At 37.4% G+C, this 72089-nt stretch overlaps 2 protein-coding genes across 2 annotated transcripts; both read right to left on the bottom strand.

Annotated features, from left to right (window-relative positions):
• Positions 1-2491: 2491 nt before the first annotated feature.
• Positions 2492-23473, bottom strand: LOC111889003 (cation transporter HKT1;3). The gene is made up of 3 exons (XM_042896704.2): positions 22353-23473; positions 3453-3680; positions 2492-3347 (listed from the first exon to the last, which is right to left on the bottom strand). Exons 1-3 carry the CDS (start codon positions 23396-23398, stop codon positions 3149-3151), a joined length of 1473 nt encoding a protein of 490 aa, XP_042752638.1. The 5' UTR covers positions 23399-23473; the 3' UTR covers positions 2492-3148.
• An 18810-nt stretch (positions 23474-42283) lies between these two features.
• LOC111889007 (uncharacterized) lies at positions 42284-43718 on the bottom strand. Its single transcript, XM_023885134.2, has 3 exons — positions 43620-43718; positions 43150-43399; positions 42284-43062 (listed from the first exon to the last, which is right to left on the bottom strand). Exons 1-3 carry the CDS (start codon positions 43716-43718, stop codon positions 42284-42286), a joined length of 1128 nt encoding a protein of 375 aa, XP_023740902.2.
• Between the last annotated feature and the right edge of the window lie 28371 nt (positions 43719-72089).

The raw sequence follows: 72089 nt of genomic DNA on the forward strand, positions 1-72089 counted from the left end.
GATTAATTAAACTTAAGGGACTAGAACTATCAATTGTGTGATAGTTTAATATTGGTCTAATGGACTCCTTATTAGAGGAGTGGATGAATTCTATGGGGAAACCCATTAGAAATCGTCCAAGGCCTCTATGGAGGGAGTCCACGGGCTACTTAGGGCCTAAGCATTCAAATTAGGGTTTCCTTGTTAGATATCCCTAATAGCCTCACTATTTAAGGACCCCTAAGGGACCAAAAACGTGGCTAACTGATTCTTTAGGGTTTCTAGACGTTTTTGGGTGCCTCCTCTCTTCTCCTTCATCATCTTCTTGCTCTTGGTGTTTGTGAGCCATTAGAGGAGTGACACTTGTGACTCTAAGCTTTCAGAAGTCAATTACAAGGAGGATTTGAGATTGTTATTCCTACATAACAATCAACGTATGATCTAAACCCTAATTCATATGTTAATATCATTATTGTATGCTAGATCTAGGGTTTAAAGTCTTGGATGAATGCATGTACAATAGAGAAATCCAGATCCAAGCATTAGGGTTTGCATAAGCACCTAGGATGTTCTTATGGCTAAAACCCATCAGTTTCAATATGGAATTCCAAGAAAGGTGACTTACATATCCAGAGGAATACCAAACTAAGTAAGGCTCAGAGTCCGAGAACTGATGAAAAGATAGAGGATATGAGTCAAGTACCATATGCCTTCGCTGTTGGATCAATCATGTATGCTATGTCGTGTACTCCCCCTGATGTGGCTTTTGCTTTGAGCATGGTTATTCGATATCAAGGGAACCCTGGTATAGCTCACTGGACTGCAGTAAAGAAAACTCTTAAGTACCTACGGAGGACTAAGGACTGTGTCCTTACCTTCGGTGCGAGTGATGACTTGAGAGTGACAGGGTATTGTGACGCTGGTTTTCAGACCGATAGAGGTAATTTGCTCTCTCAGTTGGACTGGGTGTTTACCCTAAATGGAGGAGCAGTAACATGAACTTCCAAGCAGGAGAGTATAGCTGATTCAATATGTGAATTAGAGTACATAGCAGTGAGCGAAGCATCGAAGGAGGCGATATGGTTGAAAAACTTCATCGGAAACCTCGGAGTTATACCATACATAAAGGATCATGTGGAGATTTTCTGCGATAATGAAGTAGCGGCCGCCTTAACCAAGGAACCGATGGATCATGGAAGATCTAGGCATACCGATAGAAAATACCACTTCATAAGACATCGAGTAGAAGGAGGACTCCTTACGAAAGGACTGAGTAGGGTTAAGCACTTGTAGCATACTAAGAGTATCGGGATGAAGGACGATATTTGTTTTAGTGATTAGATGAATATTTAGAAACTTGTAATAGCTAAAATGTAATTGACATTTGATTATTGAATAAAAGGAGTTTTATTTATAACTAAAGTTACTATCTTGTGTCAATTGTTTACTATTGTTTCACTTTTGCATGTTTTGACTTCCGGAATAATAAGATTATTCAAACTATCCACAGTCGATCATACTTTGGAAGTAGGTGATGAGGCTAGGTTGTCATGAATTAGTTTGTAGATTGTCTAAGGTGTTAGACATAGGAAAATTATGCTACAACATCCATGAGTGCTTTTGAAATAAGATTTTAATATTGGATTAAACCCACGCTCAACTGAATCACTTCATGGAATTCATCACGAGGGATTGTGAGACGATAATATCATATAGTCTTCAAACCAAGATATATGAGTTGTTGACTACGAGTTGGTTATTCATTGATGATATGAAAACGCATCAGTAACTTGATGTTATAAAACGTATTGTTGTGCATGATTTAACGAGTAGTTAGTACAAGCATATATGTCGAATTTTATATGTTCCTTTTCTGCTAATAGGATTAAAAGAGAGATCTTGGGCCCCTCGATGATTTTGTGTCGGCTTATGCGTTGCGCTAGGTCAGGACTCAATTGATGTGTTCAATTAAGTTATATGTCAAACAAATCAGAAGTCGGGAAACAAACTGTAGGATAATAAGTATGACTATGTTCCATGTATTTGTTCGCATAATATCTTGAAGAATAGAGGATTATACAATCCCTTATCTAAAGAACGCATCACTGACTAGGTCAGAGTTCGACAGCGACTTTTAAGAGCTACGATTGTTAATCGGATTTTGAAGTTACATCGGCAGATATAGTTATTAGACTTATCCAAGTGAAGGACTGTTGGATTAGATGTCTAAGCTCATAACTATAATCGGTATGTACTTGAGCCGATAGTAGCATGGTCCTTTTGGGTTGCCTTCACCAGAGCAATTTAAGAGGATAGACTTTTGAGGAAAAGGTTATTTGTGATTTATTATTATATTATAAGTATAATATATTAATTGAGAAATCATATTATTTAATTAGTATTAATCAAGAAATGATTTGGAATTAATTTAGTTATCAAAAGAGACTGATTAAATTTACGGGGAGGAATCTCAAATGGTGGCCAATCTACAACAACTTACATCTTAAACCTTAGATCCAACATTATCTCACGGCGATCAACATGGAAAAATCAGTGTGTAGATCCTCCACCGAGGTTGAGTACAAAGGTTTAGCCAATGCTACGGCTGAAATCACCTGGGTACAACACTTATTGACAGATCTCGACATAGGCTCCTTAAGCTTCCTACATTATTTTGTGACAAGACAGGTGCTACATACTTGTGTGCCAATCTGTTCGATCCCTCGTGGATGAAACACCTTGCTCTTGACTATGACTTTATCCGTGAAAGAGTTAAGAATGGTTCGTTGTGCGTTCTTCATAAAAATTCTTTTGATCAGCTTGTTGATGCTCTTACCAAACCGCATGCACGGTCCACTTTTTTAAATCTACGATCCAAGATTGGAGTCTTCGATGGATCCTCTATCTTGCGAGGGCTTATTACATATACCAACAATAACAATAAAAGTTAATTCAAAATTATAGGTCAATACTCAACAGTCAAGGCAGTCAACGTGCATTTGTTTTATCACCTTGTTTAGCCCCTTAATTAATTATCTCATTCCCATTCAAGGAGATCGATATATATCTGTTGTAATACTCTTCTATATTCAAGAGATTCAATACATTAATAAACCTTGATAACACATTCTATCCAAGATGGGTTTCAGCAAACTTAATTATATTATGTCTAAGATAACTTCCATGCCTTACCACCTCTCTCATGAAACTTTCTAAGTCTTCCAAATATCATTGCGAGAACAAGAATATGTTTGCTAATGTAACTCCATCTACCAACAAACCCGTAACATGCATCTCGGCATTCTTGATATGGTTGTAGTTGTCTTTTGCAACTATAGCCCAATGAGAACCCTACATTCCCATAAGCACTGCACATAAAATATAAAATCTTAATAGAGATACTTAAAAGTTAAGTAAAATATATGAAAAAACATATTAACTAAATGGAAATATGATGTTCAAAGAAAGCTGACCTTATCACTTCAAAGATGACGTTCAACACATTGAAATTCAAGGGGTCTTTCTGCATTTTATCGCTTTCCGTTATGCAGATAAGCATAATAATAATTACTAAAATTGGAAGTGGTGAGAGCAGCAAAAAACCAATCGAAATCTTGTTTTTTTCTTTATTGCATTTATTAGTGGAGGAAAGAGTGCGGGTATCTTCTCTTGGCAAGAAATAGGTATATGCTGGCAGATACCTAAGAAGAAATAAGTACAATCTTTGTTACTCAAGCTCATTCGGGAAATTTGATTTAAATCATATATTGTTAGTCGCACGTAATTTCATGGATATAAAGGAATATCCTGTCAAAAAGGCTGCATAAGCTGAGTTGTTGAACCACATAAACGAAGGTCAAATGTAAATCCCAACTCCATTTTGTCAATTCAAAACCATGCGTGATATTTGACTGGAAAGTTCAGGAAGTCGATCTAAATTTTATCATAAGAAATGGTGCTATTTTAGTATTTGGAGTAACAATATTCCTCATTCAAGTGTCTAATTAGGTACTTTGTCATTATTTTTTAAAATTAATTACCATCCAGTGTTTGTTTTAATTTTTAAACATTCATGTTTCATCCCTACATATATAAAATGACTATAGTTCTTTTTTCTATTTACTTTTTCATTTAATTTTCCACTGTTTATATTTTATCAGCTATTTTATATCAATCATAATTTTAAGAACACCTTATATTATATTCATCTATCTCTCCATTGTCCTATTTCTCAACTTCAAAAACCACCACCTTGTCACCGCCGACACCTCCTTCAATCACCACCAGTCACCATACATACCCTAAAATACGAATTTGAAACCTGTAATTAGCACCAAACCTTGATCTCAAACCTAAATGAAACTTAAATCCGAAACCTGAAATCCCCAAAAAACCTAAAACCAATCAGCAAATTGTTGATCCAAAACCCTATGTTGTGGTAGTTTGAAACCAAACGGTGTGGTAGTTGGAAACCTAGATTGACAGTTGTCCGGATGGAAAGAGAAAGCAGTTAAGCTTAAGAATATATATCTCGAAACCAAAAAAAAGAAATTGTCGTCTGCCACCACTATAATTCACTAAACAGCTTTACTCGTGATTGCATGTAACAAATTGTAAAGATAATTCTTATTATCTAGAATGTACCGAGGAAAAATCTGATAAAGAAAAATATTTCTTCACTAAAGGAGAAGAGGAAATTTTCTCTCCGGGAGATAAAGATGAAGGTGATGAAGCGGAAGATGTGCCAACCAATTTGTGGTGTTCGATGTCAAATGATGAAAAAGAAAAAGGAAGTCGTGTGAAAAACTATTATTTTATGGCAAGCAACTTGACACTGTCCAGGCACAATATCATGGAGAAGGAAGAATTAATGTTCTTTTCTAATAATTTAAGTATGAAATTATGTGTGCGTTATTTAGAACATATTACTTGTACATTTTCAAACGGCTTAGATGCCTTTAGATTTAATTGTGCTAGTAGAAAACAATGTGGCTGCCATGAGTTGTACCTAATTATAAAGGAGAATATCAAGGAGAAGAAGCTAAGAACAGATGGTTTAGAGAGAGAAAATGTACTAGCAATGGAGGTTAGAACCCTTGTAGACGATAGAACTGTTTAAATCCTTTATCTCTTAAGGAATTAAAAATGAGTTCTCGAAAAATCATGGCTGATATCCCGAACCTTGAATATAATCATAAAAGCATTTTCATTATGTAATTTGAAGGTGTGTCAACCTTCACCGATGAGCAAAATAAAGCTTGTGTCTACAACCTTCAAACCCAAACTACAATCAACATCTTTTCGGCCCTCCAAAAAAAAGATGAACAAAAAACTGAATCGTCTTCGACATCCACTAAGAAACCACGGTCAAACACAAGCATGTGATGGAATCAAGTATGCCAAGATAAAAAAAGTGAATTAAATGGAGGAAAAGATGGATAAAATTCTGTCACAGACCTAGGTAAAATATTACTACAGACCTAGAAACTGTATTGAAAATTTTAATGAGTCAGCTTTTGGCAATGACGAGAATATGGTCCAAGACTGGAATAAGGTAAAATATAAGTTTATAGAGGAGATTACCTCTCCAAATAAGGAAATTATGTCTCCAAATGAAGATTATACCAAGTAAATAGGTGATGTTTCACCACACTTTTCAAAGAACCATCACTAGCAAATCTACTACTACTTGGAAGAGCTTAAGTACGACCAAATGAACAATCTAGTCATAGATGAAACATTTTCCAAGATTGTTGCTCAAGCTTCCATGTTCCTGCAATTTCTAGTGGGGACATATAAAAGATGAAGCAATGGGTAGAACAGGTTGATAAGTTATTGTATAATCGAAAGGTAAATGTTGGAGTCAATGCCCTGTCCAAAACCATTAGAGGATCATTCTTAAGAGTGTTTGAAAATTTTGAAGAGTTTAAGGTGAATTTTATGGATAAGGTAGGTCTTTCTTCCACAAAAGGGGGATAAGAAGAGAAGCCACTACAAAGAAAGTGGTGGTTGAAGAGCTCTTATCCTTTGATGATGAATAATTAGTTTCTCCTACTCTAAGAAGCACTTAACTAGGGAAGACGTTGCATCAATGAAATTATTCCATTCTTCATATAGAAACGTTTTCTTCATCCCTATTTGACTGATAAGCTACCCCTCTCTCGCCAAAACAACTTCAATCACCCTCTTCGAAGAAAGATCAACCAACCTTCATCACTTTAGAACCTTTTTCTTTCTCATACCAATCCAATAACTTCAATTTCCACAATTAATGACAATATTAAGAAAATCATGTCTGGAGAACAACTAAAGAAGGCACTTCCTTGCAAATTAGGTCTATTCTGACAACTCAGAAGAAAAACAGAAAATAAAGTCAGATGAACTTTATCACCTCTTGGCTCTCGAATTCAATCAAAAAATGACATGATCATTGTGATTCATGTGGGGAAATTAGCTACTCCTATGAATATCCCCTTATATAATCCCTGGGAATATGTATTATAGAAGCTAAATGCCATTGAGTTTTCCACTACATGACGTTTGAAGCCCCTCTATCAATGGAGTTTAAATGGGAAAACACAAACTCTCCATACATAACATACTTTGCAAGTTTTGACCCTATAGAGAAGGAAAAGTATGTAGAAGAAAGCTTCTATAAATGAAAGGTTAAGGTTGTATGATTTCTTCAAGAAATACAGCCATGTTATTGTAGGATGAATAGTATAATCAAAATTTTTAGGATTTACGTACTCGATGATTATTCCTCTGTGATGTAATATCAGATTTCAGGTACGATTTTTACACTTTTATATTGTGGATTTTGGCTAGCCACAACGTGGTGCGGAAGATCACCATAATGTGGCATTGCCTTCTGGGGTTGTGATCTTTTAAAGTGGCCATAATGTGGCTATGAACTGGCCAGGATGTAACACATACCCAAGCATAAGACATATGATTTCGGGCATGGAGCCCTATTTAAAGGATGTGATGGCTACGGACCACCCATACCCTCCATTACTCATATTTGTGCTTAGATCAAAACCCTATCCTCCATTCAAGTTTGCAAGCTCATTTTGGTGATTTGGTGACCTTTGAAGGAATAAGAAGTAGAATCTTTCTAGTGTAAGGATCCATCAAGCAACTTATCTCCACATTTGTGATCATTTTCTGGACCATTGTAAGTCTTCAAGGCTTAATCTTTATGGCTTATTTCTTATAGATCTAAGACTGTTAGCATATTATGACCCATCGTTTAATTTTGAGTGGATGGGTGTCATAAAGTTCGTAATTTTATGACTCACCAAGGTCCCTATAGTGTTTTACTTTCCATATGTAAAAGAAAAGAGTGTTTTTTGGAATCCATGCATGAAAGTTGGATCATCTTCTAACCTAGTTTGAGTGAAGGACATGCATGAGTCGTTCATGTCCATAAATTTTGGATTTTTATGAACCCTTAGAGCCCAAGAAAGATTCTGAAAAGTTTCAGCAAAGGGCGTAATGGATTAGGAGCTTAATCCATTACGTTGGCAACCAAGACGTGTCACGACGCTCACCATGATGTAGTGAAGGAGGATGTTGTGTATGTTTTCTCATGTTTCCGCCATGGCGTGGTGGCATGCTTTCCATGACGTGGTGGCAGAGCTGATCACAACTGTTTGGAATAGCCACACCAGTAGTTGGCCATAATGTGGTGATCATTGGTCGTTGAATTTTTGACCTAGTTGACTTGTGGTCAACTGCTAGTTTAGAGAGTATATTGAGGTTTGACATTGAATGTCTGACTAGGTGAAATGTCACACCAACTTCTCTCCAGTGAGAGATTTGATACTCTTGGCTTTGATTTTCTTTGTGACACTTGCATTAAACACTAAGATTTAGACCTGGTAAATTGTATGAAAGATCAGGATATGCCCCCTTACAGTTGTATGAAAGACAAGATCTGGCCCATGGAACTTATATGTAATACCATGATTTGGTCAATGTCATGAAATGATTGTAAGAATTTAATTTAAACCATATCATTCGTTTCGGATTGAAATAGACCTGTAATATTATGTATGGTATGTGGTATTTTTTAGAACTTACAAAGCATTGTACTTACACTTTAAATGTTTAAATGTTCCAGGTAATTCTGATTCCAAAGGGAAGGGCTCAACAAGATCACACTACATCCGCTAGAATAATATTCCACACTATCTATTTTATAATTTTACTCTTATTTTTTTCAGCATACATTATAATCCAGTCATCTCTTGAGAGAACGAATAAAAGGTTTTAGTGGTTGAAAAATGAAATTTTTCCTTACTATATTTGGGAAGTTACAAATTGGTATCAAAGCTTTATTTGTGGGATTCAGGCGCACTTCATAGTATGTCTAAACTCAAACATCAGGCTAATCAAATATTTTTACAGGAAAACAATTTTTCTAAAAAGGTTTTTACAAAGAAAGGGGTGTGATGCATGCAATTAGCCTAACTCAAGCAAGTATTTCCCAAAATACACATACATGAATGTTATGTTTTAGTATGTTATTATATGAGTCACATAGGGTTAAGGATCTTCTCAAGGATGCTTGATAGAATACTTATCAGGAAATATGCCTTTATATGCCTATTATGTGATTAGGTGCTTTAAATTTTATGTTGATACTGGATGTTACGTGTTGAATGTATTAAGGTGGTACATAGGTAAGACCTGATAGCCCTAGTACGCTTGGTTCAGCCTTATTGGATGTTTTTATTTGACGAAGGCCTTGGGGAAGAGAAATTATTGTGAATGTCTATTTTATTGTAAGTATGTACAATGTGCATTCATTGGATGGTTGACGGTGTCAACAAAGACTTTATTGGCACACGTGGAAAGTAGAATCCTATGATTTATAGCGATGTAGTCATGTGTGGGTAGTCATAGATAAGTGACTTACGAATTTTGGGATGACTCTTGAGGAAAGTACAGATAAGTATGGAAGGTAGTATGGGCCCATACTACTAAAATCATGGGATTCTTACTCAAATCAATGGAATTGATAGAGATTCTAAGAATATTGTAGTATGAGAGATTACTTTATTATGATATGACCATTCATTTATGTTTTTAGAATGATGATGACTCTTTATGGAATCAGTTTTAGTTCTTGCTCGGATGTTGGACCTAATGATACTAAGCTACGTAAGATTATGACGTTCGAGATTTTGGGAGCTATCCTGGAGGCGACCCCTGTCACTTTCTCATTAATCAAGGAGGTGATGATGGAGTTGATGGAGGACCGGTTGGGGTCCTTTCGTGTAGAACTGTCCCTTAGTTAGTTTGAGGCATGTACTCTCATTTTTCATGAGTTTCGTGCTTTTGGAGCTCCTATGTTTTTCAGGAAAAAGCACCCCATTGCCATAAGATGTTGATTGTAGACATCGAGAGTGCCTATCAGATGTGGTTCTGCCTTGGGGGTCAAAGGTTAGATTTGCGGCTTATCTTTTGAGGGATACAACTTATGAGTGGTGGGAGGTGGTTGGTTATGGTATGGGAGCATTTGTTATCGATGCTATGACTTAGGGAGAGTCAATCACGAGGTTCGAAGCAGAGTTTCCCCCCGTTATCGAGGTACAACAGCTAGCATGATAGTTTCAAGACCTTCTTCAAACGACAGAGACAATGGAGGAGATCATCACCAAGTTTAGAGAGAGCTTTCTTTGTTGCCCAATATGTTGCAAATTAACAGATGAATAAGATGTGGTATCATGATATGTTGAGAGAGAACATGAAGGACATTGTTAGTATTTTGCACTGGCAGAATTTGGGGAATATGATTGACAAAGCCAGTAAGCGGGAGACTTAGTTGGAGCTTCTTAGGAAACATAAGCCAGTACCAGTTCAGAAAGCAGGGACAAAAGAGAATAAGTCTAGGACTTTTGATTTCCAATCTGGAGGCCAGCACAGAGGGCCATTGTAAAAGTTGTGGTAAATCGAACGATAGGGTTTGTCGATGAGGTGGTTCAGGGTGCAACAAGTACAGAGATACGGGTCATACTAGGTAGGATTTTCCTCAGGGGTCAGGACTGATTTTATGCCATTGCAATTAGGTGGCCTATAAGAAGTTTGATTGTCCGATATTGTGAAGAGGATCAATGGGTACACCTGATCCAACTACTTTGAGGATGATTGATGGCCGCCAAGACAAAGTGAAGGCTCATGTGGTGAGCAGCAGAGCTTTCCGGTTGACGGTTGAGGAGCCTATAGCAGCACTAGATGTTGTCACTTGTATGCATTCATGTTTATTTATTTCTATTTAATTACTTATGCTTATGATTGTTTGTTATGTGATTAGGGAAGTTCCTAATCAATAGTCCGAATGCCCTTGTCCTTTTTGAATCCAGTGTTACTCGACCATTGGTGTCTCTTGTCCTTAACAAGAAGTCTAATGTTGATTCAGGGACACTGCCTTTTCCTTTCGACGTAGAAATCATAGACGATCGCATTGTGAATACCTCGAGGATCCATAGTGATTATGAATTGGAGATGTTTTGGGTTCGGTTCCCTATTCATTGTGTTCCTATTTCTCTAATAAGGGTAAGGATCATTGTAGGCATGGATTGGTTGACTCGGTTTAGGGATTTAATCGACTATGATCACCAACTAGTCGGAGTTCAAACCCCAAGTGGGGGAGAATAAATCATTCATGGTGAGGGTGTACAAGGTGGTCTAGCGATTTGTTTGGTTGTAAGAGCTAGGAGATACTTGTAGTGTTAATGGTTATGATTTTTATCCGATATAATTGATACTCGGTTTGACGGCAAGAAGTATATAGATGGTATGCATGTAGTTCAAGATTTTTCTCATGTGTTTCCTAAGGATTCGCCACGAGTGCCTCCTAAGAGGTAATTGGAGTTACATATTGATTTAGTTTTGGTTGCGACTCTTGTAGCCAAGGTACCTAATCGTTTAGCACCTCCTTAGAAGCAAGAGTGATCCATGCAATTTCAAGAGCTATTGGACAAGCAGTTCATCAAGTCGAGTAGTTATGGTTGGAGAGCTCCCATTTTGTCTATAAAGAATAAATATGGGTCTCATCGGATTTGTATTGACTATAGGGATATGGATATTTAGAAGACGACCTTGAGAATTCGTTACATACACTACGAGTTCGTGTTGATGCCATTTGGACTCACTAATGCACCTCCAGTGTTCATGGACCTGATGAACTGTGTTTGCAGGCTGATGTTGGATCGATTGGTGATTGTGTTTATTGATGATATATTGGTCTATTTTAATACAAAGGAACGACATGGGGAATATTTGAGGGAGGTTCTTAAGACCTTGTAAAGGGATAAACTTTATGCAAAGTTCTCCAAATGTGAGTTTGGGTTGCACGAGGTGCAATTCTTGGGCCTCCTTCTCAAGCAAAATTTCGCGAGGTGTAATTCTCCATCTATGATTCATAGCTTCCTTGTATTATCAACGTATTATTGCAGATTTATTCAAGATTTCCAAAGAACTTAGGATCGTAGTTTTCTTTGACCCAGTTAATGAAGAAGAATGTCACTTTTTCTGCGGGGGCCTGAGCAACAGGCTACATTTGAGACACTGAGACAAAAATTTTGCAAGGCTCGGATATTGAGCCTTCCTAAGGGTACAAATGATTTTGTAGTTTACTGTGATGCGTCAATCAATGGATTAAGTGTAGTACTTATGGAGAGGGCCCATGTGATTACATAGACTTTGAGGTAGTTGAAGCCCCGATTAGGCGAATAATCCTACTCGTCATTTGGATTTAAGGTATGTGGTTTTTAGCCTCAAGATTTGGCAGCACTAACTGGATGGTGTTTGTGTATCATTTACATGTACCACAAGAGCCAGAGATATTTAATGGAACAGCTAACATGAATACGAGGATGTTCAGGTGGTTAGATGTGGTGAAGGATTATGATTGTGACATCTTGTATCATCATGGGAAGGCCAATGTTAAGGTCGATGCCTTGAGTTGCAAGGCAACTAGTACTCCAATTAGAGATCTATGTTTGAGGATGACTGCCACTTAATCATTGACGGGTTTTATCAAAGAAGCACATATTAAGGGTTTGAACGAAGGGAATCAAAAGAAATAGATGATCGAGGATCAGATTTCTTCGTTTGTTACTAATAGTCGTGGTTTGTTGACTCACTGTGGCAAGGTATGGGTTCCCGTTTATGGTGGGCTTCGTAAGAGGTGGTTGTAGCAAGCGCATAAGTCCAAGTTTTCAATCCATCTCGCACTACAAAAGATGTATATGGATCTAAGACTTAGTTACTGCTAGGCCTAAATACATAGAGATATAGCTTCGTATGTGGTGCGGTGCTTGACTTCTTGGAAAGTCAAGGCCGAATATTAGACACCCAAAGGCAAGTTCAGCCATTAGACATCCCCATGTGGAAATGGAAGACGATCACAATGGATTTCTCATGAAGTTGCCAAGCATGACATGTGAGGTTGATTAGATTTTAGTTATTGTCGATAGGTTGACCAAGAGTGTCCACTTGATCCCGATTCAGGAGAGTTCATATGTCAATAAATTATTCGAGATATACATGAAGATAGTGATTTTGTAGCATGGAGTTCCTAATTTTGTTGTTTTCGACCATATGTTCATTTCACATCCAGGTTCTAGAGGAAGTTTCACGAGGAGTTAGGTACTCGATTGCCTTTTAATACTGCTTACTAGCCACATATTAATGGTAAGAGGGAGCTAGAAATTCAGACACTCGAGGATATGCTTTGGGAGTGTGTTTTGGATTTTGGTAGGAGCTAGGATACCAATCCTCTTTTAGTTGAGTTATGTTACAACAATAAATATCCCACCAATATTAGCATGCCTCCTTTACAGTTTCTCTACGGGAGGAAATTTAGGACCCCATTTTTTTATGTAATGTTGAGGTAATGATCAAGACTACGGATTTGAAATAACAAATTCGTGGGAGACTATGGACCACACATAGTAGAAAGAAGACTTATGTTGAAGGGCGTCATTCTAATCTCAAGTTCCAGGTCGGAGATTTTATGCTTCTGAAGGTATCACCATGGAAGAGTGTCATCTAGTTTTGATAGCTGGGCAAGTTGGGTCCGATATTCATTTTTCCTTTCAGGGATATTTCCCGAGTGGGTAAAGTTGCATATCGATTGGATCATCCTATGGAGCTTAGTCTGATCTACAACACCTTTCACATTTCCTAGTTGCAGAAGTGTTTAGATAATGATTTTGTAGTGGTATGCATGGAGGACATTCATGTGGACTAGCGCCTAATTTATTTAGAGAAACTGACTGCCACTATTGACAAGAAGACAAAGACCTCGCACAACAAGGGGGTGGGTTTGATGAAGGTGTAATGGCAGCACTGAAAGGGTTCAATATAGACTTGGGAAACCCGAGAAAGGGATGAGCTAATATTAGTTCGAGTTATTTGTAGAAACAGATTTCGAGGACAAAATCTAATTCAAGAAAGAGAGTTGTAACACCCGGTTTCAGTTATGAATTTTACTCTTTTATTTTTTGTATTTTGAGTGGCTACGATGTGCTGATGAGGATCACCATGACGTGACATCGCCATTTGGGGTGGTAGTCTTTTTAAGTGGTATGACGTGGTCATGTGTTGGCCACGATGTGGCGACACCCCAAGCATAAAACCCAAGATTACATGCCTTGAGCCCTATTTAAATGATGCGATGGCTAGAGTTTGTCCACCGTGAGGCTCCATCACTCCTATTTGTCCCTTTAAGCTTTTAAGCTCATATTAGTGATTTGGTGACCTTTTAATGAAGAAGAATAAGATTTCTAATGCAAGGATCCAGCTATAACAACTCATCTCCATTGTTTTTATCATTTTATGGACCATTGTTAGTCTCCAAGGCTTAATCTTTATGGTTCATTTCTTATACATCTAAGTTAGCATATTATGACCTATTGTTGATGTTTAAGTGGATGGGTGTCATAAAATTGGCAACTTTATGACTCATCAAGCTTGCTAGAGTGTTTTATCTTTTGGATCTAGAAGTTGAGAGTATTTTGGAATCCATACATGAGATTTGGGTCATCTTCTTGTCTTTTGACCTAGTTTGAGTGAATGACATGCATGGGTCTTTCATGTCCATACATTTTGGATTTTTATGAACATTTAGAGCCCCAAGAAGAATTTTGGAAAGTTTAAGCAAAGGGGTTAATGAATTAACAGCATAATCTATTATGCTGTCCATGCACAAAAACCACGACATGGCATGATGTTTTCCACGACGTGGCGAAGGAGGATTTCGTGTCTATTTTATCTTGTTGCTACCATGACGTGGTGACATGCTTCTCGCGACGTGGTCGTGAAGCTCGTTGAGACTGTTTAATAGCCAGAGTGTGGCACGTAGTTGGCCATGACGTGGTAACCATTAACTGTTGATATTTGACCTAATTATCTTTGGTCAGCTGCTAGGTTTAAAGGGTAGACTGAGGTTTGACCTTGAAAGTTTCATTAGGTGGTATGTAGGACCATCTTTTTGCATTTGAGAGCTCTAATACATTAAATTTCGAGTGTAAAGTGAGTTTCCTCACTATACTATGTAGGATGCTAGATTGTCTTTGTGACGTTTGCATGAAAGACCAGGATATAGCCAATGGAAATTCTATGAATAACAACCATTTGGCACCTGATAGTTGTATGACAGAACATTATATTTCCTCTGGCACTTATATGTAATACTATGATTTGGTCCACAACATCAAGTGATTGTAAGTCTTTGATATTATCCATAACATTCACTTAGGGTTGAAAATACTTGTAATGTTATGTATAATATGTGGTATTTTGGGAAACTCACTAAGCTTTGTGCTTAAATTTTCATGTTTAAATGTTTCATGTACTTATGGTTCCAAAGGGAAGAGTCTGGCTTGATCGTACTGTATCCCCTTGAGTTTTATTCCGCACTATCTATTTTATATTTTTTACTCTGATGTTTTGAGAATTGATTATACTTTAACTGTCACTTGTACAAATGAATGACTAGTTTTACTGGTTGAAAAATAACATTTTACTTAGTGTTACATACGAGTGGTTGGTTTATCAAATAAGAAAAGTTTCATTACAAACAAAATATTGAAATATGATTTTGTTGCATTAGATTCTACTAGTAACGAGGCATAGTGGCTAAGGAATTTTGTTGATGAAATTTCATTGTAATCAAAGTTGATTACTCCTAATTCTATCCGTTGTAATAGCATTGCCAATTTTGCTAAGGAATATATCTAAATTTGTAATGGAAAGTCTAGAATCTTCTCTGTTAGACATATCATAATCATAAGATTAATCATGAAAATTCTAAATTAGTTTAGTTTGTTAGAATGCAAAAAATAAATGTTCTAATCCCATTTTAGCTTGTTAAAGCAGAGATATGGTGAAAAAATTTAGATGGAATGGGATTAAATTCCACGTAAAGTGTGTAATGTAGAGACAAATAATTTCCTTATAATATGACATTAGAGACTGAATTTAATGCAAAATGTTAATCTTTATAGATTGTAACACATGATAGACCTGAATTACGTATGCGATTATGAAGTGTGTTCGTATTTCAAAAGTTTAAGGACTTCGCTTGTATACAACTATAAGAGGATAGGCACACACAACTTTTTAATTGTTTCATGATTTCTATTTTCTAGATTAGTATATTGAAATTTTTTTCTTTCATCATCACCTATTCAAATTGGTATTAGATTCAATTCACTAGACAAATCTATTATAAAATATTTGTAATGTATAAAGTACTAACAAGAAAATTCAAGATTTTGGATATTTTCAAATATATACAAGATTTGTGTTGTTTAACTCGTCGAGTTAATTCATGGGTTAAAGAATATAAATGGAAGAGGATTTTTTATGGGAATTAGCACGAGTTCCAAATGGAGACTTAAATAATGACTTAATACAGGTTATATGGTGTAGAGTGCACACTTTCATATAATCTAGTTTGGTACCGAACATGACGAACTAAGTGGGTGAAGGGTGTGGTGCACCCATTAAGAGGGTCAAGACGCAGTGCCCCTTGTCGAATCGAAATGTGAAGAGTTATTGGTGGTGGTATCGATGTCTACCAGCCCTGGCAAAGAAAAAATGACCATAACGAAAGCGAAGCAGTAATGGTCAAGTTTGGACTTTGAATGAATTAGGAAAACGTGATTAGAATGCAAGAAATATTAACGGTTCGAATTTAGGGATGCTCAAATCCAACTCTGTTAAATGAGATAAGAAGATAACATAGTTAGATTCAGTATTTGTGATATACTTTGTATGTGATCAGATCCATGTATTTAGGATCTTTTGTTGTAAAGTCATCTATATATTGAAACACTAACCCATTGGGTTATTCACGACAAATACAAGGTTTCACGTGGTATCAGAGCTACATCTGCCTATATCAAACCCTAATTATCTTTCCGACTCTTTTGGTTTCCTTCCAAAGAGTTTCTCTAAATATTTCTAATCATGTCTGCTCCGATTAAATCAACCACTATCGCCATAGCTATCTCTTGTAAACTATCCAGAACTAATTTCTTGCTGTGGAAAGCACAAGTTGTTTCAATACTTTGTAGTGTCCAACTCTTTGGTCACCTTGATGGATCCACACCAACACAAGCCGCCAAAATCACCATAGGAACCAGTGAGGCTACCAAAGAGACAGAGGCTGTTGTTAAAGAACAAGCAAATCCAGATTATCAGACATAGGTAATCTAGGATTAGGCTGTGATAGGAGGCCTTCTATCTTCCATGACTGAGGAAGTCCTCCCTCAGTTAATTTGCTGCACCAACACAACACAAGAACTGTAGATATCGCTCCATACTATGTTCTCGGCCCAACATCGTGATAATTCAATACAGATTCGTATGCAGCGCTCAACAACAAAGAAAGGAGACATGAGTGCAGCTAAATACTATCAAAAGATGATTGGTTTCGCTGACACCATGGCTAACATTGGTTAACCTATGAATGATGAAGAAGTTATTGGCTACATATTAGCCGGGCTAGGACCTAGACATAGTGATATTTTCACTGCATTCACCGTTCTGAGCAACGAACGCAAGGTAACCCAACCTGAATTCTACTCTTACTTAGTTGCTCATGAAGCTCAGGCCAACACTATGGCGAATACTGTTGAATTTACCTCTTCCGCCAACACAGTCTGTCGTCAAGATTCAAACAACCCTCCTCGTCGCAACAGTCCCAACAAAAATGGGTACAACAACAACTCTAACAACTACTAGCGAGGAAATTATCGAGGGGGGAGTGGACATGAACGTGGATGCGGACGCGGTCGAAATTATGGAGTACCAAGGTTCCAAGTTTGTGGCATACCTGGTCACACTGCATTGAATTGCAAAAACAGGTTTAATCATGCTTACCAGGCTGAAGAACAACAAAATCGAAGTGACAATAGTTTGACAATAGGAAACTATCATCCCTATAATTCATGGTGGTTGGACTGTAGAGCCACTAATCACTTGAATCATGACTTGGCTCGTCTCACTGTGCAAGAACGATATCATGGAAAGGACCAGGTTCAAGTTGCAAATGGTGCAGGTTTGTCAATTTCACATATTGGTCATTCTTTATTACCCGGTTTAGGTCGACCCCTTGTTCTCAGAAATGTTTTGCATGTCCCTAAAATAAAGAAACACCTATTGTCTGCTTAGAGGCTTGTTTCTGATAATCATGTTTTTATTGAACTCTACCCTAATGTTTTCTTTGTTAAGGACATAGCAACGAAGAAAGTGCTTCTATTCGGTAGAACCAAAGGGGGTCTGTATCCTGTTCCAGTTACTCGTTCCTCAGGTCACTCCCGTCAACTCTCGTCAAGTGTCAAGGTCTCCTCCTCACAGTGGTATCAATGATTCGGTCATCCAACACCTACTATTGTCAAGTCCATTTTACATTCAAATAAACTAGATTATTTATCTAGTGACTCAAGTGTCTGTGACGTGTGTCAACGTGCAAAAACTCATCAATTACATTATACAAGTTCGAGTCGTGTCACCTCTACTCCACTTGAGTTGGTTCATACAGATGTTTGGGGACCAACTCAAGTATCTAGTGTAGGGTTTAAATATTATGTCAGCTTCTTGGATGATTTTAGTCGATACACTTGGATTTACCTTATCAAAAATAATTCTGATGTTGAACAAGTTTTTTATAACTTCCAAAATCATGTTGAGCGTCTTTTGAAAGCTAAGATTCGTTATGTGCAATCTGAATGGGGAGGAGAGTATCAGAGATTACATAAATATATTTAACAAGTGGGCAGCACTCATTGTATCTCTTGCCCACACACATTAGCACAAAATGGATTCGCTGAGCGTAAGCACCGCCACATAGTTGAGATAGGCTTAACGCTCTTAGCTCAGTCATCTCTTCCCCTTCGTTATTGGGATGATGCTTTCCTAACTACTTGCTACTTGATCAATAGGATGCCTAGTCGAACCATAAACAACACAACACCAATTTCTCGATTACTCAAAATTAACCCTGACTACTTGTTCTTACGTGTTTTTGGATGTGCATGTTGGCCGAATTTGCGAAAATACAACACCATAAAACTCTTGTTTCAATGTAAATTGTGTGTCTTTCTAGGCTATAACTCAATTCACAAAGGTTACAAATGTCTAGAAAAACTCACTGGCCAAATATATATTTCTCATGATGTTATTTTTGAGGAAACAAAGTTTCCTTATGCCACTGCCTCTTGTCCTTATGCTCCTTCCAGTGAAGCTTCATCCACCTCGTTTCCTCAGTCTGAACCGGCTATATTAAATGACCATATGCGGAATTATGACTTGTCGCTTTTATTGGCTAACGAGTTTCATGCAGATAAACACCAACTTCTTTGCCACACTCGCAAGTTTCATTGCCTTGTGTATCCATAATTCCAACACATCAGGTATCTCAAGATGCAGCCACTCCAGTCATAGCAACTAAGGTCACCTCAGAACTCCCTTCACCTTCACCGCCAGAAGTTTTACCAGAGACACCTCCAACTTCACCGACTTCTCCTGCATCCACAGTTCCATCTCCTATCGGTGAAGCTCTAGCTAATCAAAGCTTGCCTACCCCAGCAATGAACACTGGAGGACGAGTTGGTAAGGTATTTCCTCGAAAATTTACTGACGGGACGTTTTGTTATGATCCAACCAAGTGTGCGTTTTTAGTGACCACTCCCACTTCTTTTCGTGTCGCTTTGTCATCTCCTGGTGAGCAGCCATGAAGGCTGAGTTTGCTGCTCTCCAATCCAAAAAAACATGGACTTTAGTACCATGTCCCACAGGTGTCAATATCGTTGGATGCAAATGGATTTTCAAACTCAAACATCATCCTAATGGCTCCATTGATAAGTATAAAGCACGTTTGGTAGCTCGTGGTTTTACTCAATAGTATGGGATAGACTACCAGGACACGTTTAGCCTGGTGGTCAAGCCAGCCACCATATGCTTAGTCCACTTTCTTGTAGTATCTTGTGGATGGCATATGCGTCAAATCGATGTCAATGATGCCTTCTTGCACGATTTCTTAGATGAAAATGTTTATATGCAACAACCTCCTTGTTTTGAAGACACTAGTCATCCACAGTTTGTATGCAAGTTAAACAAAGCACTTTATGGTCTCAAACAATCACCATGAGCCTGGTTCTCACGTCTTAGTGAAAGATTACATCACCTTGGTTTTTGCTCTTCCAAAGCAGATACTTCCATGTTCATCATGCAAACGCCCACTATTACCATCTACATGCTTGGTTATGTAGATGATATCGCCATTCTTGGGTCATCACCTACAACTATTGATCACCTCATTTGCACACTGTCTTCTTCCTTTCCTATTAAAGATCTAGGTCGTCTAACTTATTTCTTGGGAATTGAAGTACTTCACAATTCAGGGGGAATAACTCTTGTGCAACACAAATAAGCCTCTGATCTGCTTAAACGGGCTAATATGATGAATTGTAAAAGCATTTCAAGTCCCATGTTAGTAACATATAAGCTTGCTCAAGATCTTGGTAGACCTCTCAGTGACAAAGACGTTTTCAAATATAGAAGTTTAGTGTGCAGTTTGCAATATCTTACATTAACAAGACCAAACATTTCCTTCCCCGTTAATAAAGTTTTTCAATATTTTTATAAACCCACTACAGTACATTTGGAGGCTATGAAGAGAATATTGCGATACATTCAAGGCACATCAACTGTAGGACTACAATTTCAAAGATCATCATCAACTCTGCTTAGTGTGTTCATTGATGCAGAATGGGCAGGATGTATAGATTATAGAAGATCCACGGGAGGTTTTGCAATTTTTCTAGGACCTAACTTGATTTGATGGAGTTCAAGCAGCCCACTGTATCACGTTCGAGTACGGAAGCTGAGTACAAAGCTTTAGCTAATGACACTGCTGAGGCTACATGGATACAATCATTGCTCAAGGAGTTGGGAGTTCATCAAAGAAGAGCACCTGTGCTTTGGTGTGATAATATAGGTGCCACATACTTGACAGCAAATTCCGTGTTTCATGCTAGAACTAAGCATATAGAAGTCGATTTCCATTTTGTAAGGGAAAAGGTCGCTATGGGAGCTCTAGATGTACGATTCATATCTTCAAACGATCAGCTGGCGGATGGTCTGATAAAGCCTACTACTCGCAACATGCTAGACAGATTGAAACACAATCTAAACCTCAAATCGGTTGAGATTGAGGGAAATGTTAAATGAGATAAGAAGAAAACATAGTCAGTTAGATTTAGTATTCGTGATATACTTTGTATGTGATCAGATCCATGTATTTAGGATATATTGTTATAAAGTCATCTATATAATGAAACACTAACCCATTGGGTTATTCACGGCAAACACAAGGTTTCACTAACTCAAAGCCAACCTTTGTTGCATGAAAGCTAAGTTGTCTGGCACGCAAAGCTACCTAAGCAAAGTTGGCAGCAAAAAGTCGTCTTTTAAAGCTCTAGGCTAAGCTGTATGTGATAGCTTCAGCCAAACAACTCGAACTACCTGTGAAAGCTACAGAATCTGCAAATTTCTTTGCCCGTATGAAAATTTTGTATACGCATTCCACATACTTTTTAACGCTGTGACGGAATTGTAGCAATCTGTATACTTTTCTAGAAAAGAGCTCTTTGTTTCTTGTGCTTGGAACTTTAAATTATCGTCAGAATTATCCCAAATTGAATATCTTTGTAACACAGGCATTTTGGTGGAGCATATCAACACACAGAAAGTGACTTAACATGATGCATGAGCAATCCTGATTTGATTACCAAAATATTGTTTCCTACCCTATGTTTATGATGAGATCTCCAAGCTGGTGTGAAACAAAATGAGCGGAGATTGTACTGGCCTTAATCATACTTGTACTTGTATCAACAATTTAATATGATCTTTTAGTTTTTCTTTATTTAAAAAAGTACGATTTAGGAGTTTCACGACATTATGTTTTCTTTTGTTATCTTCGTTATGTATTTGTGAAAGGAGTAAGTTCACGAGTCAGTGAGTAGTAAGAGAATCTAATATATGATAAATCACGTGTTTAATTAAAAATATATACTTGATCATAGCTTTTGAAATTGTACGATAGTTGGGAAAAATAAGCTTAATGACCTTGCAATTAAAATATTGTAGTGGAAACCAGGAGTCTGAAACATTAACCTCTTTTACCAAAAAGAAAACAAATCCAAATCAATTTAAAAAAAAAAAAAAAAGAAACAAATATTCTTTAGAAAAGATTACTAAGTTTCCCGGAAGACAAATAGTACTTAATACACTTTATTGAAAAGTATTATAGAATATTAATACCAATAAAGTATTTGTGATAAGATCTGATATGCCACCATAAATGCATAATACTTAGTGCCTAAGTTCAACTACCATGAGAGAGTGGTGAATAGCATTCTTCCAAACATTAGTGGCCATAAGTGCGGTGTGAAATCATGCTTAGGAATATGTATGAGATTCTGGGCTCCTGACTAGTTAGTCTAACATAGAATTTAATTCGGACAATATCGTTGCCTACCTGCCAAGTGCATGTGGTGGGTCCGTGTGTCTAAAGTGATTGAAAATAAACAAGGGAGTAAATAATCAATTTAAATTTGTTCACATTATTTCAAATGCGTCACATATGCTTACAGCTATAATTCTTTTTGTATGATCTTGTTCCACATAGATCATTAGCAATTCTAATCGTGTAGATATGAAATTCAGCGTTTCGTTGGATTACTCACTCAGTCACATTTATTATAACATGTATGGCATTAAAACGAGTATAAATCAAAGTAATTATTACGTAAAGTTATGTTGAGAAGGGTGAGGGATTGACTTACATCATGGTAACAATCAAGACAATGATTGCTGGAGAGATGAGGGAAAGATCAAAGACTGATTCACCGGTATGTCTAGTATTCGTAACTTGAAACAAGGAACCCACTACTTTCTCTAAAGTATTTAAACCATGCATGGCTTGAGATTTCCACCCAATAGAGATCAAAAGCACAAACTGAATGAATATGAATCCAATAGATGTTAGGGAAAGATACCACGAATCTACCCCTGATAGCAAATGCCGATAACGCAACTCATCTTCATTTTCTAAAACATACTTCATCTCCTCTCTAATACTTATTTTACCAAGAAGTAATAGTACAAGCCGGAGGAACACCGGGTACAATGTGTTTCCAAGGAGAACGAGTGGGATTAGAATCATTTGTAGTCCTAGATTATTCTTGAAAACCATCATGCTTTCATTTGTTGGGAGAAATCCGCAGTTGGTGAAGGTAGAGATTGTGGTAACAATTGAGAATACTTGTAGGTTAAGCTTTTTGTTCATCAACACTTCTTTTATGGATACAACAAGGCCCACATACAGAGAAACTAGAAGGTATCCAATTACTTGCACTGTAAAGAAGTACCATAGCACAGTAATCCCTAAAAACTTCATTGATTTGTACTTCAAGTCGATGTTGCTATTTGTAGACATCAGTCCGTTCTCTACATTCATGTTTGAGGAAGGAGTACAGCTTGCTGACTTCCTTTCCGACAACTTAAATATCTGGATTTGAAGTTCAAGCAATGACGTGAAAACTTCTCCTCCCAATAGCATCAAAATTGCCAAACAAAAGAGTTGGGTATTGGAGAAAACCTCCATCTCAACTGTAGCCATGCTAGATACAGTGACAGCTGAGACAGCTGTGAAAAGAAGATCATAGCTTTTTGGGCGATTCATAGGACTCCGAGGCTCCAAGATGGATAAAGACAAGTACCCTAACATGAATAATGTAACAAAGTAACAGAGTTGCAGCCAAAAAGGATCCACACGAAGAAGGAGAGCCCGAAGGAACGAATAGAGTATGGTTCCAGTCCAGTGGCACATGCAGGTTAACGCGTGGTGTAATGACGCCAGGCATTTTACTGTTTTGGTTGGGAATTTTAGATTGGGAGTGTTCTTCATTTTAGTATATTTTCTTCACATTTAAAGAATGACTGGAGTATATATAACAAAAAGAAAATCTTTTAGCACACCACTATACTAGTTTGACATTAGTGTAGGACATCTAGAACGTGGGAATATCAGCGGATACTAATATAATAATTCTAATTATTTTTGTCGATTGATTATTATACGAAGTTATCCATGCAAAGTTACCTGGTCAATGATTTTGTGATCGATGCAAAGTTACCAATGGCCTTCTTCGGGTATTTTAATTGATGTGTTGAATTGATTTCTTCCATGAGAAATCATTTTGCGGGTTAAAGTATTTAATTTCTGATTTTATAATAAATTTTTTAATTTGGACAGACAATGTAAGAATATGTAGGTCAAATTTTAACAAGATTGGTTCTTTGTGCTTATAGTGTTTTGTCGATAACGGCATAGAATGTTAATATGGTTTTATCTGAGTTACATAACTCTTTGTTCGTTAGTTTATAATGATCAAATGAGGTGATAGGCGTTCCTAATTTCTTAGGAAAAATTACTTCCAATAAGTCCACTTATCTTATTTATTATACAATAGTGGGTGTTTGGTTAACCATATTTTAATAATTTTTTAAATTATTGTCATTTCGACACATGTATAATTTAAAATTAATGATTGGATAGATTTTCTAAAAAATTAGCTTATTAAAAATTCACATAAGTTAAACTATAAGTTAAAAAATATTTATTATTTTAAATCAACATAGCTAAAAAAACTCTCATAATATTAATTCATATTAGGCTTATGAACATCGGCTTTGACTTCGATTCGAATTGCCTTCTTCTCACCAACAGATGGTTTCCAGAAGTCTTCCCTTGCATCGTTTCTAAATTCTTATTCTCTACGCAATGAAAGTTGGTTTCTCTGTTGTATTCAATCCTGTCAGGGAGAGGAGGCGGAAGGAAAACGTAGACAAATGTTGAAGGTGCTCTTGGCGGGTGTCACTACAACAGTCAGCAAGAGCCATTGCGCTCTGAGAATCAGTTGCCTCCACGACCTCCTGTAATCTTCCCACTATAGATATGATTCACCACCTTTGTCTTTCAATTCCATTAGTCGACTACTTCAAGTCCAATTTTCTACCAAAACCCTTTCCATCTTACTGTCACTACTTCTCTATGATATGTCTGTGTTGAACGATTTCATGTGATATGCGACTTGTAGCCCTAACGTTCAATCTGAGTTTTACTGGTGGCTCCTCCAGTGAAGCCAAGGCGTCTATGTTGAACGATTTCATGTGATGTGTGATTCCTCTCACTTTATGTCTAGCTCCTGGTTGTTATATTTCTTAACTTTGATTAGGATTTTAAACAAAAATATGATGTTATTATTTGTTGTAAAACTTTTGAGCTATTCATTATGTGAAATAAAATAGTCCTAGACCTAGACCTTGAAAGTCACTCTGATTTTCGGATTGATAATTTCTCTTTTATCCTATCGTGGTGTGTTACTTTGAAGCATTAAATCTGTTCATTTTTAAAAAGCGACATATACGATTGTATTCAACAAGGCAATAATGGTATGTGTGCAAACAGGTGCTTGATAAAATGATTAGAGAAGCAAAGAGCCTATTGAAGCTATGTTGTTTTAGATAATTGTCGAACAACCCTGCACTATTTAATTTATCCCCTTAATCCCTAACTTAATTCTCATTAATACCTTGTCAATTATGAATAAAATATTATGATTTCAAAATAATATATTATTCTCATAATATATTAACAAATCATTTATTCCAATTCATTAATCAAATAATAAATAAACCTTCTCTCCTATATAATCTTGTCTGATTATCAGCTTTCAGGGCAACCCAAAAGGACTATGCTAGTATCAATTCATATTAATATGAATTATATTTATGGGCTTAGACACCTAATCCAATAGTTTTCCACTTGAATAAGTCTAATAACTATAACTGCTAGTATAATCTTCCTAATTGATTAGCAAAGTGTAGCTACCAAAAGTTGTTGTTGAACTCTAATCTAGTCAGTAACATGTCCTAAGATAAGCGATCATATAATCCTCATTTTTGCAAGATATCATAAGAATATGAGACATGAAACATAGTTAATCTCATTGTTCAATAATTTGTTTCCTGATTTCTGATCTGTAAAGACATAGAACTTCAAATCGAACATATCAATCAAGTCCTACCTGGGCCCGACACTATAAGTCAACACCAAATCACTGAGGAGCCCAAAGATATTGCTTTTTCCCCTAAAGGTAAAAAGGAATAAATAAGCTTTGACTTATATTCTTGTGTTATCTACTCATCAAATTATGCACAATAATACATTTTATAACATCAAGTTATTGGTGCGTTTACGTATCATCAATGCACAACAAACTTGTAAACTACATCTCATATATCTCTGTTGAAAGATTATAAGATATATCATTTCATAATTACTCATGATAAATCCCATGAAGTAATTCTCTGAGCGTGGATTAATCCAATACTTAAAATCCCTATTTTCAAGTACTCATGAACGTTGCAGCAAACCATTGCTAAGTCGAAAACCTTTAGACAATCTACAACCAAATTCATGACATCCTTAATTCACTACTGACTTCCAAAAGTATGAACGACTATGGAGTTTGAATAATCAAATTATTCTGGAAGTAAAACATGCAAAATGAAACACAAAATAAACAATAGACAAAAGGTAGTAATCTAACACATAAATAAATCTCCATTACAAGAAAAATACCCTTTTACGACGCGCAAACCACGACACTCATTGATTGATGTTACGCAATAGAGAATGACATTAAAAAAGTGTCATCTCTTCAAAAATTTTAAGGATTTATGTCACGCATTATTGTGTGCCCTTAAATTAGTGTCTAAAAAGGAACACGGAGGGCACCTATAATAAAATGCGTGTCGTCTAAGGATGTCGCTTTATAAATTTGAATGGAACGCGCATTCCATCGTTTAATAACCAGGGGGAAAATGAAATCCTTAAAAATTAAAAACCCCGCCTTCCTTTTTTTCTCCTTTCCGTCTTGCCCTAATTATCTACGCTCCTTCTTTCCCCCTCCCAACATTGACTGTCGCTACTTCTTCTTCCGTCGCACTTCTTTGGGACTTACGGATTTTCGGCTCTTCACACAGACAAAGACGACGATAGAATTAAGGGAAGGAAGATTGGAGAGATTCCAGCAGATACACATTCACATCCCTATTATGCGATTTTATTAGCAAAAAATCAAGTCCACAATCGAATTAGGCCGTCCAAGGTTTTCTAACCCTATATTTTTGTGAAATTTCAAGCATATCTCTCTAAACAGGGATGAGGATGGAAAAAGACAGGTTGATCTAACCACTTGAACATTCAGGTTACGTTTTGACTCTTCATGATCTCTCTCTCTCTCTCTCTCTCTCTTCCCTGATATTAGGGTTTTTTCATTTATAGAGTAGGTAATTTGAAGAATGGCATCCCTAAAATCAATTTTAAAATCACTTGGTGGCTGACTTGTATGAACTCTACCAAATTTTGAGGTTTTATTATCATCTCTTTCATCGATACATCTTTTTACAAGTTCATATTTTCATAAATTTCGTTATGGTGTAGGATTAGTAAACAAATGTATTTAGAGTTTATACATTTTGTGGTTTTATCAAATTTATATGTTTCTCCTCGTAAGAGTTCATCTGGGGCTGCCTCTGTGCTTTTGATTCGCTCAAGTGTAGAGCTTGGTGTCCCAGTTACTGTTCAACAGGTTTAATAATCACTAAACTTGTCAATTTTTCTTGATTATAACTTGTACAATTTCTCTATATATTCATGATTCAAAAACTCATATGAATTGATGGCTGCATTTATGACTTACCAGGATGGAGGTTGGCTTTATATTCAACTTCTCATGATACCCAATTTTTATACAGAAGGGTAAAATGGTCGTTAATTTACTCTGAAATAAGCATCTTCTTCAGCTATACCCGTTTAAATTTGCTTCAAGCTTCAAAAACAAGTTATTGTTACTTTGTGATTCCAAAATAAGAGATACAATTGACTTTTGGAAGTTGATTTTTGCATTCTAATCTTTAAAACTGATATTGATTGAAAAAGAGATTGTAAGTAATGTATTGATTATTGCTTTATTTATTTTGCCTCTGTTGTGAAGATCAGAAGATGTGGAGAAATGGCACGAAAGCTGCGGTTCTTCAAAGATCAAATGTCAAAGGCGGGTACCACATGGTCATTAAATATCTTTTTCAATCAATATCAGTCTTCATCTTCTTTATATTCTGCCATATCAAGTGATGGAAAATTCAGTCCTATGTCATTGTCTGGAGGTGAATATCGAGGGTATTTTAGTCTTTTAAATAAAAAGCGGACTGTGTGCTACCTGGACCTCGTGCTGGTGAATTCAGTCTGGTGAATTCAGTCTTATGTCGTTGTTAGGAGGTAAATTCAGTCCCATGTCATTGTCAGGAGGTAAATTTAGTCTTATGTCATTGTCAGGAGGTGAATAACTTATATTTTATTTAAAATTTATCTGGTTTTAGGTAAAGAAAGGTGGAATGCCACCTGGACCTCGTGCTGGTTTCTCTATGTGTGTACATAAAAGTGGACTAGGTTAATTTCGTGTTTCAACCACCATATATATGTTTCCTTTATTTTCTGAATTTTGTATTTGAAGACAGGGTTGAAACTGGAGGGACTTCTAATTACCCTAATCGGTTCAAAGTCTACTATGTATTGAATCAGGTAGGTATTATTCTTAGTAACAAAAAACCTATGATAAACAAATCAATGATAGTAGGTTGTTGTTTGTTGCATTGAATTAAACCTAATAATTTTTGGGTTTATTATAAAATATAAATTAAAATAAAGGGCCTGGTTTTGTATTTGTGAAGCCACCAGAGGGATGGACAGGTGGCGTTGGGTTTGTATGAAAAAAAATTAATCAACAATTTGAAAAATCTTTCAGCATAACTGGATATGTTTATGTTTGTGTTTGTGTATGCAGGTGGAAATGGTTGTTAAAAAGAGTAAGCTCAAGCTCAAAAAGCCACATGATAATAACACCTTAGACCCTCCAACAACGAACTACATTTTTAAAACCTTGATTTCAGCCCTTGAATCTCATGAGGTACAAATTTTCAAGCAATTAACTTGTTTGTTTCTCCCTTTCGATAATTTGTTTATGATTTTTCCATTTTGTACTCCATCCCTTTTGGTACTTTTTCAATCCATATATGACTTGTGGATTGTTGCAAATTAATGTGGTTGGGTTGTTTCCGTTTCCCTTTTACATTATAAGTTTGAAGTTTACCAGTTTTCTCATAATTTTTTAATTTCTTATCAAATCTTGAAATGACTTAGTCCTTTCAGACGCATATAGGACTTAGTACTTGTTTCTTTTTTATTCAAGTTACTTAATGATATCTTGACCAACTATGATTGCATTTGTATCATTATTTATAGCAATTGTTTTTTTTAAGTATATTCCAATTTTTATGATTTGTTGTTTACAATTTTAAGTCATAACAGTTCTCAGATAAATAGTAATTTGCTATTTAGCATTATTTATAGATGCAAGGGTAAAATGGTAATTCACTCCAAAAAAGAAACATTCTTTGTCTTCTCTATATCAGTTATTCCAAAGAAACATCACTTATCCATTCAAAACAATACTTTAAGAAAAAGAAAGAAACATGCCCTTACATAGTATAGCCATGCAGAACAGTTTCTGAATTTTGTTTCTATTTCTGTTTTCTTGTTTGTTGCATCTTTTTTTATTACAGAGTTGTAGGTATCATATATATATATATATATATATATATATATATATATATATATATATATATATATTATAATATCATGTATAGTATAAATGTAGAACAGTTTGTATTTGCATTGGATTTGATATTCACTCCGGTCGGTCCGGTACCTTTAAATTTCCTAATTCTCCCGATTAAGAACTGAACATTGTTTTCAGGATTTGCTGCATCCTCTTCCACCACCTGAGAAAAGCAAGGATGATATACTTATTTTCTTCAAGCTTTATGATCCCGTGAAGGAAGAACTCAGGTACTTTCAACAAGTTAGTTATATCTTTCAGTAGCCTAATGGGATGGGGTTATTGTGTAATCATATCATATGTTATATTATTTTTGGAGATATGTTGGTAGGTTTTTTGTCAAGAGTTCTGGTAAACCAACTGAAATTACATAAAAATTAAATGAGAGGGCTGGATTTAGTCTGGATGAAGAAATCGAACTCTATGAGGTATGTTTTCTGGTGTTCTTGCATTGCATTGCATGTTTGTTTGTTTGTGAAATCATATTGATGTGTTCATGATTTATCAGGAGATAAAATTTGAGCCATGCATGTGTGATGTGTGAACGTCTTGACAAGAGAAGCCCATTTAGATCTAGCCAGGTATTACTAGTCTTAACCCTCTTCTTCTTCTATAATGAAAAAGTTGCTTGCCTATATATATATATATACATATATATATATATATATATATATATATATATATATATATATATATATATATATACAGTACAATACAGAGGACTTATCAAGGGGTGCATCAGAAAACAGTACCTTTATTTATGGGGAATGGTTGGAATTTACAGTTATACCCTTTACCCTTTACCCTTTATTCAAATGTCTTCCTGCTTATTGCTAATATAGTTGAAAGTTGAAACACTTAATTCCGTTGTTGTAGGTGCAACAGTTGATTTGTGGTCTGTTGGCGTTATTCTTTTTGAGCTGCTTTTAGGGATACCACCTTTAATGCAGAATTTCCACAGGTACTCACTCACTCACTCTCATAAAATCAAAATCCTCTTCTGATGCTTTTTTATGTATTTCGATTGCATTGCATAAAAAGGTAATGAACGTCTTCTCATTTTATGAATTCGGGTTGTAGCAAGTTTTTGCCAACATTATGAACAGAGATATACCATGGCCAATGATCCCAGAGGAGATGAGCTATGAAGCATATGACTTGATTAACAAGTAAGTTTCTATTTGTTTATTAATCAATTCAATCATATCACATATTCATACATGATACATAATTTTGTTTATGTTTATTTCAGGTTCCTAACAGAAAATCCAGCTTAATGCCTTGGCGTGATAGGGGCTGTACAGGTAACATTTTCTCTCTCTCTCTCTCTCTCTCTATATATATATATATATATATATATATATATATATATATATATATATATATATATATATATATATATATCAAACAATAAAAAGAGAGAAGGCAAAGAGGTATGAAGTTAATTGATAAACAATGTGCGTCGACATTGATTCTCTTAATTCTTCTATTCATTCCATTATTCTGTTCTTAAATGAACCATTATTTGTATCTGGGTTTACGAAAAGCAAAGTTGCTACTGTGTTTTCTTATTAGTGACTGGGTTTAAGAAAAGCAAAGGTGCAGTCATTAATTAAGAAATCTCGTATTTGATAAGTGGGTGAAAGGGTGAAAGGGATAGAAAGATATTTGATATGTTTTTTAAATGAGTATAAAAATGAAATATCAGTCCCTCCACTCCCACATTATTTGCTTCTTTTAAGATACTATCCTAGTTTGTTTATTTTTTAAAAGCCAAAACATGAGGTAAGCCATATTCTAGTATTACTCAAGGACACTATTTTTCTTGTAATTTGTTGATGTATATTTTGGGCTAAATGCTACTTTCATTTTTTAGGAGGGAAAAAGATAAAGACCTAACGTTACAGGTAGTAACCACTGAAAGCCAGGCTGCCATGAAATTGGTATGTAACTTAACATAGGTGGTTCTAATCCTTTTATTAGAAGAAAATGTATATTTTTATGATTTAGTTAGAAGGTTTGTTACTTTATTTTGGGGTATTTGTGGGCAAAACAAAGGGAAGATGAGATACATGGATTGGAATTGAGATTAAGGTTTCATGAGGCTGCAGTAAAGAGGCTTGAGGGTGTAGACAAAGTGAGAGAAGTTGAAGGAAACCCTGATTTTTCCAACAAGGATGTCGGGTGAACTTAACAACCACCAATGGTTGTAGAAGTGAGTTGAAGAGCTGACATGGATATTAGACTTTGAAAAACATTTGAGGGTATATTTTTTTATATTTCTTGTATCTAGTTAGTTTGTAAATTTTTGTTACAACTTTTATTGATTTGTTTTATCATTCCATGGAACGATTATTTGTATAACATTAAATTTATGCAATGGATTCTATTTTTTGTATATGATATTTTATTTTCTATTATGAAACATTAAATACAAATTTAATTTGAAAATAAGTAAATTTATAAATAATATTCTTTTTAAACATTTAAAATTATGATACGAAAAAATGTGTGTCATCTTCATTTATGACATGGCCTTTCTTGACAGGGGCTTTCTTGATACGCTTTGCGTGTCATTAACACGCGCGTCGTAAGGTTACGACACGCGAATGCGTGTCGTCTTCCTTTATGACAGGGCCTTCCTTGATACGCATTGCGTGTCGTAAACCCTCGTCGTAATTGTGCGTCGTAAATGAGCGTCGTAAATGCGCGTCGTCTATAGACGACGCGCAAAAGTGCGTCGTCTCTCTTTATGACAGGGCCTTCCTTGACACGCATTTGCGCGTCGTCTGAGCCTTTTACGACGCGCAATGAGCGTCGTAAAAGGCTGTTTTTCTTGTATTACTTATGCACCAATAGTAAAATAAATGTATTTCGTTACAAGTTTCTAAATACCTATCTAACTACTAAAAGTAATATCATCCTTCAGACTAATGCTCTTACATGCTGAATGTGCTTGACCCTACTCAGACCCTTTGTGAGGGGATCTATTGGGTTCTCTTCTGATGACACCCTTTTCACGACGAGGTGACCTTCTTCAACTTTATGTCAAATGAAATGGTATTTTATGTCAATATGCCTTGATCTGCCATGATCTCTTGGTTCCATTGTAGAGGACACTGCCCCTTCGTTATAAAAAAAAACTCCATTGGCTCATTGATGGCTGGAACAAATCTAAGGTCTCCGATAAAGTTCTTCTACCAAATAGCCTCATTTGATGCTTCTTTTGCCACTATATACTCTGATTCACAGGTTGAATCAGCCACCGTCTCCTGTTTGCAAATTTACCAGGTTATGTTTGGAACTTTTCCAGGTTACCGCTCCTCCATTTAAGGTGAACACCCAGCCAGATTGAGAACAGAAGTTGTCTCTGTCTATTTAAAAGTTGAGGTCAATATACCGAGTAACTCTCAACATATCATTGACACGAAGCACAAGGACTCAATCATTAGTTCTTCGCAGAGACTTGAGAATATTCATAACTGCTATCCAATGACCTCTACCTAGATTTCCATGATAACAACTGACCATGGTCAAAGAAAAAGCAACATCAGGGCGAGTACATGTCATAGCATACATGATATATCCAGCTACAGAAGCCTATGGAACTCTACTTATTTCTACTATCTTTGCATCAGTACTCGGGCTCTGAGTCTTACTCTGTTTGGTATTACTTCATATGGGTAGTTCTCCTTTCTTGGAATTCTCCATACTAAAACGCTTTAGCACTTTTTATAAGTATGTACTTTGACTAAGTCCAATTACCCTTTTACTCTTGTCTCTCAAAATCTTTATCGCTAGAATATAAGAAGCCTCTCCCAGATCCTTCATAGGAAAACACTTTCCAACCCAAGACTTAACCTCTTGCAAGGTTGGAACGCCGTTTCCTATAAGAAGTATGTAATCAACATAAAAAACTACGAAGGTTACTATAGTTCCACGAGATTTGACATATACCAAAGATTCATCTTCACTTCTAGAGAAACAAAACTCTTTGACCTTATCCTGAAAGAAAATGTTCCATCCGCAAAAAGCTTGCTTCATTAGGAACTAGAATTTGATCAGTTGCGCATAGATAAGGTTTGAGAATACAAACCTTGAATGTGTGCTTAAGATCAATGTCTGCTTACTAATAGAAGTTCAAGTCTAGACTGGAAAGACCAGTCAAGTCTTAGATATTATATTCAACAAATGATCAAGACATTAAATGAAGAATAAAAGTAAATGATCAAGGTAAATCTAATAAATGAAGAACAAGAAGAATGTTTGTATTAAATGCTCCTTTATATAGGAGAGAATGTTACAGTGAATTAACCAAGTAACTTACATAGAACTGGGCAATAGAAGTATTTTTGACATTCTGATTGTCTAATACAACAAAAAGGCTAAGTCCTATGAAACGTTACATCAATACATGGATAATTAATTAGAAAATACAAAACAACATTCTTCCAGATCATCATACATTTCGGACGTGAGAGTCACTTCGGAATGTGTTCCTCTTCATAATTTTCTTCCTCTTCTTCTCTTCAGCTCCGGACAGGTTCCAGAGCACTTTTCCCTTCGGAACCAACATACTTCGGAATATGTAGTTAGGATTGCTAGATGTTCACTTTCAGGTTCCAACAATTTCTCAAGATTACACACTTTATTATGATACTTTGCCTCCACGAAACCCTCTGGCTAACTCATGTAAACATCCTTAGCCAACTTTCCATTAAGGAAAATGGTTTTGAGATCCATATACCAAATTTCATAGTTAGGAAACACATCTACGACTAGCATTACCCTACTAGATTGGATCTTAGCTACTGGTGAGAAGGTCTCATCATAGTCAACCACTGACATTTGAGTAAAGCGCTTCGCAACCAGTCGAACCTTGAAAGTGTGTACATGCTCAATATTACACACTTTATTAAGATACTTTACATCTCTCACTTTGAGGTTTAATCTTGTCATGAGTTTCATACTTAACGAAAGCTTGACAACTGCAAACCTTGATATGTGCAAACGAGGGAACCTTACCTGTGCACATGTCGTGAGGTGTTTGGCAACCTTCTTCATTGGGAAAAGATTAAGAATGTGGGTGGAATTCTCTAAGGAATACCCCCTACCCAAGAACGAGATTGGAAGTGAAGCACGACTCATCATGGAATAAACCATGTCCAACAAGGTCCAATTACACCTCTCAGCTACACCATTAAGTTGTGGTGTCCTAGGAGTTAATTGTGAAACTATTCTACATTTATTGAGGTAGTCGTGGAAATCAATACTAAGATACTCACCGCCTCTATCGGATCTAAACATCATCATCTTCTTACCGAATTGATTCTCGACTTCATGTTTGAACTCTTTGAACTTTTCAAAAGTTTCTGACTTATGCTTGATTAAGTAGATATTTCCATATCTGCTATAATCATCAGTAAAACTCACAAAGACTCGATTTGCATCCCTTGTGGTGGATGAGAAAGGCCCACACACATCTGTATGTATGAGATCCAACAATCCTTAACCTATTTCATAAGAACCAATGAAAGGTGATTTTGTCATCTTCCCCAATAAACAAAACTCACATGTGTCATCATATCTTAAGTCAAATGATTCCAACACTCCATCCTTTTGGAGTTGGGCCATGCGTTTCTTGTTAACTTGTCCAAGACGAAAATTCCACAAGCATGCTCTGTCTGTACCAATAGACGAATCAATATGACAAACATTATTTCCTAAATTATCTATAGTCATTAGAATTTCATACACGCTATCACAAGGTGAAGATTGAAAATAAAACACACCATTTTTATAAGAAGAAATATAACCATTCTCATTATTAAAAGAATATCTAAAACATTGTCTAAATAAAACATGAAATGAAATGATGTTTCGTGTCCTCTCTGACGAGTAGCAACAATTTATTAAATTAAACCCTAACCCACTACCAAGCAATAAGCCATAAACTCCAATATTGGTGACAGGTGAATGTCGTCTATTCCCTATGATTAAGTTCATCCTTCCATGCTCCAAATCCTCACTTCTCTTTAGCCCCTTCAAATTAGAACAAATGTACAATCAACATCTTGTATCAAGGACCCAAGAATGAGAATATGATGAGTCATTAGATAAGATAGAATAAATAGTTGTTGTTGTTGGCTTCACCTTGCCATCCTTGATATCCTCAAAGTATTTCAGGCATATAACATTCACAAAATTCTCAAAAGTTTTAAACATTTAAGCTATACTAAAAACCATCATTTTTTACAAATTGTTTTCAAAATAAGTTCAACATCAGAGAAAGACCAAAACAGTGAAATAAAAACATGAGGAGGTGTATGATCATGCCTTCGCCTTCATGCGATCCTCTGAAGTACTTGAAACATCATCCAAAATTCTAAACCCAAAGCTTAGTGAGGTCCCCCAAAATACCAATACATAAAAAATAGCACAAATATAATAATAGCATGCAATGTGTCCATAGGTAAACGAACTAGATTATCCCTGAGTCCACAACATAAGTTTGGCTTGCCCCATAAGCCCACAGTTATGTCTCGCTTTCTTGCCGGCCTAATAAGTCCTCAAACTGAATACCACTAAGCCCTCAGTATGAGTCTGGGATGCTCTTCCCGGCCCTTAGCTCGTATCTGGAATGCTCATGAGCCCACAGTATGAGTCTGGCATGCGCTCCACGACCCTCAACTCATATCTGGTATGCTCCAGCGTTTGTTGGCTACAACATGGAGCAGTATGGCCTCAACCCAACCCACACAATATGTCGACATATAACAAATAATAACATGCTTAGATAAATAAACAGTATCACATGTAGCCCTACAGATCTACTAGACTAGTGTATCAAGACTAGCATGCATATATATATATATATATATATATATATATATATATATATATATATATATATATATATATATATATATTCCATACTCGACATATAAACAATATCAGGTTATCAAACCAAAGAGCCGACCTTGGTTATCACAATGTTGAATAACACTAAAAACCTCCGGCAGCTGGCTCACGAAGAATCCCTAACTATCACAACAAAATAAACATCCAATTAACAATTGGATTACCAATCTTAACTAAGGGTTCATGCTTATGGTAAATATCCATTTTACCCTTTCTCCAATTGGGCCAAGGCCCAATATCCAATTTTGATTTAGGGGCCCAAATTACTTCAAGACCCATAATTGGCATAATTTTTTAAATTGTGCCCAATTCCCTGTTGGGCCTTATCCAAAGGTCTAACTCTCTAACTGCCCAAAACACTCATACATAGAAAGGCATATGAGGGCCCAAGCCATACAAGCCAAAAAGTTGGCCCAAAATTCAAAGCCCAAACTCAAAAGCCCACCGACGACGTACGTTGGGCATCACCGGAGGTACATAGGGCATACGTGAGCTTCACATTGACCACCCTCAGGGTGTTTAACCGAGCACGCGGGGCGTACTCCTCCTTACATGGGGTCTACACTCGCGTATCCAAAAGTCCATTAAGTAATGGGTAAATCACTTAAGCCCATATTATAGATCCATGGTTCAATTGCACCCTAGAGTCATAAAGTCTCCAAGTTTATGACTTTACATATCCATAAGTTCTTAATACACTATCTTAAACCATTTAGACCCTTTTTCCAAATGCAAGAAACACTTATGGCCATCGGGACCTTATTTTTATAACGAAGGACCCTTCCTAGGATCTAGAAGGACAACTCTAAGCGTCCAAAATCGAACATGCACAAAAATGGGACTTTGAAGGACAAAAGAACATCATCAAGCTACCATGATGAGATCTAAGAAAACAAAACATAATGGTAGCAACTTTATACATTTTGAAGATTCCAAATGAGATGATGATCCAAGATCTACAAGGTTGTTTTCCTTCCTTGACTCATTGGTGCACTTCCTTCTCCTTTAAGCACAAAAATAACACACTTTATGCTCAAAATACTGACTTATAGGGTTAGGGTTTGATAAAAACGGCTCAAGGACTTGGAGGCTGAAAGATTGAAGCAAATTGATCCATAAAGGTGCTTAAATACTCTTTAAACCCTAAATAAGTAGGGCTTCACCCGGATATCAGTACGCCCATCATACATATTGTTGGATTTGGTGTTTAAGCACATAACTATAACTGGAATGTACTTGACCCAATTGTAGCAAGGTCCTTTTAGGTTGCCTTCACCAGTGCAATTTGATAGGATGCACTTTTGAGAATAAGTTTATTTATGATTTATTAATATATTACATGTATAATATATTAATATGAAATCATATTATTTAACTAGTATTAATCAAGAATTAATTTTGTGATCAAAAGAAACCAATTAAATATATGGGGATTGATGGTGTAAATCATTGATTCTTATAGTGTGGGCTAATGATCGATGGTTATTTAGGATGGGCTAAACCAATGAGATAGTCAAGAAATATTCCATGTAGGTTTAACCCATTGAGCCTAAGTAATATGAAAGCTCATTATGGTTTACAAGGTGTAACCCTAGCATATGCTATACTATAAAAGCACACCCCTAGAACCAAAATCGGTTACACCATCATTCTAAGAAGATTGATATTCCTTTTGTGCTAAGTAACTTATTCTCTCAAGCCTCTTATTGTATATTGGTGTTTGTGAACCATTAGAGGTATCACACTTGAGGTGCTCAAGATTTCAAAGGTCACAAACTACAAGTCCTTCTAAGAGGTAACTCAACAAACGAGTTGTATTATTCAAATGTCAAATTGTATGCTCGTTAGGATGTATGCTTTGGAAAAATTGAACATATGCATGTATAATTAGAGAAAACATAGATCCAAAGCATCTAAGGTTGCATGTGCACCATAGGAGTGTTATAGTGCTCAAAACCCAACAGTGGTATCAGAGCCTAGGATTGTTTTCTGTTATACTTAATGCTTGTTGTTTTTCATAGTTGAAAAAAATCGTTTTTTTGGCCTCTGATTGATTAACTCGCCGATTGCACTAGCTGACTCGACGAGTCCACTCAGTAGCAGAGCAACTTGACGATCAGTTCTTGCACTCGATGAGTTGCAGGCCCTGGTTGCAGAAATTCGAGGTTGTTGGCCAGAATTGGATTAAGATCATTAACACAAACTGTTGTGAATCATAAAATCTGTTTTTTCAAATATGGTAGTGATCATCCTCATCCAATTAAACGATAATTGTCAAAATCTCAAGATTTGTATTAGTTTATATGATTAGGCTAATTTCTTGTAAAATTGTTGATGTGAATTATCTTGAGATACGAGTTAAATAGATCATAGATTAATAATTTTTGTTAGTTAAATTTTTGATCTTAATGATTTTAATGACCTCCATAACTTGTCTTCAAGTTATGGAAAATGAAAGGTCTCATTCATTAAAATGCATTTAAACTCATAAGTTATAGAAATGAAGAGTTTTGACAAGTTTCAAAAGATGCCCTCAAGTTTTGGAATTTGTAAAGTCTCACTAATGAAACTTTAATTCACTAATGTATATATATATATATACATATATATATATATATATATATATATATATATATATATATATATATATATATATGTATGTATGTATATGACAAGTTAGTCTTACTATTAGTAATCCTCATTCACGAAGCTGATCTATTAAGGGGGTATATGGTTATTGCCTATAAAATGGGGGTTTAATGGTTGTCCACTCTCACCTACTGCTTCCTTGACTGGTGGAGGGTCGTTAGCCGAATATGTTGGATAGGATATTAATTCTCATTAAAAAGTATAATGATAAATATCAAGTAACTAATATTTTATTAAATTCCCAATCTTAGATACTTTAGGAAAATGTGAAAATGGTGCTAATCCATGAAATTACACTTTTCACCTTGTTAAGTCGTTAGTGGAGAGTGTGTGGGTAACCGACACACTAATTTAGGACTGAAAAAATATGGTGAAGGGTAGCTTGACGTTAATCATAGATCAATGGAGTCTGTGTGGTTAACGCGAACATTGATTAGGTGATTTTAACGTTGAGTGTACCAATCTAATATGAATGGTTATTCACACCTTGTTTGCGATCCTCAACATTGCAGTTACAAACTTGAAGGGCACAATCGAGATTTAAACATGCCATTGAAAAGTTCAATGAGTATCAAAGGATCTAGAAGTTTCAATCCAATTAAAACTTAATAATACGTTTCTTTTTTCATGGCGGAAATTGGTAAATCGTCATTTTGCTACCCTCAAATATTTTACAATTGGATTACGGCATCCCTTTTTGCAATTGTAGAATATTGTGTTGTGTCCTAGCCTTAAGATTTCATTTGGTTGTAATATTAAGGATTATCATCTAACCTAAACTTTTTTCTTCTTCTTTTTTAGATGTCTATCCCAAACAATGCTTCCAACCCATTCCATTCAGGCTCTTTCTCCCTCATGAACCTATGTGGGAGGGTTATTTTTGATGGCTCAAACTTCAATGACTGGATTTGAAACATCCAAACGGCTATTCACTATGAGGAAAAAGAATACGTCCTAGATAAAGAGACTAAGGAGATTGATGTCACCATTGCTACTCCCGAATAAATCGTTAAACATACTACTCATAAGAGGTATGCGAGAAAAGTGTCGTGTTTGATGATTTCTGTTATGACTGTTGAGCTACAGAAGTCCTATGAGGAAGACTATCCTTTTGAAATGTATCAAGATTTGATGGAAAGATACCATCCAAGTGCTCAACAGGAGAGGTATGACATCATTGCGTTCATGGTCACGACCAAGATGAAGGATGGAGAACCCATCACGGCCCACTTGCAAAAGATGCAGCAATATGTGGTATTAATGCTTATTACATTGGTGGTATTAATGCTTATTACATTGGTGTGTTTTATTTTGAAGCATTACCTTGCAATGGTATATATGAAACTCTGATGGTTGTAGATAACTCAAGAAATCGTTCTTGCACATTGATTCGTCCAATGATTTTGATAAGGAATGCTTGTGGCATTGTCGTCTTGGACATGTCAGCAAGAAGCACATAGGCCAACTCCAAAAGCATGGAGTCTTTGAGTCATTCGACTTGAATTTGGATGAAACTTGCGAATCTTGTGTACTTGGAAAGATGACCAAGTCACCCTTCACTGGTACTTGTGAAAGGGGTGAAGGTCTGTTGGATCTTATACACACTGATGTATGTGGACCATTCAGAACCGCCACAAGGGATGCTAGCCACTTCTATGTAACTGTCACTAATGATTACAGTATGTATGGCTATATATAGTTAATCAATCATAAGTCAGAAATTTTTGAAAAGTTCAAGAAGTGGAGAATCAATTGGCCAGGAAGTTAAAGATGCTGTAATTCGATCGAGGAGGAGGGTATCTTAGTATCGAGTTCCTAGACTATCTTAATGAATGTGGAATTGTTTCACAATTGACGCTACCTAGGACACCACAACTTAATGGTGTGGCTAAAAAGCGCAATCGAAGCTTGCTCGACATGGTTCGTTCCATGATGAGTCGAGTTTCGTTACCTATCTCATTTTAGGGGTATGCCTTAGAGACTGTCTCCTATATCCTTAATCTAGTCCCTACCAAAAAGGTTTCGAAAACACCTCACAAGATGTCGACATGGAAGGTTCCCTTTTTAGACCACATCAAAGTTTGGCGATGCGAGGTATTCGTGAGACGTGAGACTCATGATAAGCTCGAACCTCGGAGTGAGCGACGTATTTTCATCGGCTACCCACAAAGACAAAATTGCAAGAATGGTCCCTGTGGTTAGGTGGAAATTGCCACTTTGGGCCAAAAATGTTTGGGCTAGTATTGATGGACCATAGGTTTGCATTTTGTTGCCACTTTGGTCCAAAACCTTAACTGCCGTCACTTTTCCCCCATTACCATCCATTTGACTTGTCAAATGGAGGGTATTTTCTTCATTCCATTCCCTATTTTACTCCCTATATTTAATTAATAAATTCCTCTTCCTATAAGATCGATCGATGATACTGCTGTCCTCAAGCTTTAATCCCCTTGTTCCCGTCTTCTTCACAAGCCCTAACACATCACTATTCACAATTTCCCTCTGAAGAAATTAACAATGGTGTTGTGTTTCTGTGGTAAAATGGCTATTGTTCGCACTTCGTGGACCGACAAAAACCCAGGTTGCCGTTTTTGGGGATGCCCGATTGAGGTAAGCAAATGGATTTTGTATTTGCATCATTGTTGTCGCATTACATGTTAAGAACATGTGTTGTCTTTTTTTTTTGAAGGGATCGAAGTGTTGCTTTATTGGGTGGTATGATGGTCCAATGTGTGAACGTTCAAAAGCCATCATACCTGGATTGCTGAGGACAATAAACAAAGTGAAGGCTCAGACCACAAGACTCAAAATATACCTGTTATGTAGTTGGATTTTCTTTGTGTATGTTCTATTTTACAAGTAGCTTGAGAATTGAATAGTTTGGGTATGTAGTTTTTTGTTGAAGATGTAAGCTGTGAGCAGTAAGCAGTGTAATATTTTGGTAAGTTGTATGAAAGTAGTATTTTGTTCAAGATGTAAGCAATGTAATCCATGTAAGACATGTTTTGCAACAAAATGTCAATGGAAATTATATTTGGTATCTATATGTTGACCATTCCATTTATGTATGCAATTAACAAAAAAATTTAAACATTGTAAAATATGCAATTAACAACAAATTAAACATACCATAAACCATAACATCCAATTGTATGATTTAAACATTGTAAAGTATGCAATTAACATCAAATTAAACATACCATAAACCATACCATTAAATTTCTGATATGTTTTTCCCATAAATCAAAAGACATACAGTTTTTAGTAACATACTATCAAGTACCAAAAAGAACATCAATGTATCTTCCACACCAAAAGACATCAAGTACATAACATACAATAAACATAAGCAGTTGACATGTAAAACCCAAAAGACATCAAACTAGCTTCAAACCCCTTCAATTTCCTACTTGGCCCTTGCAAGTTCTAGCATTGTGCCCTTTATTTTTACACTTGCTGCAAGTCACACTAATAAACTTCCTTGTTAACTTCCCACTCCCACTTGCAGCATGAGTTTGACTCCCACTAGCCCCATCAGTTTGACTCCCACTAGCACCATTACCATTCTCTCCCTTCTTCTGGCTTCTCTCCCCTGCAGATTGCCTTCTCTTTTTCTTGGGTCTCCCAGGCTGATTATGGTGCAGAGGAGGGGTGATTTTAATTGGGCAATCACTTATAGGCCACATTGCTCTCCCTTTAATAGGCTCTACCTTATGAACATAAGCTGCTTTCCAAGTTTCTAGCCAATGCACCCTATGGACATAAGTGTGTAACTCTCCAATCTTTTCACCATTATCTGCTTTATCATTTAGGACAGCTATGACATGTTTACAAGGGAGGCCAGTTAATTCCCACTTCCTGCAGCTGCATACCCTTTCTGCCATGTCAACAACTTGTTGATCCTGCCATGGCCCTTTCAGTTGGTATTTGTCTGAACCATTCCACCTAGTTGTGTACTGAGATGCCAAATAAACATTTTTGTCCATAATCTTTGTTGCAGAAGGAGTTAGAGGCCCTACACACTTATTTTGCACCTTGATGACATTACAGATTCTTTTCATCATGTATTCCCTGATGTACTCCAAGCAAGTTATTAGTGGTTTATCCCTTCCTTCAACCAATTTGCTGTTGAAAACTTCACAAAGATTATTTAAAAGCATATCTGATATTGCTCTCCCTGAAATGTTGTAAAAAACAAAGTAAATAGTAAGTAAGACAGTGTACTAACAAAGTAATACACCTCAGGGGCAAATTTGGAAATTACCTGTGAAGTGGCTTCTTGCCCAGTGTTGTTGGGGGATCTGCTTCAACCAATTATATGCATCCTTATCAAATAAGTTGAATTCATTCATTAAGTGGTTGAACTCTTGGACTGTTGTTGCTGTGGCACAATTCCACAAGTGTTCTTTGTGTTCATTGGATCTCCATGTTCTCTTCATATTATCATGTATATGCCTGAGACAATATCTGTGCTCAGCACATGGAAACAACTGAGCAATGGCTGCCTGTAAACCCTGTAAGGAAATAAAACATAGTTAGTATATTTCATGCAAATATAGTAAATTTAAGATACAAATTACATAGCTTTTGTCTATCACTTATAAATGTGAAGTTTGAGTTTGCATATAGGTCTAGGTCATCTCCTAATATCTCAAGAAACCATTTCCAGCTTTGAGTATTCTCAGACTCGACAATGGCATAAGCCAGGGGGTATATTCCATTGTTTGAGTCTACCCCAACTGCAGTCAATATCTGTCCTGGGAAAGGGCCCTTCATAAATGCCCCATCAAAACCAAGAAAATCCCTCAGGCAAGCTCTAAACCCTTTCTTCATTCCACCCAGACACACATAAATTCTTTTAAATCTTCTTGAGGTGTCATTGGAGTTGGGTTCAGCCTCAAATTCTAACATCACAGTTGTATCTGGATTGGTAGTGTTGGATAAGGTGTCTAAGTCCATAACTATTTCGGGTGTGTACTTGACCCGACCCGTCATGGTCCATTTGGGTTGCATGGCACCATGCAATTGGATAGACTAAATGAGAGAAATAACACTTGGAGATTATTAATATATTATAAGTTCTAATATATTAATAATATTATTTGATTAGTTTGATCAAAGAATTAATTTGGAATTACTTAAGTGATCAAAGGATAACTAATTAAATATATGGGTTGATTATGTAAATCATTCATATCTTGTATAGTGGGCTAAAAGGCTTCATGGATTATCAAGTTGGGCTTTACCCATAGGATGCTCCATGGATGCTCCATGGGAGTTACAAACCCATGGGTCATGGAAATGAAGAGTCATGACACATTAGGGTTTACATGGTGTAACCCTAGATGTGTGAACACTATATAAGGATCCCATTCTCCACCAAAATCGGCTAGACAAAAGAAACTAGAGGGCTTGGCCGATTTTAAGAAGTGTGTATTATCTCAAAGGTCTTTCCAAGAGCATTTGGTGTTGTGTGAAGCATTTGAGGCATCACACATGGGGTGCTAGGCTCACAAGGTTTCAAGGAACATAAGCAACAACAAGGTAAGTTATTCTATCTTTCATTCAAGTTAAAATTGTTCCCCATGTATGCTAGATAGGAATATAACCTTGGAAATTCAACTTTGCATGATAATTAGACAAACATAGATCCAAGGTTATTAGGGTTGCATGTACACTTAGGAAGTGTTAGAATGCTCAAAACCCATCAGTGGTATCAGAGCCTAGGCTTGTTTGCTTTTTATTTGTGCTTAAAAGTTGAAAGAAAAAGTCGAAATCTTGCTGTCTGACTGATGGACTCGCCGAGTCCATGGGGGAACTCGCCGAGTCCACTTGTATGTTCAACCTACTCGCCGAGTAGGTTCATGCACTCGACGAGTAGGGTCGACAGAGTGTAGTTTTTCGACTTTAGTTGCTGGAAATGGATTAGAAACATTACCCTAAACTGTTTTGGTACTTGAAAACTTGTTTTAGAAGGTGTAATGTCTTTTCTAACTCATTTACAACAACTAGTTATCAAAATTACAAAGATTAAGTGTGATTTTGATATATAAAAGTGCTCATGTTCATGATCTTGTTCTTATGATGTTTAGATGATCATATGAATTATTTGTAACCTATGTGGTAGTTTAATTCTTGATCATAATGTGTTTTAATGGAGTCCATAACTTGTCCTCAAGTTATGGAAAACCAAAAGTCTCTTGGATCAAAAAACCATTAAAAGAACACAAGAGTTAGAAAAATGAAAAGTCCTCATTTTATTACTCTATTAAACTCATAAGTTACAAGATATGAAAAGTTTTGAAAGTTTACAAAACTTGCCCTCAAGTTTTGGAACAAGTAAAGTCAAGTTAAAACTTTAGTTCCGACCCTTAGAATTTTAAAAGTTAAAATTCAACCCTTATACTTATATTATTATTTAATAATTATATATATGTATAAGAACAAAGTCGTCTTACCGCTAGTACGCCTCATTCACGAAGCCGGTCTATAAGGTGGGTATAAGGTTGTTGCCCATAAAATGGTGACTTAATGGGTGTCTACTCTCACCCACCGCTTGCTTGACTGGTGGAGGGTCGTTAGCCGAACGGGTAAGACAAGGACTTATAAATTCTCATTAAAAGTATGATGAATATTATAAAGTAACTAAATGTTTTTTAAATTCCCAATCTTAGTTACTTTAGGAAAAATGTGAATAAGGTGCTAATCCATGAAATCACACTTTACACTTTGATTAAGTCGTTGGTGGAGCGCGTGTGGTTAACCGGCACACTAACTTGGACTTAACAAGGTAGGTAAAGGGTGACTTAGGGTTTATTATAGTATCGATGGAGCGTGTGTGGTTTACCGGCACATCGATTGAGTGATAAACCTTAAGGGTACCAAGTGATTTGCATGGTTACTTCACACCTCGTTTTGTGATCCTCGGCATCCCAGTCACAAAACTTGGAGGGCACACTCGAGATTGAAACATGCCTTTGAAAAGTTCATTGAATCTCAAAGAATCTAGGAATTTCTAAGAACCAATCAAAAACCTAATACTTAAATATTTCGGTTTTCGTGGTGGAAATTGGTGAATCGTCATTCACCTACCTTTCAAATATGGTATAGCTTAGATTACGGCATACCTCTTCTAAGTTATATTATATTGTGATTGGGTCCTAGCCTTAATATTACATTTGGGTGTTTTATTAAGGACTCTCTTATATTTAAACTAATCTTGTTCTCTTCTTTTCAGATGTCTTCAAACAATACTGCTTCTAGCTCTAATCCTAATGGCTCCTTTACCCTTATGAACTTGTGTGGGAAAGTCACCTTTGATGGATCCAACTTCAATGAGTGCATCAGAAACATCAGGATGATTACCCGCTACGAGGACAAAGAATATGTCCTTGACAAGGAGCTTAAGGAGATCGATGAGACCACTGCAACTCCTCAGGAGATCGCTGAATTTCGGGCACATGAAAGGGATGCTACGAAAGTGGCTTGCATCATGATGGCCACGATGACAGCGGAACTCCAAAAGTCTTATGAAGATTTCTACCCTTATGAAATGCACCAAGATTTGATGGAAAGATACCATCAAAGTGCAAGACAAGAGAGGTATGAAATCATCTGCTCCATCATAACAACCATGATCAAGGACGGGGAATCCGTCACGAGCCACATGCAGAAAATGCAAAGGTATGTGGATCGTTTGCTGAAGCTTAATGTGAACTTCCATGAGGATCTTGCAATAGATATCATTTTGCACTCCTTACCATCGTGATATGATCAATTCCGCATGACATATCACATGAATAAGGAAGAAGTCACACTCAGCAAACTTCAGGGACTTCTCAAGACCGCAGAATCAGGTCTTAAGGGGAAGTCGGTTGCTATCACTCCTACTCCAAACTCAACTCCGGTTTTGGCAATTGGCAAATGTCGATGGAGGAAGAGAAAGAGGTCATCGAAGGGTACCAAGGCTTGGACTCTTGATGGCTCTTCTTCAAGTGGAACCAAGAAAGGTTTCGTCACTCCTTCTTCTGACCCAAAAGAGGCTGAATGCTTCTATTGTCATGAAAAATCTCACGGGAAGCGGAACTGCCCAAAGTACCAGTAGGATGTGAAGGATGGGAAAGTCAAACCCAACCATGCAGGTACTTACACTATCATTTCTAATAACTCACCCCATTCTAAGTCTTGGGTCCTTGATACCGGTTCTGGTATTCATATTTGTTGTGACTTGCAGGGACTAAGAAGAAGTGAGAATGTGGAGCAAGGAAGAATAAACTTGATCATGGGGAATAGGAAAGCTTTACCTGTTACCAAGATTGGAGTTTATACTTTATCGCTAAGTAGTGGGTTTAATTTAGATTTGAATAAGTGTTGTTATTTGCCAGGAATGGCAAGAAATATTATTTCCTTTCATGCTTTGTACAAACAAGGGTTTACCTTTTCATTTAATAATGAAGTTGGTTCTATAGATGTTTTCTATAATAATGTTTTTTATTTTAAAGCATTACCTTGTGATGGTGTGTATGAAGCTGTATCTGTTGTAGATAACTTAGGAAATAATGTTTTGTGTATTAATTCTACTAATAATAATAACTTGGATAAAGCATCATTATGGCATTGTCGTCTTGGACATATAAGCAAGAAACGCATAGGCCAACTCCAAAAGGATGGAGTCTTGGAGTCGTTTGACCTAAAGTCAGATAATAGTTGCGAATCATGCTTACTTGGAAAAATGACAAAGTCACCCTTCACATGCTCGTGTGAGAGGGGTGAAGGTTTGTTGGACCTTATACACACGGATGTGTGTGGACCATTCAAACATGCCACAAGGGATGCTAATCGTTATTATTTGACTTTTACTGATGATTACAGTAGATATGGATATGTCTACTTAATCAAGCATAAGTCAGAGGCTTTCGAGAGGTTTAAGGAATTTAAACAGGAAGTCGAGAATCAATTGGGCAGGAACATTAAGATGCTTCGATCCGATCGAGGAGGTGAGTATCTTAGTTCAGAGTTCCTCGACTATCTTAGGGAATGTGGGATTGTCTCACAATTGACACCTCCCAGGACACCACAGTTGAATGGTGTAGCTGAGAGGCGTAATCGAACCTTGTTGGATATGGTTCGTTCCATGATGAGTCGAGCTACGCTACCAATCTCATTCTAGGGGTATGCCTTAGAGACTGCCGCCCATATTCATAATCTAGTCCCTACAAAGAAAGTTGCCAAAACTCCTCACGAGATGTGGACTGGAAAAGTACCTAAGCTAGACCACATCATGATTTGGGGTTGTGAGGCTTTCGTGAGACGCGAGACTCATGATAAGCTCGAACCTCGAAGCGAGAGGTGTATTTTCATCGACTACCCACAACAATGCTTTGGTTACCTCTTCTACAGACCTAGTGACAATGTGGTCTTTGTAGCAAGAAGAGGAGTCTTTCGAGAAAAAGAATTTATAAGCCAAGGAGACAGTGGGAGGCAAATTGATCTTGAAGAAATTCAAGAGTCAAGCGGTGAAGGAACTTCGAACACTAGCCCTCAACTTGAGGAGGAAACTCCTGTTGAGCCAGTTGATGAGCCGGTTCCTCTGAGGCGTTCCACGAGAGTTAGGAATGCACCTGAGCATTATTATGGCTTCCATATTACTGCGGAAGGTGAGACACTTATTAGTGATGAGACACTAGTAGGTCTGGATGAACCTAACAGCTACACAGAAGCCATGGTAGGCCCTGAGGCTGCTAAATGGAAAGAGGCCATGAATAGAGTGTGTAAGCTCGAGAAATCCATTTATGGATTGAAACAGGCACCTCGCAGATGGAATCTTTGCTTTGATGAGAAAGTCAAGGAATTTGGCTTTTCGAGGAGTGAAGATGAATCTTGTGTCTATATCAAGGCTAGTGGGAGTATAGTCAGTTTTTTGGTACTGTATGTGGATGACATACTACTCATAGGAAATGACATCCCAACCCTGCAGGAAGTAAAGTCCTGGCTTGGGAAGTGTTTCGCTATGAAGGACCTTGGTGAAGCTGCCTATATCCTAGGGATAAAGATTTTGAGAGACAGGAGTAAAAGACTAATTGGACTTAGTCAGAGTACATACTTGGATAAGGTGCTGAAGAGATTCTGCATGCAGGATTCCAAGAAAGGAGAGTTACCTATCCAGAGTAACGCCAGATTGAGTAAGACACAAAGCCCTAGCACTGAGGCTGAGACAGTAGAAATGAGTCGAATACCTTATGCTTCGGCTGTAGGATCGATCATGTATGCTATGACGTGTACTCGACCTGATGTAGCCTTTGCCCTAAGCATGGTTAGCAGGTATCAGGGGAACCCTGGCAAGGCACACTGGACTGCGGTAAAGAATATTCTCAAGTACCTACGGAGGACTAGGGACTGGGTCCTTACCCTCGGTGGGAGTGATGACTTGAGAGTTGTAGGGTATAGTGATGCTAGCTTCCAGACTGATAGGGATAATTTCCACTCTCAGTCGGGGTGGGTCTTTACCCTAAACGGAGGAGCAATTTCTTGGAAGAGTTCAACGCAAGAGACAGTGGCAGATTCTACTTGTGAATCAGAGTATATTGCAGCTAGCGAGGCGGCAAAGGAGGCGATATGGCTGAAGAACTTCATTGGAGACCTTGGAGTTGTACCAGCCATTAAAGAGCCAATGGAAATTTTCTGTGATAGTGAAAGTGCTGTTGCCTTAGCCAAGGAACCATGGGATCAAGGGAGATCCAGACACATCGACAGAAAATAACATTTTATCAGACATCGAATTGAAGAAGGACTCCTCATGGCGAAGAGGGTATCATCAGATTAGAACCCAGCAGATCCCCTCACGAAGGGACTGAGTAGGGTTAAGCATCTCCAGCATGCTCGGAGCATAGGGCTGAAGGATGATATAAGTTTTAGTAGTTAGATAACCCGAAAATTTGTAAAGTGTAATTGACATTTGATGATGAATAAAAGGTGTTTTATTTATAAGTAAAGTGTTGCTATCTCTTGTCGATCTTTTACTATATTTCTTTTGCATGTTTTGTCTTCCAGAATAATTTTGTTTGGTATAACATATTATTCAAACCTCCACAGTCGGTCATATGTCGGAAGTAGGTATGAATCAAGACTATCATGATGGGTTGTAGAGGTCTAAGGTGTTGGACAAGGCTACAACAATCATGAGTGCTCATAAGTTCTGAGCATTGGACTCAACCCACGCTCACTGGAATCACTTCATGGAATTTTATCTCGAGTGATCATGAGACGGTAATATCATATAAGTCTTCAAACCTAGAGATATTATTTGTTACTTACGAGTTGGTTATGCATTGATTGTACGAAAAACGCATTGGTAGCTCGATGTTATAAAACGTGCTTTTGTGTGTAATTCGATGAGTGGTAGAACAAACATATGAGTCGAAGTTTATCTGTTCCTTCTTGGATTAGAAGCTAATATTTGGGCCCCTCGATGATTTTGTTTTGACCTATGAACCGGGCCCGGTCAGAACTAAATTGATGTGTTCAATTAAGTTCTTTGTCAAACAAATCGAAAATCAGGAAACAAACTGCTGGACAATAAGTAAGAGATTGTTCCATGTATTTGTCCGGCTGATATCTAGAACGGAGGATTATATGATCACTTATCTAAATGGCGTACCATCATCTTCTTAGTTATGAGAGACCTTGAAAGAGCTACGATTGCCGGTCGGTTCCTTAAGTACTAGAGATATAGTTATTAGACTTATCCAAGTGGGAGACTGTTGGATAAGGTGTCTAAGTCCATAACTATTTCGGGTGTGTACTTGACCCGACCCGGTATGGTCCATTTGGGTTGCATGGCACCATGCAATTGGATAGACTAAATGAGAGAAGTAACACTTGGAGATTATTAATATATTATAAGTTCTAATATATTAATAATATTATTTGATTAGTTTGATCAAAGAATTAATTTGGAATTAATTAAGTGATCAAAGGATAACTAATTAAATATATGGGTTGATTATGTAAATCATTCATATCTTGTATAGTGGGCTAAAAGGCTTCATGGATTATCAAGTTGGGCTTTACCCATACGATGCTCCATGGATGCTCCATGGGAGTTACAAACCCATGGGTCATGGAAATGAAGAGTCATGACACATTAGGGTTTACATGGTGTAACCCTAGATGTGTCAACACTATATAAGGATCCCATTCTCCACCAAAATCGGCTAGAAAAAAGAAACTAGAGGGCTTGGCCAATTTTAAGAAGTGTGTATTATCTCAAAGGTCTTTCCAAGAGCATTTGGTGTTATGTGAAGCATTTGAGGCATCACACTTGGGGTGCTAGGCTCACAAGGTTTCAAGGAACATAAGCAACAACAAGGTAAGTTATTCTATCTTTCATTCAAGTTAAAATTGTTCCCCATGTATGCTAGATAGGAATATAACCTTGGAAATTCAACTTTGCATGATAATTAGACAAACATAGATCCAAGGTTATTAGGGTTGCATGTACACTTAGGAAGTGTTAGAATGCTCAAAACCCATCAGGTAGATTGTAGCTCTAAGATATAATCTCTGAGATCCTCATATTGTTTTCTGTAATCCCCTTGCACTTGTTTTTTTGCATTAGATTTAGCCTTGAAAATCTGATGTATAGAGAAACCCACTTGATATTCCTTTTGAAGTTGCTCTTTTAAAGCTTTCACAGGTATTGTTGGGTTTAATTCAACCTAATCCATTATTTGCTTCCCAATGAACTTTGCAGTTGCAGATCTCACTTTTCTTGTATGCAAGCATCTGTGTTCGTGGTTATATGTTTTAATCATCCAACTACCATCTTTATTTGATCTAGAACCTTGTATCACCCAAGGACAAGGGGTAAGTTCACCAACATCACCCTCATTAAAGGCTACAATCATAAAGCTCTTAACCTTGTTTTGTCGTTTTTCTTGAAGAATATATTCCTCCTGGTTTCCAATGCATGCAATTGTATTTTTTCCTTTAACTCCTTTTTACTTTTATATTTTTGTCCTATCCTAAAAGTAACTTTATGTATCTCCCCTTGAGAGCACCTTGTCTCCTTCCCTAATTCTTTTAATAAAACTCTCCTTTTCCTTTCCATATCAGAACCCTCATCCATTGAATCCCATCGGTCATTATCAATTAAATCCAAATCTTCACGGTCTTTAGGGTCTTCATCACTATCATTATGCATGGGATTTGTTACTCTCTTTTCCATAAATTCAGCTTCCAGATCATCACTCATGTAAAAATCCTTCGTATCTACATCTACTTCAGGAATTATGTTATCCTCATCTACCCAAAAGTCACTGTCATCACTATCCTCCTCCCCATCACTTCTTTCATCACTATCATCCTCCCCATCACTTCTTTCACCCTCAACTACATTATGAGTAACTTCATCTTCAACTCCAGTATCCATCTGATAACCCCCCATATCTACTTCATCTCCAACTCCAACATCCATCTGATAACCCCCCATATCTACATCATCTTCAACTCTAGCATCCTTCTCATAATTCCTCATATCTACATTAGCACTAACTTCATTAACTACCTCATCCCCTTCATCCCCTTCCTTCTCTTCATTGAATCCATTATCAAATTCAGAATTAGATTCTAAAATCTGTTGGTACAATCCAAGATCAAATTCATTAGCTGCCTCATCAAAATCATTAGGTGCATGATCCTTATCCCCATCTACATTAGCTTCACTAACATCACCCATGGCCAATTTCTTATTGCATGATGACAAAGATTTGTCCTTGGTCCAACTCCTTTTCCTATTATACTCAGGGGATAATGAGAAAGCACCTTTATTATGTAAAACAAGGGATATTGACAAAGCACCTTCATTATGTAAAACAGGGGATAATGACAAAGATTTGTCCTTGGTCCAACTCCTTTTCCTATCACTAGCTTGGTTATTAGTTGTGGTGGTTTCATGTTCCTCAATTTCATCTAATTGCTCAATAGTGACCTTTTTAACAGGTTTAGGAGCCATAAAGTAAGTAAGCAATTTGGTAAAACCGTGTTCAGTGTACACCCTTATGACTTTATGCTCCTTCACATATTGGGCAAGATTACGAACATCATCATCGTTTCCTAGGGCACGTAGTCCAAAATGCATGTCTCCTTTGGGCAACCGAAAATGATAATAGATAACTGGGGGAACTGAGTATCCAAACCCTTTCATGATGGCATCCATTTCATGAACAGAAAACTCTTCTATATCGACCATGTCAACATATGTCACAGTTCCATCAATGTAGTTCACATCTGGAAACTTTGTGAACTCTCCCCCATGATGTAGCTTGATGGTAAACAGAGTAGGGTATCCATCTTCAAAACAAGAACAAAAAAGAAGTTTCAGATGAGAGGATTTCACATAAAAAGGCACCTTAGCGAGCAAAATAAAAATTACGTACCATAAACCACCCTTGCGTTGAATGCTTTCTCATACAACCTTACATTCCACATTGGAACTTGCATTAACTGATCAACTCACTTGATCGAAGCGCACAAGCTGGAAATGGGTTTAGGGTTCTTGATCCTCAGTTAATGAAAATCGAAGTGGAAAGGACTATCTATGTAATTAAGACTATAAATGTGAGTATGATCGACGCTTTTATCCGTATGGCGGTAAGGGATGGATACGTAAAAGGAATTTATTAATGAAATATAAGGAGTAAAATAGGGAATGGAATGACGAAAATACCCTCCATTTGACAAGTCAAATGGATGGTAACGGGGGAAAAGTGACGGCAGTTAAGGTTTTGGACCAAAGTGGCAACAAAATGCAAACCTATGGTCCATCAATGCTAGCCCAAACCTTTTTGGCCCAAAGTGGCAATTTCCACCTAACCACAGGGACCGTTCTTGCAATTTTGTCACCCACAAAAGTCCTTTGAATATCTCTTCTTTAAAACGAGTGACAATGTTGTCTTCGTCGCGAGGAGAGGAGTCTTTCGTGAGAGAGAACTCATATGTCAAGGGGACAGTGGGTGGAAAATTGAGCTTGAAGAGCTTCAAGAGTCAAGTGGTGAAGGAACCTTAAACATTATCAATCAACCTGAGGAGGAAACTCATGTTGAGCAAATTGACGAATCTGTACCTCTGTGGCGTTCCAGTAGAGTTAGTGTTTTAGCTATGTAATATGGTTTTCGTATAACAACTGAAGGTGATACATTTATCAGTGATAACACACTGGTAAATCTAGATGAATCTAAAAACTATAAGGAAGCCATGGCAGCGCCGAAGTCTACAAAATAGAAAGAGGCTGTGGACAGCAAGATTCAATCCATGTATGACAATCAAGTTTGGAACTCTGTTGACAATTTACCGGGTCGTAAGATAGTCAGGTGTAAATGCATCTTCAAGAAGAAGATCAACATGGATGGGAAAGTAAACACATATAAGGCGCGACTGGTTGTGAAGGGCTTTACTCAAACTCATGGAGTTGACTATGATGAGACCTTCTCACCAGCAATGAAGATTATATCTATAAGGGTTATGCTAGCCATAAATACATTTCATGACTATGAAATATAGCAAATGGATGTTAAAACTGCTAGGTTTTGAGCATTCTAACACACCTAAGTGTACATGCAACCCTAAATACTTTGGATTTATGCTTTTTCTATTATACATGCAAATATGAAGTTTCCAAGGTATTCATTCTAGCTAGCATAATAACATTGATTCATATGAATATAGCAAGTTAGAATTACATACCTCTTTCATATAGATTGTCTTCATGAAGCCTGAGTGCCTAGTGCCCCATGTGTGACACCTCAAATGTTTCACACAACACCGAAAACACATGGCATGACTTGAGAGAAATTGGAACACTTCATAAAATCGGCTAGCCCTTTCTATCTCTCATAGTGGCCGATTTCTTGAGCCATGGGATTCTTTTATATGGTGGCTATTAGGGTTACACAATGTAACTCACAACTTTACCCATTCCTTATGCTCCATGGATTTTAACCTCCATGGAGTATCTATAGGTCACCCCATGGACTTAGTCCAACATAAGGAATCTTGGATCACAAGCCCACATATCAAAGAATGAATGATTTACACAATCAACCCATATATTTAATTAGTCTCCGTTTGATCACTTAGTTAATTCCAAATTAATTCTTGATCAATACAAATTAAAATAACCTTATTAATATATTAGAACTTGTAATATATTAATAAACCTTAAGTGTTGTTTCTCTCATTATAGTCTATCAAAATGCATGATGTCATGCCACCCAAATGGTCCATGCCGGGTCGGGTCAAGTCTCACCAATTATAGTTATGGACTTAGACATTAATCCAACAGTCTCCCACTTGGATAAGTCTAAAATTATTATTGCGTATGACTTCAAGAACCGACTGTCAATCGTAGCTCTCAAAAGCTTCTGTCGAACTCTGACCTTGTCGATGAACTCTGACCTTTGTCAATGACTTGTCGATTAGATAAGGGATCATATATTCCTCCATTCTAGATATCATATGGACTGAGACATGGATTATAATCATTCTCTCTATCCATTTGTTGTTTCCCAATTTCCGATTTATGATGACTGACTAATAGAACAAATCAAATCAGTCCTGGCCCGGCCGAGCACTTACATTTGTCATCACCAAATCATCGAGGGGCCCACATATATCGCTTTTATCCCGAAGGCAAAAGGAATGGATAAACTTCAACTCATATTCCTTGTTCTACTACTTGTTGAATCATACACAAAGGCACTTTTTATAACATCGAGTTACCAATGCGTTTTCGTGCAATCAATGTATAACCAACTCATAGTAACAACTCATATCTCTAGGTTTGAAGAATATAAGATATTATCGTCTCATGATCACTCGTGATAAAATCCATGAAGTGATTCCAATGAGCACGGGTTGAATCCAATACTCAAGACTTATGAGCACTCATGAGTGTTGTAGCCCTTTGTCCAACATCTTAGACCTCTACAAGCCAACCCATGACAATCTTGATTCATATCTACTTCCAACATATGACCGACTGTGGATGGTTTGAATAACTTAGTCAATCAGAACAATGGCCTAGTTATTCTGGAAGTCAAAACATGCTAAGTGAAACACAATAATAATCGAATCCAATATGGTATCAAAACCTATGAATATAAATAAAACACCTTTTATTTATCACCATATGATTACACATTATTCATAGTATACTGTTTCAACTATCAACTTTATTCTTGAATTTAAAACAATAGTTGTCCCATGCTCCAAGCATGTACACTATGTTTTCTAAACACTAGTCATGCCATACACCAAGTATGCATACTATGTTTGTCTATGATCTTTACTTTGTGAAATAGATCAATTGAACATAACTCCAATGATCCTCTTTTCACAGTCCCAAATCCTTACTGCAAATGCAAGAATTCCAAATTCATGCCTTTTACTAAAATCAGTTAGATTCTAAACTTATATGCATTGATCCTCTTGTAATGATTATGCACAAAGTCAGAAAGACTTGACAACAACCATTACAGAGCATTCCAAAGGAGATCAGCTCCTTGGAAACATCCTTCTTGCATTACGTTTCCTAATCTTACACAGATTTATCGAACAATATCTAACTTTGAAACGTTTCCATATTCCATTTTGACTATCACTTCTGAACAAGAGTTGCCTCCTTACAGATTATGTCAATATGGTCCTTCCAGAATTAACATTATACTTCCAACTGTCCTTGAGCAACCAATCTTTGGTAAACCTTAGATTGTCCTCGCCAATCGCTTAATCATTTTAGTCATATCCAATTGTAGACCTTTTCCCTTCATAATGCCCTAGGCATTTGGAAAATTTTAGAAATGATGAATATAGCACATGTAATCGATCCTATATCTGAAGCATATTCGACACGATTCATGATGTCTCACATAAAGAGTAAACCAGTCTTTTGCTATAATATTTTCATTTCTATTTGCCAAGTTCTCATAATTCAGATTATGTAAAGGGATGCCATAATCCTAATTGAATTTTAGAACGCAAATAATGGACCCATATATAGAATTTTCTTATGTTGAGCCATTCCAACATATCATTCATATATATACTTGACTAAATTGATTAAAATCTCATGATCTAAGCTTATAAATTTGAGATGAAGTATAATTTCCTCTCCCTTAGTTATAGCAAAACAACTTTTCCAACCCGTACAGCCTCACGAATTGAAACTTTTGTTTTCTATAATTAACATTGCTAACTTGCAACCTTTATCATAATTATCATGATCCCACTAACATGATGGTTATTAGCATAACACTTATGCTACAACTAGCTTTGTCATGTACTCAGAAATCAGCTGACTTTCTTACCAAAGTTTAGATTTCTGATACTAGATTGTTTTGATAAAACTTTATCAAAATCATACACCTATCTTAGATAGCTCACAGGTGTGTCTAAACAATTTTAGAACTATGAAAAGGGATGCCTTAATCATAGTCTCAATTGTTTAGACCTTTTTGCCACTTCTCACAAGTCCATGTTAGTGTGCCGGTTAACCACACATGCTCTACTAATGACTTTGAGAATGCAAATATCACAATTGCTATCTAGCTAAAATTTACTTAGTGAAAGTGTTTCCTCACCATCATTTTCATGAATCGGAGAGAAACCTTATGAAACTTAGATTTAATGGTGTATGTGTTCTTATCCATGTGAATTGTGAAAACCATAGTCACAAGAAAAGGATAATGGCAAATTCAAACTCGTATGGACTGAACTCAATCTTAATTTCTTGTCATCTGGCAGCTCAAGGGCCTGCCATTACTTCCAAGTTGTTGTGCAGCGAATTGAGAACTTTAAGAACGCATATGCAAAGCCAACTTTAATTAGAATGGGCATAGAATATTTCAACACGATAGGTTATAAACCTCAAGTCGTGTGCTAGTGAAGAATTTCAGGTTTTATTCTTGATTAGTTCTTGATACTTTCAAGACCTTTAAGACTCTCACTGTCCTCTTGACATATAAGACTCTCTTGTCAGATATTCAAGAGATAATTTGGATTCTAATCAAGATAAACACTTCACACAATTGTCCTTAGTTGGTCTTTGTTTTATCCAAAAAATCACAACTTAGAAATTTCAAGAGTAGAAAACTTTTACTCTTACATTTGAAAAGTGTTTTAAACCTTCTTTAAGACATGTCACTCAAGTTACAATCTTACAGTATGACTCTAAGACTTGTTTTAGAATGAAGTATAACTCATCTTCTTGATTTGACCACTTCAACAATTCATAACTCCTCTTCTTAGCTATCAGAATGCACTTAGAGGATGAATTATGATAAGGTCTGTTAATCATTAAGATGATTATATAACGTGATACTAAAGTACTCTTCCATCTTTTCAGATTTGAGAAACTTTTATCTTTCTGCCTAAGTTGATTCTTCTTATTCGCTCTGCCATACATTGAAACCTTTTCCAATGTCTCAGAATTACACTTAAGCTTGCAAGTATAACCATATTTACTGAACTTTAGTAAGTAATGACGAATAGTCTGAATGATTATTTGTGGTGGGCTTGATCAGTGCACAAGAATGTGTACTCGATCCTTTACTTGACTCACACATCCATGTGAACTAGTCGTTAGTCTTAATATTTCCAATGCTAGAAAGTTCTCATTCATCATGCTATACAACTTGCATGATTCCAAGTTTCTATCCAACTGAAACTTGGGTGATGAGAATCTTTCCTTATTTGGTAAATTTAGATACTACCACAAATGAGAGAATCAAATTCAGATTTCCACTCTTGCTCTTAATGGAATCTTATAAGCAACACAACTTTTCACAAATGCCATTGTAAGGATATTTTAAAATAAATAAAATCAAAATTTTTCCTTTTATTTTAAAAATTTGCGGAAAAACTATCCTTATAGTGCAAAAGCATATGAAAAATTTGTTGTTATCTATTCCTAAGCAATATATCATAACTCTTAAGAAGTAGCTCAAGAATCCGATCTTCAAACTATGCGATAGAAATCCATCTACGTGATCAGATTCAACATATTCTCTCTTTAAGTTTCTTCACTTTTCTTTGATTCTTAAAACATCAACATGTGACCCAGTCACATTATGTATCAAGAATCTCAGAATAGAAACTTAGCAGAGTTAGATAGTGGACTTTACCTGAAGTAGACTCAAACTTATTGACTTTAACACCCTTAGGTAAAATTGGCACCTTTGCGACTAATGCCCCTTCCTTTGGCAATATAAACATATGGACCCTTTGGTAATGGTATGCAAGACTATCACAAACTTAGTTTTTCTCATTACCATTTGGTCAACCAAGTTGACTATGGCTGATCCCTTTCCATTGGGAAGAGAGAGCTTCACTCGATATCCAATGTTATCACTGTCAATGTCAATAAAGTTTTAGGAAGTTGATCTTAGCAAATAGATAAGATCATTAAGGGTCTTTTCATAGTCTATTTCATAGAAGTCCTAAAGGAGCTCACTATGTGACTTAGAAAGTGATTGAACCATCAACTTTCTCAAGACTTTGACACCCAACTCTCCCGACTTGTCAATATGTGACTACATCTCCAAGATGTGATCACACATAGACCTTTGCTTTCCAATAGGGCGCGAGTGACCTTTAAACTTTTCAAGAACTTGTGGGTTAGGTAGAATAATTGGAGGAGGTGAAAGAAGTATGATTTCCATGGGACATCATCTTCATTTAGGAAAGCTCGCTTGAAGAGATTTGGGAAGATCATAAATGTCTAAACCAGACATCTTTTGGGAGATATTCAAGATAGTTGATTTAAAGTCCTTAATATAACACCCAATATGAAATATTAAGGCTAGGACCCAACACAATACTTTTATAACTTGGAAGAGGGATGCCGTAATCCAAGCTATAAAATATTTGAAGGTAGGTAAATGACGATTCACGAATTTTCACCATGAAAACGATATAATTTAATTAGGTTTTACTTGGATTTGAAACTCCTAGATCTTTGAAATTCATTGAACTGTTCAATGGAATGTTTCAATCTCGAGTGTGCCCTTCAGGTTTTGTGACTGGGATGCCGAGGATCACAAAACAAGTTGTGAATAACCATGCAAATATACTTGGTACCCTTAATATTTACCACTTAATCGATGTGCCGGTTAACCACACACGCTCCATCGATACTATGATAAACATTAAGTTTCCCTTTGCCTACCTTGTTAAGTCCAGGTTAGTGTGTCAGTTAACCACACAAGCTCCATTAAAGACTTAAGCAAAGTGCAAAGTGTAATTTCATGGGTTAGCACCAAATTTACATTTTCCTAAGTAACTATGATTGGGTATTATTAAGAGTTTAGTTACTTAGTATTTATCATTAATACTTTTAATGAATGGAGAATTATAGTCCTTGTCCTACCCGTTCGACTAACGACCCTCTACCAGTCAAGAAAGCGGTGGGTGAGAGTGGACACCCATTAAACTGCCATTTTATAGGCAGTAACCTTATACTCCCCTTATAGACCGGCTTCATGAATGAGGCCTACTAATGGTAAGACTGAATTTACTCTTATACATATATAAATATTATTAACCTATAATATTATAAAGTATAAGGGTTGAATTTTAACTTTTAAAATTCTAAGGGCTAACATGGAATTAAAGTATTCATAAGTGAAACTTTTCAAATTCCAAAACTTGAGGGCAAGTTTTGAAACTATTCAAAACTAATTACTTCCATAACTTATGTGTTTAAAGTAGTTTTAATCCACAAACTCTTCAAGTTCCATAACTTGAGGACAAGTTATGGAAGACTCTAAACTAATAAAAGAATGTAACTTTTCCTTTATTTTTGTAACTTATGGAATTAATTAAGGTTACACATTTTATTACTTAATGAAGTGACTCTTGAACCTCCATAACTTGAGGACAAGAGTCTTCATTTTTATAATCATTGTCAACTTTTATGAGTTTTTTTAAACTGAAATGTGACTTTTCATATAACTTGAGAACAAGTTACAAAAACACATTTTAGAATCAACTCTTAGATTAAAATGGATTGAAAACACATAATAAACTAACTTTCCTATTAATCCAAGCAACTCATAAGAACAAGATAATTCAAATCAAACTTTTTCATGTAATTAGCCTTAACATTAAACTAATACAAAACATGAATCTATTGACAATTATCTCTTTGAAATTGGATTACTATGAGCATTACCACATCAAAAACAAGTTTATAAGTTCAAAAACATCTTAAGGTAATGTTCCTAGCCCATTTCTAGCCAAAAACTCGAAAATATGCTGTCAGGGGCTCCTACTCATCGAGTGTATCAACCTACTCGCTGAGTAGGATGATTTTCTTCATGGAATCGACGAGTTCATCAGTGGACTCTGTCACACCCCAAAACCGATAACGACGGAATACGTTCTACGGTGGAGGACGTCATGTACAGTATCATAACAATTGCATAATAGTAAGAGCAAGCGAAAGCAACCATTTCATTTACATAGTAAGTTTAATTACAACGTGTTCTGTAGAGTTTAATAGACACCAAAAGTATAACAAAATAAAAGATGGGTCTTGTATGTGCTCCATCTTCTCCAAAAGCTACACCAGTACCTGTCTATGTTTGACCTGAGGATACAAGTTATTTTGAAAACGAGTATCAGCATAAAGCTGGTGAGTTCATAAGAATTTAGTGTCGTTGTTGTATATAAAAGTGTTTACAAACATATAGTATAACAACTGAATTTTAAGTTTATAAGTGGTAGAAATCCCTAGAAAATCCTATATTTTCTAGAAAAGTACAATGTAAGTTAAATCCTTTGAGAAGTGTGTAAGTATCATCATTGAAAAACCTTCAGTTTCAAAAGTATGGTAACAAATCCTAGGTAGGTAACATAGAAGAAGAACAGTTATGCCTGTTGACAGTAGTAGTGGTGCAAACCTCCATTGGTAATAGATACGTATTTACTTCGGGATGTTAGCTTAGACTTTAGTCTTAGTATTAGGGTGTGTGTATGGCCATAAAGGTGAGTGTGCGGCAGGGGTATGTGGCCATAATTGTGAGTGAGGCTGCACACTAGAGTGTGCGGTCCTACGTGGTGTGTGTGCGGCCGTACACAGTGGTGTGCGACAGTACACTCCTTGCTTGAATCCCATGTGTCGATTTTGTGGCTTACTCTCACTTTGGAGGGTATTATGAGTGTGGGCGGCCAACTGATGAAGGTGCGTGGCTGCACTCCTTCATAGGATGAAGAACATGAAGAACATTGTGAGTTCGAGGCTTGGATTCAAGTGTTTTACCTCTATGACAAGCTAAATGATGGTGTTCTTAACGTTTTGGGAGCCTTCTAGGTGTTTGGGGGTGGTTTTCTAGAGAGAGAAAGTATAGAGAGAGAAAGGATGCAGCCAAAAGTGAATGAAAGGGGGTCCTCCACTTTATATAGGGTTGAGTGTGAGGCTGGAGGGGTTTGCTGATGGGTGTGCAGCTGGCTTGGCCGCACACACTAGTGTGCGACGCACACACCTCTCTTGGTGTGTTTGGCTGGATTTTGTGATGCAACACCCTTCCAAATCCTTCCTAAGGTCCATATCTATGATATATTAAGCCTAAAACACTAGCACGGGCTCAATATACTATTAAAAGATGCTAAATTCAAGTGAATCATAGATATATGAATCGATTTGCTTAGTGTAAAAGTGTTGGGTTGTCACATCCTCCCCCCGTTAGGGGAATTTGGTCTCGAAATTAGAGTTCTAGCGACTAAGCTATTACATATTAACTAAGCAAAAAGATGAGGATATTTATGTTTCATTTGATCCTCGCACTCCCAAGTGAACTCCGGTCCTCGCTTGCCATTCCAGCGAACCTTTAGAATTGGGATTCGGCTTTGCTTCATTCGCTTGACTTCTCGATCCATAATTTGCACATGTTCTTCCACAAAGTTAAGGCTCTCGTTGATCTCGATTTCATCGAGTGGGATTACAAGAGTCTCGTCGGATAGGCACTTTTTCAAGTTCGAGACGTGGAAGGTAGGATGTATGTTACTTAGCTCGTGGGGTAGGTTGAGTTTGTAAGCTACGGGGCTGATTGTAGCGAGAATTTCAAAAGGCCCTATGTACCATGGGTTCAGCTTTCCGTGCTTTCCGAAGCGTATCGTGCCCTTCTAGGGTGAGACTTTCAAAAGGGCTCGATCCCCCACCTAGAATTCCAAAGGTTTTCTTCATTTGCCTGCATAGCTTTTCTGTCGATCCCTAGCGGCTTTTAATCGTTCGCGAATCTGTACAATCTTCTCGGTCGTTTCTCGAATGATCTCCGAACCCTTGAGAGTGCTGTCAGGAACTCGTCCTTTAGCTAACTGAGTGTCACCCACCTCAGCCCAACACAGAGGGGATCTCCACTTCCGACCGTAGAGGGATTCAAATGGAGCTGCCTTGATGCTCATATGATAACTATTGTTGTAGGAAAACTCCACCAGGGGTAAAGTGTGTATCCCACGCTTTACCAAAGTCAATCATACAGGCTCGCAGCATATCCTCCAAGGTTTCGCTCATCCTCTCACTTTTCCTGTTAGTGTGCAGGTGATAGGATGTATTCATGTCCAGCCTCGTCCCTAATTCTTTTTGCAGTGATTGCCAAAATCTTGAAGTAAACCTACTATCTCTATCCGAGATAATAGATTCAGGGACACCATGCAGTCGTACTATCTCCTTAATGTATGTTCTTGTGAGTTTCTCCATTTTGTCTGTTTCTTTGATGGGTAGGAAGTGCGTGGACTTGGTCAATCTGTCGACGATGACCCATATGGTATCCAACCCACCCGTTGTCTTGGGTAGCTTGGTTATGAAATCCATGGTGACCCGCTCCCACTTCCATTCTAGTATTTCCGGTTGTTGGAGGAGACCTGATGGCTTCTGGTATTCGACCTTGACATTTGCGCAAGTAAGGCACTTACTAACGAAGGTAGCAATCTCTGCTTTAATGTTACGCCACCAGTATAGCTTTTTGAGATCCAGATACATCTTATTTGAACCTGGGTGAACGGAGTATTGAGTGTTGTGTGCTTCCTTCATGACCAAGTCTCTGAAACCACCGTGGCGCCGAGTCCAGATTCGGTCCATGAGAAAATAGGCTCCGTCACTCTGGACCTCCAAGGTCTTATCCATTCCACGTAGGAATTCTCCCGCCACATTCTCAGGCTTTAAGGCTTCGATTTGAGCCTCCCTAATTTGTGCGGATAGATGCGCATGGATAGTCATTGTTAATGATTTGGTTCTTCGAACAGAATACTCTTTTCTACTCAGGGCGTCTGCTACCACATTCGCTTTTCCCGGGTGATAACGAATCTCACAGTCGTAATCATTGAGTAGTTCGACCCATCGTCTTTGTCTCATGTTGAGCTCTTTCTGTTTAAGTATGTGTTGGATGCTTTTATGATCAATGTATATTATGCTCTTCGTTCCATACAAGTAGTGTCTCCAGATCTTTAGAGCGAAGACGACCGCTCCTAACTCGAGGTCGTGAGTGGTGTAGTTTACCTCATGTGTCTTTAGCTGTCTTGAGGCATAGGCGATGACCTTACCTTGTTGCATCAAGACACAACTGAGCCCTTGGTTCGATGCATCGCAGTATACCACAAAATCTTTTGTCCCTTCGGGAAGGGATAGTACTGGTGCGGTGCATAGAGCTCGCTTCATGGTCTGGAATGCCTTCTCCTGTTTCTCTTCCCAGTCAAATGTTACGCCCTTTTTTGTCCACATAGTGAGAGATTTCGCAATCCGAGAGAAGTTTTGAATGAATCTGTGGTAGTAGCTAGCGAGGCCTAGAAATTGACGAATTTCTGTAGGCGTCTTCGGTGCTGACCAGTTCTCGATAGCTTTACTCTTGGATGGGTCCACGTGGATTCCTTCTTCACTAACCACGTGTCCGAAGAATTCAACTCTTCGGATCCAAAATTCGCACTTAGAGAACTTCGTGTATAACTTCTCCGATTGTAGGGTTTCTAGGACTCATCGTAGATGATTCCTGTGTTCTTCCTTGCTCCAAGAGTAGACAAGTATATCATCAATAAAGACGATGACGAACTGATCTAAGTATGGACTACACACTCTATTCATCTAGTCCATGAACACTACGGGTGCGTTAGTCAGTCCAAAGGGCATCACTACGAACTCGTAGTGCCCGTAACGTGTTCGGAAGGCTGTCTTTGGAACATCTTTCTCAAGCACTCGTAAGTGGTGATACTTGGACCTAAGATCAATCTTGGAGATGTAACTCGCCCCTTGCAATTGGTCGAATAAGTCGTCGATGCGGGGAAGAGGGTAGCGACTTTTGACCGTGAGTTTGTTGAGTTCCCTATAATCGATGCACATACGGAACGATCCGTCCTTCTTCTTCACGAACAAGACCGGAGCTCCCCAGGATGAGAAGCTCGGTCTTATAAAGCCCTTGCTAAGCAGCTCGTTAAGTTGACCGGATAGTTCTTGCATCTCGGCAGGCGCTAAACGATAAGGCGACTTAGCTACGGGGATAGATCTTGGGACTAGGTCGATTCTGAATTCAACCTGACGTTTGGGAGGTAAACCTGGAAGGTCCTCTAGGAAGACGTCAGGGAAATCGCACACCATAGGAATGTCTTTTGGATCTCGTTTTTTGGCTTGTGTAGACGACGTGTGTAAGAAAGGCGCGGTATTCCTTACGCAAGTATTTCTGTGCTTCAATACTTGAGACGATACGAAGGCTCGTACCGGGTTTGTCTCTATAGATCAACAGAGTTTTGTGATTCAGTGGATTTAGGCGGGCAACTTTGTCGAAGCACAGGATGTCGGTGCGATGAAGACTCAACCAGTCCATGCCAACAATGACATCGAAACTCTTAATCGAGACTGGTATGAGGTCGATTGGGAATGAATGATCGTCTAACGTGAGGGTACAGCCTATGTAAATTTCGTTAGAGCTTTCGGTCTTTCCGTTAGCCATTTCTACGACGAATGTTTCTTTTAGTGGTTGTGGGGATTGTTTAAGTAAGTGTTTAAAGTTTTGGTTTATGAAGCTTATTTCCGCACCACTATCGAATAAGTCACAGACATAAGAGTTGTTGAGAAGAAACGTACTGGTGACTACTGCGGGATCTGCTACTGCTTTGTTGTGGCCGATAGCAAGTAGTCTTCCTGTTCCTCCCGCATTCCCAGCCTTCGGACAGTTTTTCCTGAAATGGATCGCTTCACCGCAGCCATAACAGGTCTGGGTCACTCCCGAACTGGGTACTTGCGAGATAGGTTTGGGTGGGGCTCTGCAAAACCGGGAAGTATGGCCCATCCGGCCGTAGTTGGAGCATTGCAAATCACAGCAAGGGCCGTTGTGGTGGAAGGGGCACTTGGGACACTTGGGCAGTTTCCCCACATAAGCTTTTGCCGGTACAGGAGTAGCAGGAGTGGTGACAGCATGGACAGCCACCATTTGTTGATCCTTGGAGGAAGTTTGAGTTTTCTTGCCCTTCTTCTTATCCCAATGCTTCGTCTTTTTGTCAATTGATTAGGGTGATGCAGTGGCAGTTGTAGTTGCTGTTGCTGGAGTGGAAGAAACCTCATGATTGATTAAACTCTGGGCCAATTCCTTGGCGCTGTCAAAAGTCGTAGGGCGTGAGGCTAGAACGTTTCCTTGATACGGGGGCATTAAACCCCAAATGTATCGTTCAATCTTCTTGCTCTTTGAAGGGATCATGTTGGGACACATAGCTGCCAAGTCGCATAACCTAGCTGTGTAAGCTATTATGTCGGTCCCTTTCATCTTGAGGTTCCAGAGTTCCTCTTCAAGTTTTTGAATTTCGCCCCTAGGGCAGTAATCCCCTCTCATGAGGTCTTTCAGTGTGTCCTAGCCCATGGCGCTGGCTGTTACCAAAGAGAGTGCACTGATATGGCTGTTCCACCATGTCAGGGCCCTGTTAGTGAGGGTGGCAGTAGCGTAGTTAATTTATCTCTCCTCGGGGCATGGGCACATTTCAAAGACGACCTCAGTTCTTTTGAACCACTGAGACAATGCTAGGATTCCTCCGGTACCATCGAAGAAGGTAGGTTTGTAGTTCATGAAGTCCTTATAAGTACATCCCTGCACTCTACGATGGACTTCACCAAATCTAGAGTTTCCAACGCTCGCATCACCATAGTTCATTTGAGTCATGGCTGTCGTCACAGCTGCAGTCACAACTGTTTGAAACAGCACTGGATCGAACTTCAGAGGAGGAGGTGGTGGAGGAGGGGTTTGAGTTGCTGGTCTGCCTCTATTTGGACGCTTGCGAAGAGGCATATTTTACTAAAAGTTCATAGAAATGATAGCAATAGTAAGAGTCTATTGCTAATATGATAGGAGTGTTTTTACGGACTAAATCGACATAGTCGAAGGACTAGAAAGAGAGTCATATCAATAGAGTAGTTAACTACCAGTTTACTAGTATTAATGATGTAATACAAGTTCATGAAAAGTGACCTAATAGTAGGTCTTACATCAAACCATTAGGAAAATTGTTGGCAGTATAGAGGCCTAATTAGGGTACTTTGAAGGCTAGGAATGTTCACAAACAAGTGCTCCACTGAGCTTAGAAAGAAAATGCTAGTCCTTTAACAAAAGAGTGAGATGATTAGACATCTTCAACGGGCGACAGGCACTCGTTGGGCGAACCCTCAAATCAGCTAGTTGACGCATAACTTCCTGAAGATGTCACTCATGGGTCCTGTGACATGCTCGGAGTTCCCTGACTTCAGCTCGGGATACACCTAGCTGTTGCTGCAGAGCCTCATTGGTCCTCCTTGTCCTATCCATAGCTTCTTCAAGTTGGCGGATACGAACAATGTTGAGATTCAAGTTGGCGTCCACTTCTACAACTCGGCCAATGGCTGCTTGACTCTGCTCGACTTTCCTGGCGATCCTTCGGACCATGATGGGAAGAACTCGGTCTGCTGATCCTCCTTCGCTTATGTTATAGAAGTTTCGGTCTCCATTGTAAGGTAAGAGCTGGCCCTGCTGCTCGCTCCATCGGTTCAAGGTTATGGCCCACATGGGAGTGGGACCCTGAAATGTCGGACGGGGGTTGGGGTTCGGAGCTTCAGGGGGTAGGTTGTTAACTTCTGGCTCGGAGCTAGAGCTATTCGAGAAGCCTTCATCAGGATGATCATCCAAAGGGATCGAGTGACCATCGTCTGACTCCTCATCGAGCCATCCTCCATTGCCCTGGTTTGGATAGTACGGATCCCCGGGATGGTGGAAGCCAGCCATGCTATCTACGCGAGAAAGGGGAAAGAAAGGTTAATAGACGTACTAATCTAGGATACTTATAAGATGAATCGTTATTAGTCGACCCAATACTTGCGTAGTGCATATAAATTACATGTAACCGAAGCAAGATAGTCCTTCGAATAAGCAACCCTAACTTCAGATCCCCAATCAAACAAGAATAGGAAATGAAGTAAAGGTCACAGATTCTGAGTCTATAGCGCCCTAGTCACATGTAACCGTAGTGTATCCACTTAGAAACTATTGTCCTACCAGTAACGACCCTTTTAGTTATCATATATGTAGTTTGTAGTATACAGAATACTCCTATAGTATTCTTGTTCTTACGTTCTTGTGGTAGTGTTGGTAAGATTTTAGACTTGTTGCAACACCATAATCACCTTTAGGCACATGCTAGTCACTCCTGGTAAAATGTAGTTGATCAGGCTACATCCACCCAGATGTGACTATATGTCTCTAAGCTTAATTGTGTTGTTCAACAATCTTAATACTTTTGTTCTGTTCTAGTATTATACTGACCCTTTTGTAGTAGTAAGTTATATATATACTTAGTTAAATCTTTTAGTATTTAGAAGTATATATTCTTGGTCAGAGTGTTTTAGTCCCGAAGCGTTTATTGTTTGTATATCTTTTATAGGTTGATATACTTGATTCACTATAAACAATGCTCTGATACCAATCTGTCACACTCCAAAACCGATAACGGCGGAATACGTTATGGGGTGGAGGACGTCATGTACAGTATCATAACAATTGCATAATAGTAAGAGCAGGCGACAACAACCATTTCATTTACATAGTAAGTTTAATTACAACGTGTTCTGTAGAGTTTAATAGACACCAAAAGTATAACAAAATAAAATATGGGTTTTGTATGCACTCCATCTTCTCCAAAAGCTGCACCAGTACCTGTCTTTGTTTGACCTGAGGATACATGTTATAAAAGTGTCGTTGTTGGGATTTCGAGAAACGATGATAAGTCTTGTGTATATGTCAAAGCTAGTGGGAATACAGTGAGCTTTCTGGTATTTTATGTAGATTGCATATTGCTCATAGGAAATGACATCCCAACCTTTGCAGGAGGTTAAGTCTTGGCTTGGGAAGTGTTTCTCTATTAAGGACCTTGGGGAAGCTGCTTACATACTAGGGATAAGGATATTAAGAAACAGGAGCAAAATACTAATAAAACATAGTCAAAGTACCTACTTGGACAAGGTTTTGAAGCATTTCAGCAAGGTGAACTCCAAGAAAACTTACTTACCTATCCAAGGAAATACCAAACTGAGTAAGACTCAGAGTCTGAGTACAGAGGCTAAGATAGCAGAGATGAGTCGAATACCATTCTGCAACTGGCTCGATCATGTATGCTATGACTTGTACTCGCCCTAATTTGCCCATTGCTTTGACCATGGTAAGCAGAAATCAAGGGAATCCTGGTAAAGCTCAGTGGAATGCGGTTAAGAACATTGTTAAGTATCTATGGAGGACAAATGACTGGGTCCTTACCCTTGGTGGGATTGATGACTTGAGAGTGACAGGGTATAGTCACGCTAGCTTTCAAACCGACAAAGATAATTTTCGCTCTTATTCAGGCTGGGTGTTTACACTGAATAGAGGAGCAGTAACATGGAAAAGTTCCAAACAAGAGACTGTAGCTGATTCAACATGAGAATCATATTACATAGCAGCAAGCGAAGCATCGAAGGAGGTGATATGGATTAAAAACTTCATCGGAGACCTTGGAGTCATACCATCCATAAAGGAGCCTGTGGAGATTTTCTGCGATAATAAGGTGGCGGTTGCCTGAACCAAGGAACTGAGAGATCAAGGCAGATCCAAGCATATCGACAGAAAGAACCACTTAATAAGACATCAAGTAGAAGAAGGACACCTCGTGGTAATTAAAGGGGATATCGTTATAGGACAACCCAACAGATCACCTTACGAAGGGAATGACTAGGGTTAAGTACTTGCAACATGAAAGGGGCATTAGGCTAACGGACTATATTAGTTTTAGTGGTTAGATAAATAGAAACTTGTAATAGCTAAATTGTAATTGATATTTGATGATTAAATAAAACGAGTTTTATTTATAAGTAAAGTTACTGTCTTGTGTCAATTATTAACTATTGTTTCACTTTGCGTGTTTTGATTTCTAGAATAATAAGCTTATTCAAACCATCCACAGCCGATCATACATTGGAAGTTGGTAATGAAACTAAACTGTCATGAGTAGGCTTGTAGATTGTCCAAGGTGTTAGACATAGCAAAAGTTTGCTACACCATTCATGAGTACTCCTGAAATAAGATTTGAGTATTGGATTCAACCCACGCTCACCTGAATTACTTCGTTGAATTTATCACGAGTAATTATGAGACGATAATATCATATAATCTTCAAAACAAGATATATGAGTTGTTGACTACGAGTTGGTTGTGCATTGATGGCATGAAAATGCATCAGTTACATGATGTTATAAAACGTGTCGTTGTGCATGATTTGATGATTAGTTAGTACAAGCATATAATGTCAAAGTTTATATGTTCCTTTTATCCTAAGAGGATTAAAAGTGATATCTTGGGCACCATGATGATTATGTTTTGACTATGTGTCGGGCCCGGTCAGAACTAAATTGATGTGTTCAGTAATGTTCTATGTAAGAAGAATCTAGAGGATGTGTCATTGACTAAGTCAGAGTAGACAACGGCTTTTCAAAGCTATGATTGCTAAGTCGGATCCTGAAGTCGAATTGGAAGCAATAGTTATTAGACTTATCCAAGTGGGACTCTGTTGGATTTGGTGTCTAAGCCCATAACTATAACTAGGACGCAATTGACCCAATGGTAGCATGGTCCTTTTGGGTTGCCTTCATCAATGCAATTTGATAGGATGGGCTTTTGAGAATAAGGTTATTTATGATTTATTAATATATTACAAGTATAATATATTAATATGAAATCATATTATTTAATTAGTATTCATCAAGACTTAATTTTGTGATCAAAAGAGATCAATTAAATATATGGGTTTGATCGTGTAAATCGTTGATTCTTATAGTGTGAGTTAATGATTCATGGTTATTTTAGGATGGGCTAAACCAATGTGATACTGCATGGATAGTCCATGGAGGTTTAGCCCATGGATCCTAAGTAATATGAAAGGTCATTAGGGTTTACAAGGTGTAACCCTAGAATTTTCTACACTACAAAGCACACCCATAGAACCAAAATCGGTTACACCATCATTCTTAGAAGTTTGATATTGATTTTTGCTAAGTAACTTATTCTATCAAGCCTATTCTTTCATATTAGTGTTTGTGAACCATTAGAGGCATCAGCCTTGAGGTTCTCCAGCTTTCAAAGGTCAGGAACTACAAGTCCTTCTAAGAGGTAAGTCATCTAACTACTTGTATTCTTAAAATGTCAATTTGTATGCTAGTTAGGATGTATTCTTTGGAAAAATAGAAAATATGTATGTATAATTAGAGAAAACATTGATCCAAATTATCTAGGGTTGCATGTGCACCATAGGAGTGTTATATTTCTCAAAACCCAACACATATGTGTACGCCCAACGTATTAGCCTTGCTTCCAAAAATAACCATTTTGCCACTAGAGCTTCTTAACGCTACATCTTTATACTACAAGAACCCAAAATGACATATTTAAATACCAAAAGAAGAATTTGAAAATACCTGAAAGACCAGGATATTACAGGGTAGCTTTGTTTCCAATGTCACTTATCATTACAATAGAAGCAAGTGGCCTCTTTGGGGTCAGAGACAGGTGGAACATTAGAACTGAATTTTCATTTGGAGCATGTACTTAATGACGGAACTTGGGACTTTCTCTTCCAGGTTTTCTTTAGAGGATCTTTCCTCTTCTTCCCTTTCCCTTTCCCTAT

Source organism: Lactuca sativa, chromosome 7, assembly GCF_002870075.4.
Source record: "Lactuca sativa cultivar Salinas chromosome 7, Lsat_Salinas_v11, whole genome shotgun sequence".
Taxonomy (NCBI): Eukaryota; Viridiplantae; Streptophyta; class Magnoliopsida; order Asterales; family Asteraceae; genus Lactuca; species Lactuca sativa.

What these genes read in the sequence shown, in the direction of transcription:
- LOC111889003 (XM_042896704.2), bottom strand. Translation starts at nt 23,398, where the DNA reads ATGTGCCACTGGACTGGAACCATACTCTATTCGTTCCTTCGGGCTCTC. An exon ending in GTCTTGATTGTTACCATGAT is followed by an intron (nt 3,681 to 22,352) that starts GTAAGTCAATCC and finishes ATTTCTTCTTAG; the next exon opens with GTATCTGCCAGCATATACCT. An exon ending in GTCATCTTTGAAGTGATAAG is followed by an intron (nt 3,348 to 3,452) that starts GTCAGCTTTCTT and finishes TTTTATGTGCAG; the next exon opens with TGCTTATGGGAATGTAGGGT.
- LOC111889007 (XM_023885134.2), bottom strand. Translation starts at nt 43,718, where the DNA reads ATGAAGAAAGGGTTTAGAGCTTGCCTGAGGGATTTTCTTGGTTTTGAT. An exon ending in AGATATTGACTGCAGTTGGG is followed by an intron (nt 43,400 to 43,619) that starts GTAGACTCAAAC and finishes ATTTCCTTACAG; the next exon opens with GGTTTACAGGCAGCCATTGC. An exon ending in GGCAAGAAGCCACTTCACAG is followed by an intron (nt 43,063 to 43,149) that starts GTAATTTCCAAA and finishes ACAACATTTCAG; the next exon opens with GGAGAGCAATATCAGATATG.